Source organism: Aegilops tauschii, chromosome 3 (genome assembly GCF_002575655.3).
Source record: "Aegilops tauschii subsp. strangulata cultivar AL8/78 chromosome 3, Aet v6.0, whole genome shotgun sequence".
NCBI classification, from domain to species: Eukaryota; Viridiplantae; Streptophyta; class Magnoliopsida; order Poales; family Poaceae; genus Aegilops; species Aegilops tauschii.
In genome coordinates this window covers 540,058,932-540,131,020 of record NC_053037.3, presented here as the reverse complement: position 1 = coordinate 540,131,020, position 72,089 = coordinate 540,058,932, and the positions used below count along the sequence as shown (strand labels likewise).

Sequence of the window (72,089 nt, the reverse complement as noted above, 5' to 3'; positions counted from 1 at the left end):
TATGTGGACGACATTTTGGTTAAATCCATAAAAGAGGAAACCCTGATAGATGATTTGAGAGAAACCTTTGATAATCTCCGGGTCTACAAGATGATGCTTAACCCAGCCAAGTGTGTCTTCGGTGTTCCTGCAGGCAAACTCTTGGGTTTTTTTGTTTCTGACAGAGGCATTGAATCTAACCCGGAGAAGATCAAGGCCATCACCTCCCTGGCTAAGCCGGCGTGTATAAATGACGTTCAGCGCTTGGCGGGTCGCATCGCTGCTTTAAGCCGTTTTATAAGCCGTTTGGGTGAGAAGGCCATGCCTTTATATCAGTTGATGAAGAAAACTGATAACTTTGTCTGGAATGATGCAGCTAATACTGCCTTTGAGGATCTGAAGAAGCAGCTGGCAGAGCCTCCAGTCCTTGCTGCTCCGGTTGATAAGGAGCCCTTATTATTATATGTGGCGGCGAACACCCGAGCCGTCAGTGTGGCTATGGTGGTAGAGCGAAAGGAGGAGGGTAAGGAGCATCCGGTTCAGCGGCCTGTTTATTATGTCAGCGAAGTGCTCATTGAGTCCAAGCAGCGGTATCCGCATAGGCAGAAGCTTGTTTATGGTGTGTTCATGGCGAGCCGGAAACTTAAGCATTATTTTCAGGGTCATCCCATCACTGTGGTCAGTTCTGCCCCTCTTGGTGATATCATTCAAAACAGAGAGCCCACAGGGAGAGTAGCTAAGTGGGCTATAGAGCTTGGACCTCATTGTCTCAAGTACGTGCCACGCACTGCTATTAAATCTCAGGCCTTGGTGGATTTCATCAATGACTGGACAGAGTCACAAGTGCCCGAGCAGAAGCCGGATAACACATATTGGACTATCCACTTTGATGGGTCCAGGCAGTTGGAGGGCTCGGGGGCTGGCGTCGTGTTGGCTTCCCCTAAAGGTGACAAGTTCCATTATGTGCTACAGTTGCTGTTTCCTTGCACTAACAACGCGGCTGAGTACGAGGCCTTGCTCCATGGTCTTCGGATGGCTAAAGAGATGAGCTTAAGCCGGGTAAGGTGCTTCGGCGACTCAGACTTGGTGGCTCAACAAGTATCAGGAAAGTGGGACTCCAAGGACCCTCTCATGGCGGCTTATCGCCGCGAGGTTGATGCCATTGCTGGGCACTTTCAGGGTTACCAAGTAGAACACATCGATCGCAGGAAGAACAAGGCAGCGGATGCTTTAAGCTGGCTGGGCTCTCAGCGAAAGCCGGTGCCGCCTAACACTTTCCTGGACGTCCTGTATAGCCCTTCTGTTAAGTTGCCTACGGAGGAAGATTTGGCTGTCCCTGACCCAGAGGCACGACTGGTGGCGGCTCTCCATATCATACCAGACTGGACAATGCCGTATCTAGCTTACATGACCCGGGGTGAGTTGCCTGAGGATGAAACTTTGGCCAGGCAAATAACCCGGCGGGCTAAGTCAATGATTGTCATCAATGGTGAGTTGCACCACCGCAGTGTTACGGGAGCGTTTCAGCATTGTGTTTCCCCTGAGGAAGGGCAAGAGATCTTGCTTGAGATTCATGAAGGGGATTGTGGCCATCACGCCGGCTCAAAGTCCCTTGTGGCCAAGGCTTTTCGTCATGGTTTATATTGGTTGACGGCTCATGCTGATGCAGAGGACTTGGTCAGTAAGTGTGATGGTTGCCAAAGGTTCTCGCGATGGGCTCATGTACCGGCTCAAGAGCTGAGGATGATCCCCATTACTTGGCCCTTTGCGGTCTGGGGGCTTGATATGGTTGGGCCTTTCAAAAGATCCAAGGATAAGAAGACCCACCTTTTGGTGGCAGTTAACAAGTTTACCAAGTGGGTTGAAGCGGAGCCAGTTAGCAAGTGTGATGCAGCCACGGCGGTTCAGTTTATGAAAAAGGTGATCTTTCGCTTTGGTTTTCCGCACAGCATTATCACTGACAATGGCACCAATCTCTCCAAAGGCGCCATGGAAGAGTTTTGTCAACGAGAGCATATCCGACTTGATGTTTCTTCAGTGGCTCATCCTCAATCCAATGGTCAAGCTGAGAGGGCTAATCAGGAGATTCTGAAGGGCATCAAGCCCCGGCTTTTGGTCCCTTTGCAACGGACGCCGGGTTGTTGGGTGGAGGAGTTGCCTTCCGTGTTATGGAGCATCAACACTACTCCTAACAGGTCTACAGGCTTTACGCCTTTCTTCATGGTTTATGGGGCAGAAGCAGTCCTCCCCAGTGACATCCGTCATGACTCACCTCGAGTGGCGGCTTACGTTGAGGCGGATAATGAACAGGCGCGCCAGGATGCTCTTGACTTGTTGGATGAACAGCGTGATGTGGCAGCAGCCCGTTCAACGATTTACCAACAAGACCTGTGCCGTTATCATAGCCGCCGGGTCAAATCCCGGGTCTTCCAGGAAGGTGATCTCGTGCTCCGGCTCATCCAGGATCAAACAGATGCACACAAGCTATCCCCGCCTTGGGAAGGGCCCTTTGTGGTCAGCAAGAATTTGCACAACGGGTCATATTACCTCATTGACATTCGGGAGCACAAAGATTCACGTAAGTCGGAGGAAGAGACCCGCCGGCCGTGGAACATAGCTCAGCTTCGGCCTTACTACACTTGAGCCACCGGCTCTCATAATGTACATATTTCTCTCAGTCATGTATATATTATGATAAGCAATAAAGCAGGACCTCTATCCTTTTTCTCCACCAAATGTGCACGTGTTTGTTTTCTTTGCAAGATTAACATGGTAACTGGAAGGAGGATCCGGCTTATGATCGTATTCGAATCTAGCCGCAGGTAATAAGGTCACTTGGGGGCTTCCTGTTCAAACATGGGTCGTATTCGAACCAAAGAGAACATAGCTGTCGATACCCATTTGATTGGCAAAGTGCCGAGCTCATTGGGAGGTTTTCTCTGATCATATTTGAATCATAGTTTAACCCCTGTGAGAACCGACGTGGATCGTATTCGAATCAGCGTCGTTAAACAATTCTTAAAGTCATTTGGGGGCTTCCTGTTCAAACATGGGTCGTATTCGAACCAAAGAGAACATAGTTGTCGATACCCTCTTGATTGGCATCGCCACACCCACTGGGGGCTATATGCATTCGAATCCTAGCATAACCCCTTTGGGCCGGGTCTCTGGTCGTATCCGAACCGGAAGCCCCTAAGTTCCTCTGCTTTATCACAAGTTTTCTCTAAGTATTTCCATGTGTGTACGACCGGGTCTCACTTTGCCGGCTTACCTTTGAGTTACAGGGTGGTAAGCCGCCTGGAGACTTGTGATCCGTCTTTTTATGCAGGATAGTTAAAAGCAATTATTTGAGACTAAGGGGAAAGAATGACCCGGAGAAATATAAAGGAGATAACTTCGATAAAACTTCAAGCATTCAAGGCGTGCACGATGACACGGCAAAGATAAAGTACTGGTTCTACTCTATTACAAGACTCATTGAGTCCAAAACAATGAGGCATTGTTTGCTAAATCGCCAGCCGAGTTACGATGCTTGTTGAGTTGAAGTCTCCGGCTCGTTCCTATCTTCTCCTCCGGCTGATCCCAAGACCTGGAAAGTTGATGACTTCCAGTCGATGCCGCTGAGAGCTTCGAATTGGGCTTCCTCGTCAATTAACCCCGCCGGGTCAATCTCCGGGGCGAAGGTGTGCTGACGAGCCGGCGGAATTAAACTCAGGGCTTCATAGCGAGGGGTCGGGATCCTCTGATTCTCCGCATTGTAACCCGGCTGGTACTTAGTCAGATCTGTGTCGTTCCCGATAAGGGTGGCCACCAGGCGCACGGCCTTCACGCAAGCTGCGAAGTCCTTCTGATCAAAAGCGGAGCCGTCTTCCTTCAGGCTTGGATAGCCAAGGGAGATGTCCGCCGGGTCTAACTCCGGCAGGAACGCCTTGGCCCGGCTCAGCGCGGCGATTGCTCCGGCTCTTGCAGAAGCCTGTCGCAGCTCTTGGATCCGTTGAGGCAGTACAGCGAGCCGGCGAAGGACTTCTGCCAGGTGAGTCGGCACCTCGTTGGATAGGGCCACCACAGTTAAGGCACGCTGTGACCCGGTGTAGAGTTGCTCCACCAGGGTATACACGGCCTTCAGTTTGGTTACCACGCTCTGGTTGAGGTTGGCACTTCTGGGACCTCTTTAACAGAATCAGATAAGCCGCCGACAAGGATGAATTATGAGATATAAAAATTCTAAACTTGATGAAAGCCGGTGAGGCAACTTACCGAAGATGGCGGCCACCATCTGGGACACCTGGCGCTTTAGGCCGGAGAGCTCGGCGGTCTTCTCGGAGAGAGTCTTCTCCGCCTGTTCAGCCCGGTTCACTAGATTGGCCTTCTCTTCGGCCCAGGCTTTCCGCTCAGCATCAAATTTTGTCTTCAGCTTCTCTTGAGCGGCGCTGCTGGATACAAACTTGGCATTTGCCTTCCAGGTCTCCATCTCTTGCATCTTCAGCCGGTTCTTGAGATCAGCCATGTCGGCCTCTAGCTTCTTGCCAACAGCCTGCATACATTTCCGGGTTATGACATTAACAGTTACTATATAAGTCCCAAGCGTTTTCCAAGCAAAGACACTTGGCACTTGGGGGCTAATGCATATTGAACGTATCTATCTACAAACTGCCGGCTCAATTGAGTAAGCCGGAACCTAAGTCTACAACATATTCAATCATAAGTCGTTGACTTGGGGGCTAGCATGGTAAAGGTAACTATGCAGTAAGTAAGAGGACAGCAGAATGATACCTCAGATTTCTGCTGGATCTGGTTCACCATGGCAACCTCTGCGTCCCGGCTCTTGTGCACTTGGCTGATGTAGCCAGAGACGAGCTCTCCAATGCTTAGGTTGGTGTAGTCGGAGAGGTCCAGGTTTACCCGGTGGGGCTGCAGCAACTCCCCCTTAGCGGAGCACTTGGCCAGCACGGTAGGTCTCCCCGGCTCAACGAACTCCGTCCGGGTGATTACCACGTCCGGGTCGTCTGCTGGTGGAGCCGAGCTGGAGGCCTCCGGGTTAACAGAAGCTTCTGTAGTTGCCTTGGTAGTTGGGGCAGCAGCCTCAGGTGCCTTGTCGGTTGGAATGGTGGCTTCGGGGGCGGAGGCAGCTGGCGGTTCTTGAGCCGTCACCTCCGGTTCAGGCAAATCCGGCACTCCGGCTGACTTGGTCTTCTTCGCTCTCTTGGTGAGCTTTGCCTGGGCACTGAAAGGACAGAAACGTTAAGCACAAAAAGGGTAAGTAAAGACAAGTATAATATGAGATGGTTGTCATTACCCGGGCGCGGTCTTGAAAGCCGGAATACTCGACTGCATAGAGTCGCCCGAAGAGGGGGAGGTCTCCTGATAATTTGAGTCAGAAGAATTGAGTGGCTGACGGATAACACCCGCCAACGGATGAAAAGGGTACAAGTGGGAAATAACCTCAGTTCGGCGCTTCCTTGATGTGTCAGGTAACCCGGAGGAGTGGTCGATGTCCTTGTTGGTCCGGGTGTGACGCCGGCTCTCATGAACCTGTCGCTTCAAAATAAATTGAGGATCTTGATAAGCTAAAGGATGTGAAAAGCTTACTTTCCGGGTTACCCTTCGGACTTTCAGCCTTGGCAAGGGCTCTGAGTCGGAGGAAAGTGACATTACCTCTTCAACCACCTGGTTACTGGCTCCGGTGTCATCCTGTTGATGAACAAGGGTTGGTAAGGCGGACAGAAATAAACAATAAAACTTAACAAAGAGCTTACAGGTTCAGGGGTTACCTCTGACTCGGAGCTGTCGCTTAGTTGCATCAGCTACGAAGTAGTTGGCCTACTTCCCTTCTTACGGGGAGCGGCTTTTTTGGCGGCTTTCTTCACCTTTCTGGCCTTCTTGGCCGCCTCATGGTCATATTTGACCCGCCAGAACTTGTCGTCAGCCTGAAAAATACAATGATGATTTCTTCAAATGATTCAGATGAAAGTTATATACAGAAGAGGATAGGATGATCAGATTGGCGGCTTACCGCTGGGGCTGGGTTGGTCTTGCAGAAGGGGGCTAACCCGGTCCTTCCACAGTCTGCCAGGCTCTCGTTCAAAAGAGCCTTGGTCATCTCTTCTGCAACGTCTTCAGGAAGATCATTGCGGCTGTGTCTCTGAGGGTCGTCCTTTCGGCCCGTGTACTCACACATTAAGCCGGGGCGGCGGCTCAATGGGATCACCCGCCACGAGATCCAGACCCGGACCATTTCGATTCCATTCAGACCATTGACCAGGAGAGCCTTGATCTTGTTGATAGTGGGGAGCAGAGGCTGGCGCTCCGCCGGAGTCAGTTTGTCTGACAGTGGGTGTGTTGACTCCAGACGCGATGGGCGAAAGCCGGGCAGCGGACTTTCATCAGCCGGTGACGTATCTTGGCAATAGAACCAAGTCATGTTCCAGTCCTTTGGGTGGCTGGGCGGCTCTGCGTAAGGGAACAGGCAGTCCCTACGCCGCTGGATGGAGATGCCACCTAACTCCAGACTTGGCCCATTGGCGCACTCATTCTGACGGTTCAAGTAAAAAAGCTCTCTGAAGAGCAGCAGACTAGGTTCTTCTCCAAGGTAAACCTCGCAGAATACTTGGAAGTTGCAGATGTTGGACACTGAGTTGGGTCCTATGTCCTGAGGCCGCAGATCAAAGAAATTCAGAACGTCTCTGAAAAACTTTGAACCGGGGGGTGCGAAGCCCCGGCTCATATGATCCGCAAAAATCACTACCTCCCCGTCCTTTGGCTGTGGTCTCTCTTCTGACGGGTCAGGGGCACGGTAGGACATGACATCCTTCTTGGGCAGATATCCAGACTTAACAAAATCCGCTAGGGTCTCATTGGTGACATTGGACCTCATCCAGTTGCAAGTAATGGAGGCTTTGGGAGCTTTGGGAGGCATCGTGAAAGTCGGCAGTCTATGATAAAAGGAAAAACGTCCGGGTTAATTATGAGCCGGAAGAAATCTACGGTTCAGTATCAAGGTGGCGGCTTATGAAGGGGACTAATGGTATACCATTAAGTGCATCGGGCTATTTAAGCCGCCGAGGGATTGAGAGTAATTTGATTGTCTACAGGCTTTATCACAGCTAAGCCGGAAATTTTATGGCGCATGGTTTTCTTTAAGCCGGAAGGTTCTACGGCGCGTGGTTTCTTTAAACCGGAAATATAAACCGCCGAGATTCAATGATTGCAATTTTTACTAAGTGTGGTAAAACAGGTTTCACACATCGCAGTAAATTTTTTGGATCAAAACAGTCGGACAAAAGAAAAGTTTCTAGACCTAGAAACAGACGCTGGAGAAGTTCTTGGGCTCGAACAAGGTTCTTATGCAGTAAAAAGAGAGCTGCTTGCATGTAAAATGGGTGCTAAACGTCTACCGCAGTAAGTCTATACAGAGCTAGGATCAAAAAGGAGCTGTAAAAAAGAAAACTACTGGAGCTTGTGGGCGATGGCGACGAACACGAAGAACGCGGACGAACCCTACCGCAGATCTATTCTACAGGACAAGCAGGACTTACAGGGGCTGGAGAGTCGCGGAGGTCGTCGCGTTTCTCTGGTCAGATCAGGGTGATGCAGCGGCCTGAGCTGGTGACGACGAGAAGAACTACGGCGGCGACGGCGGCGGAGCTCGAGCAGCACGGGACAGTGAGAGGAAGGTGACGACGGAGGAAGGAGAGTGAGAAAGGCCCGTCGGGCCGGCCTATTTATAAGGGCGAGCTCATAAGTGGGCGCGAGAATCAAGGAGACCACGGCGTGGTTATCTCCCCACGAAACGCCTCGATTTTTGGGATGACAGTAAAGGTGAAGATCCGTTGCGGATCTGGCGGAGTAAAAAACGGGCTTAATGGAAGATGACGTCACGGTGGATTATCCGGAGTCCAGAGGATGACGTCACGCCGGGTTATGGCCTTCACTCAATTGTAAGCCGGAGTTTTTTCTGTCGAAGGAATGGAAGATTGACATGAGCCGGCTCAAATCAATCTGGGGCCTAATGTTGAGGATATAGACCTTAGAGTCACCTGCCAGGAGGGGCCGGGTTACTCATATGGTCACTGCCAGAAGCCCGGTGCCAAGCTCAAAGACGGTGGGCCAAAGATGGGCTTAAGACCCGGATATGGCTTAAGGCCCGTAGTTACAATCATTATTATGGTAGAACTTGTAGTGTAAGGCAAGAATAGTTGAGAGTCCGAGCCGGACACTCTTATGGGACGGCCGGGACTCTGAGAGCTGCAGGGCGTCAGCCTCCCTATATAAAGGGACGACCCGGCAGCGGTTTGAGGCAGGGAACAATCTCATCGAGAGCCGGGCATAGCAGTTTAGCTCCCTGGTGATCATAACCCTAATCAATACCACCTCAAACTGGAGGTAGGCTTTTACCTTCACCATAAGGGGTCGAACCAGTAGAAACCCTCGTGTTCCTTGTCCCGCATTAACCCCTTCAAGCTTCCTAGATGCGATGGCTCCACGACTAAGTCCTAGCTCGAGGACATCTGCCGTGACAATTCCACGACAGTGTCCTTTCCCAGTAACAGTAGGGGCAGCAAGGCACGTATTGTATTGTTGCCATCGAGGATAACAAGATGGGGTTTATATCATATTGCATGAGTTTATCGCTCTACATCATGTCATCTTACTTAAAGCGTTACTCTGTTCTTTTGAACTTAATACTCTAGATGCATGCTGGATAACGGTCGATGTGTGGAGTAATAGTAGTAGATGCAGGCAGGTGTCGGTCTACTTGTCGCGGACGTGATGCCTATATACATGATCATACCTAGATATTCTCATAACTATGCTCAATTCTGTCAATTGCTCAACAGTAATTTGTTTACCCACCGTAATACTTATGCTCTCGAGAGAAGCCACTAGTGAAACCTATGGCCCCCAGGTCTATTTTCCATCATATTAATCTTCCAACACTTAGCTATTTTTATTGCCTTTTATTTTACTTTGCATCTTTATCATAAAAATACCAAAAATATTATCTTATCATATGTATCAGATCTCACTTTCGTAAGTGACCGTGAAGGGATTGACAACCCTTTATTGCGTTGGTTGCGAGGATTTTATTTGTTTGTGTAGGTGCGAGGGACTCGTGCGTGGCCTCCTACTGGATTGATACCTTGGTTCTCAAAAACTGAGGGAAATACTTCCGCTGCCTTACTGCATCACCCTTTCCTCTTCAAGGGAAAACCAACGCAGTGCTCAAGAGGTAGCATCGATCACGGAGGGCTTCTACATCAACACCATAGCCTCTCCGATGATGTGTGAGTAGTTTACCACAGACCTTCGGGTCCATAGTTATTAGCTAGATGGCTTCTTTTCTCTCTTCGGATCTCATTAAAAATTCTCCTCGATCTTCTTGGAGATCTGTTCGATGTAATTCTTTTTGCCGTGTGTTTGTCGAGATCCGATGAATTGTGGGTTTATGATCAAGATTATGTGTGAGCAATATTTGAATCTCCTTTGAATTCTTTTATGTATGATTTGTTATCTTTGCAAGTCTCTTCGAATTCTCATTTTTGTTTGGCCTACTAGGTTGATCTTTCTTGCAATGCGAGAAGTGCTTAGCTTTGGGTTCAATCTTGCGGTGTCCTTTCCCAGTGACAGCAGGGGCAGCAAGGCACGTATTGTATTGTTGCCATCGAGGATAAAAAGATGGGGTTTATATCATATTGCTTGAGTTTATCCCTCTACATCATGTCATCTTGCCTAATGCGTTACTCCGTTCTTATGAACTTAATACTCTAGATGCATGCTGGATAGCGGTCAATGTGTGGAGTAATAGTAGTAGATGCAGAATCGTTTTGGTCTACTTGTCGCGTACGTGATGCCTATATACATGATCATGCCTAGATATTCTCATAACTATGCACTTTTCTATCAATTGCTCGACAGTAATTTGTTCACCCACTGTAATACATACGCTATCTTGAGAGAAGCCACTAGTGAAACCTATGGCCCCGGGGTCTATTTTCCATTCTATAAGTTTACAATCTATTTTACTTTCAATCTTTACTTTCAATCTATATCATAAAAAATACCAAAAATATTTATCTTATTATCTTTATCAGATCTCACTTTTCAAGTTTCCGTGAAGGGATTGACAACCCCTTTATCGCGTTGGTTGCAAGGTTCTTATTTCTTTGTGTAGGTATGAGGCGACTTGTGTGTGGTCTCCTACTGGATTGATACCTTGGTTCTCAAAAACTGGGGGAAATACTTATGCTACTTTGCTGCATCACCCTTTCCTCTTCAAGGGAAAAACCAACGCAATGCTCAAGAGGTAGCAGCCATCATCATCTTGTGCCTTTGATATCCATCTCCAAAGCACCATCATGATCTCCATCATCTCCGGCTTGACACCTTGATCTCCATCGTAGCGTCGTTCTCGTCTCGCCAACTATTGCTTCTACGACTATCGCTACTGCTTAGTGATAAAGTAAAGCAATTACATGGCGATTGCATTTCATACAATAAAGCGACAACCATAAGGCTCTTGCCAGTTGCCGATAACTTTTACAAAACATGATCATCTCATACAACAATTTATATCTCATCACGTCTTTGACCATATCACATCACAACATGCCCTGCAAAAACAAGTTAGACGTCCTCTACTTTGTTGTTGCAATTTTTACGTGGCTGCTATGGGCTTCTAGCAAGAACCGTTCATACCACAACGATTTTTTGTCGAGTGTGCTGTTTTAACCTTCAACAAGGACCAGCCGTAGTCAAACTCGATTCAACTAAAGTTGGAGAAACGGACACCCGCCAGCCACCTGTGTGTGAAGCACGTCGGTAGAACCAGTCTCACGAACGTGGTCATGTAATGTCGGTCCGGGCCGCTTCATCCAACAATACGCCGAATCAAAGTAAGACGTTGGTGGTAAGCAGTATGACTATTATTGCCCACAACTCTTTGTGTTCTACTCGTGCGTATCATCTACGCATAGGCTTGGCTCGGATGGCACTGTTGGGGAATGTAGTAATTCAAAAAATTCCTACGATCACGCAAGATCTATCTAGGAGATGCATAGCAACGATACGGGAAGAGTGTGTCCACGTACCCTCGTAGATCGAAAGCGGAATCGTTTAGTTAACGTGGTTGATGTAGTTGAACATCTTCACGATCCAACCGATCCAAGTACCAAACATATGGCACCTCCGTGTTCAGCACACGTTCAGCTCGATGACGTCCCTCGAGCTCTTGATCCAGTAGAGGGTCGAGCAAGAGTTTTGTCAGCATGACAGCGTGGCGACGGTGTTGGTGATGTGATCCGCGCAGGGCTTCGCCTAAGCACTACGACGCTATGACCAGAGGAGTAATCGGTGGAGGGGGGCACCGCACATGGCTAAGAGACAACTGTTGTGCCTTTCGAGGGCCCCCTGCCCACGTATATAAAGGAGGGGGAGGAGGAGGCCGGCCGAAGGAAGGGCGTGCCAAGAGGGGGGAGTCCTACTAGGACTCCGTTCCTAGTAGGATTCGCCCCCCCTCCTTCCTTCCAACGGAGAGGAGAAAGGGGAAAGGATTGAGAGGGAGAAGGAAAGGGGGGCCACGCCCCCACCCCTTGTCCAATTCAGATTGGGCTTGGGGGCGCGCGCCACCTCCTATGGCAGCCTCCTTCTCTCCACAATGGCCCAGTAGGCCCATTAACTTTCCCGAGGGATTCCGGTAACCTCCCGATACTCCAAAAAATCCCCGATCTTCTTTGGAACCATTCCGGTGTCCGTATATAACCTTCCAATATATCAATCTTTAGCTCTCGACCATTTCGAGACTCCTAGTCATGTCCGTGAACTCATCCGGGACTCCGAACAAACTTCGATCACCAAAACACATAACTCATAATACAAATCGTCATCGAACGTTAAGCGTGCGAACCCTACGGGTCCGAGAACTATGTAGACATGACCGAGACACATCTCCAGTCAATAACCAATAGCGGAACCTGTATGCTCATATTGGCTATTACATATTCTACGAAGATCTTTATCGGTCAAACCGCATAACAACATAGGTCATTCCCTTTGTCATCGGTATGTTACTTGCCCGAGATTCGATCGTCGGTATCATCATACCTAGTTTAATCTCGTTACCGGCAAGTCTCTTTACTCGTTCCGCAATGCATCATCCCACAACTAACTCATTAGTCACATTGCTTGCAAGGCTTATAGTAATGTGCATTACCGAGAGGGCCCAGAGATACCTCTCCGATACACGGAGTGACAAATCCTAATCTTGATCTATGCCAACCCAACAAACACCTTCGGAGACACCTGTAGAGCATCTTTATAATCACCCAGTTACGTTGTGACGTTTGATAGCACACAAGGTATTCCTCCGGTATTCTGGAGTTGCATCACATCGTGAAGAAAGCAATAACAATAAAACTAAACAATCAAAATGCTAACCTAACGGATGGGTCTTGTCCATCACATCATTCTCTAATGATGTGATCCCGTTGATCAATTGACAACACATTTCTATGGTCGGGAAACTTAACCATCTTTGATTAACGAGCTAGTCAAGTAGAGGCATACTAGGGACACTCTGTTTGTCTATGTATTCACAGATGTACTAAGTTTCCGGTTAATAAAATTCTAGCATGAATAATAAACATTTATCATGATATAAGGAAATATAAATAACAACTTTGTTATTGCCTCTAGGGCATATTTCCTTCAATACTCAGCCGGCTCGCAGAGGCCAGGAGGCTTCAGGCTACCGGGGGAGTGGAGGCTGGTGATGAAGACGAGGAGGAGAAGCCAAGTGAGGGGGACTCCTCGAGTGAGGAGCGCGAGAAACACGCCAATGATGAGATTGTTGGGCTCGAGGTGCTCGGGGCTCCGGCTGCCGGGGCCAAGGCTGCTGGGCCCCAGGAGGCCAAATAGCTTGATTAGGGAGATGTACTCGAGGTGGGTCCTCAAGTTCCAAAGTTACGGGAGTTGATCCTAGCTCGCCGGCAAGCCCTGTTCTGCCGGCAAGCAAGGCTCCGCCAGTGCTCAAGAGAGCCAGGCAATCACATCCACCTCTGGAGTACGATCTAGACGCCATGTTCAATGAACCAGAGTAAGAGATACTTTGGCTTTTTCGTTGAGTTGTTCCTTATCTTTTTCTTAATTGCCAATTTAACTTCGTGTTGTTGATCTTGGCAGGGACGAAGAGACTCTTGCACACCGGGCCAAGCATGCCAGACCAACGGGGGAGATGAGCCCCGCAGTGGATGTTGGCTTGGTGGGGGCACAACTGATCACTACAAAAAAATACACTTCCGTGATGATACATGTTTGTCACAGTAGGTCGCTTTTTTGTCATGCATGTACATCCATGACAAATTTATGACAGAATCGAGATAGTCATACCTGTGCTGTCGTAGAAGTGTTCCATGACATTACCAAAATTATCATCACGGAAGTGTCCACTTCCATGACGATAAATCGCGCGTCACAGAAGTGCTTTCGTCAAGGGTGACCGACACGTGGCATCCACCGTAACGGAACGTCGTTAAGCTATCGGGTCCGGTTTTGGATCCGATAACCCGTTAACAGCCCTGACCAATGGGGATTTTCCACGTGTAAAATCATCATTGGCTGGAGGAAACACGTGTCGGCTCACCGTTGGGACAGATGTCATCCACTCATTGGACACAAAGCGCCTATGATACGTCGACACATGGCACGGCCCAACAGAGGCCCATTCCTGTGAAAAGGTCGGCCCGTTTGACTTGGTCAAAAGGTGGCGGGCCGGCCCACGGCAAGCCTGTTAACGGCCTGTTCGCATATAGCCCATTTACAGCCCGCTAACCCAGGGCCCGTTTACGACCTAACCGAATTAGGCCCAGTAGCATCATCTGGCCGTCCAATATAATTCCAGCCCGTTATAACTTCCGGCCCATGTATGGCCCATGACGCCTTTCGGCCCATATGAGGCCCTTATTACTCTCGGCCCATTAACGGCCTGTGGTAAAACTGGCTCGTAATGAACAGTGTATCACTTTATACCCATTAACGGCCCGTGGTGAAACTGGCTTGTAATGAACAGTGTATCACTTTATACCCATTAACGGCCCATTATTCCGTTGGGCCGTTTCCAGCCCATGTTGTCTTTCGGCCTTCTCGGGGCCCATTTATTCTTGGGCTCATTTCCACATTCATTTACTTACGGCCCGTTACTGTCATTTTCTGCTTGTGGGCCAAATTCAGCCCGTGGTTACAGTCGCCCCGTTTGTGGCACGTTAATACGTTGGGCCGTTTTCATAGCGTCATCAAAATATGGCCGATTAACGACGGCCCGTTATGGTCGGCCCATGAACGGACGATTTCAACTCTAGCCCATTTACGGCCATAATGTGGGCTGTTATTGGCCCATGTTTGGCCAACCGATCATAAGCCCGTATGTAACACCCCGCATGTAACTTGCCATATTTGTAACTCCGACTCTTGCCATTTCCGGCTATGTGATATGTTTTTCCCTCCGTTGTTGGGTTTTGTCTTTCGTTTTGTATTTTGTCATGTCATGCTTTTTCTTATCATGTCATCATGTGCATTGCATTCGCATACGTGTTCGTCTCATGCATCCGAGCTTTTTCCCCGTTGTCCGTTTTCCAATCCGGCGCTCCTATCTCCTCCGGTGCACCCCTCTAGTTTTCTTTCGTGTGCGTGTGTCAAACTTTCTCGGAATGGACCGAGGCTTGTCAAGTGGTCTTAATATACCACCCGGAGACTACCGGTCAAGTTTCGTTCCATTCGGAGGTCGTTTGGTACTCCAACGGTTAACCGGGCCTCCGCAATGTCCATTTGAGTGTCCAGCAAAAACCCCCTCCAAAACCATCCCAAAGCCCACCAAACTCTCTTCCATGCTCTAGGTCGTTCGATCACGATCGTGTGGGCGAAAACCGCACCTCATTTGGAGTCTCTTAGCTCCCTCTACCTATAAATGAGTGGGCATCCCGAAAAACGAAATCTCAGACGAAACCCTAACCCTCTCCCTCCGCGCCGCGCCGGACGCGTCCGCTCCGGCCGGACAACGTCCGCCGCGCGCCCGGCCAACCGGAGCGCGCCACGTCACCAGCGCCGCCGCCGAGGCCCGCCGGCCCGTCTCCTCCCGCGCCCGCCTCCGCGCCTGCCCGCCGCCGCCGCCGCCCGCCCCGCCGCCGGCCGGCCCAGCCGCCTCCGCCGCCGCCTGACGCGGGCCCGCCGCCGCCCGCCGCCGCCCGCCGCCGGCCTCCCCTCCGGCCACCGGCGCCGCCCGCCGCCGCCCTCCGGCGCCGCCCGCCGCCGCCCTTTGGGCCCCTCCTCCACCGGCGCCGCCCGCCACCGCCGGCTCCTCTTCTTCCCGCCGGCGGCCCGAGCTCCTCGAGACCCGATCGGATCTGGTATGGGCGCTCTCCCGTTGACTTTTCTCGCCTCAAAAATTCTCCAAAGTCCTCAATAATTCTCAGTATCTTGCTCTGTTCGAGATGCGATAACTTCGTGCATGTAGCTCCGATTCGCGCGTATAATATGTCAAATTGTTCGTATCGTAAAGCTCTACATTTTGTTCAATTGCACCATTTTCATTAGATGTCATCTTGATGCCCAAATCTTCGTTGGAAGAGGGCTAGTTGCTGTTAATCTCTGGTTCTTATCAGAACTTGGAGATTTGTCATTTTTGTATCATTTATTCTGTGCATCTTATGAGCATGAGCTCTACATGTGTTTTGAAGTATGCCATGCCATCTTTCCAGTGGTGTAGTCCATGTATTTTTGTGATATATGTGGTGACTAGCACAAGCATGCAAAGTAGGCCCCGTAATATTTCTGATTTCAGGGACTTAGTGATTTCTCTAAGTCCTTGTCTGCTGTAATTTTGTTGCCATGTAAACTTGATGCTACAGAGAGATCCATGCATATTTTGGAGATGTTCAGTAAGGATGTTTTGTAGATATAGTTGTAATTGATCCATTCCTGCAATTATTTGCAATTTTAGAGTACCATAGCATGACTCATTCTTGCTCTACTTTTGCTATAAAATATTTCTGGCAGATTCTTAACATGACATGTATTTTTGCCAAGCTTATTGTAGTTGATCCATACATGCTATGTAATTGTTTTTGCCATGGATAGCTTCATAAACATGCCATCTTGCTGTAGGTATGCTTGGGTTGTCATGCATTGCTCTGTAGTGAGTGCATCAAGCTCACAAAGAGGCCTACATATTAATATTTCTGCCATGCTCTGCTTTCTGCTAAGTCTGAAACCTGATAACGAAACTTGCTATGTTTACATGCTTGCCATCATATCTTCTGGTCATTTTTGGCTTATGGTCAGTAAGGGACTTTTGTCATGTGCATATAGTAGAACACTACCATTCCTTGTTTTGCTATGTTAAGTTCCTGTAGCATATTGATTTCGTGCTCCGAACATTGCTACCTGATGCTGATTTCTGCCATGTCCAGTTTTTCACCAAGTCTGTGAACCTGTAATCTTTTGCACTTTTGCCATGCTTGTTTGAGCTTGATATGTTGTGAACTAGCCGTAGCTCAGTGTTCATCTTTTGTCAAGAATCTCCTGTAGATTACTGCCATGTGCTTTGTTGCTATGTTGGGGTGCTGTAGCATTGTTACTTGTTGTATTTTAAGTGCTATCTTGCTGTTTATCGCAGATTAGTGTCATTCTTGTTTTGCTTGCCATTTGCAAACCGTGCATCCGATTCCGGTGATCATTATATCGATTTCGACCGAAATCATCTCATCTTTCCAGTGGCATGCTTGGTTTGCCAAGTTACTGCCATGTTCATCATTTTCCTTCCGGAGCACGCATACGCATCGCATATCATATCTTGCATATCATACATGTCTTGCATCATGTTGCTTATGCATTTCTCGTTGTTGATTGTGGTTCCGTTTGTTTGCATTCTTGTCTTGGGTAGAGCCGGGAGACGAGTTCGTGAACGAGGAACCTGTCGAGTACGCTTACGAGGATCAAGCTTTCGACAACTCTGAAAATCTTGCAGGCAAGATGACCACCCCTCGAAATCACTTCTATCTTTGCTATGCTAGTTGTTCGCTCTATTGCCATGCTCGCTACCTATCACTTGCTATATCATGTCTCCTATTTCAGCCATGTCAGCCCCTAACCATCCTTTCCTAGCAAACCGTTGTTTGGCTATGTTACCGCTTTTGCTCAGCCCCTCTTACAGCGTTGCTAGTTGCAGGTGAAGTTGAAGTTGTTCCATATCGAAACATGGACATGTTGGGATATCACAATATCTCTTATTTAATTAATGCATCTATATATATGTTGGTTAAGGGTGGAAGGCTCGGCCTTATGTCTGGTGTTTTGTTCCATTCTTGCCGCCCTAGTTACTGTTATACCGGGATTATGTTCCTTGAGTTTGCGTCCCTTACGCGGTCGGGTGATTTATGGGACCCCCTTGACAGCTCGCCTTGAATAAAACTCCTCCAGCAAGGCCCAACCTTGGTTTTACCATTTGCGACCTATACCTTTTTCCCCCGGGTTTTCTAGAGCCCGAGGGTCATCTTTATTTTAAACCCCCGGGCCAGTGCTCCTCTGAGTATTGGTCCAAACTGTCAGTCGCCGGTGGCCACCAGGGGCAACTCTGGTCTGGCCTATCGGAAGCTTGGACAATCCGGTGTGCCCTGAGAACGAGATATGTGCAGCTCCTATCGGGATTTGTCGGCACATTCGGGAGGCTTTGCTGGTCTTGTTTTACCATTGTCGAGATGTCTTGTTAACCGGGATTCCGAGACTGATCGGGTCTTTCCGGGAGAAGGTTATCCTTCGTTGACCGTGAGAGCTTATGATGGGCTAAGTTGGAACACCCCTGCAGGGTATTATCTTTCGAAAGCCGTGCCCGCGGTTATGAGGCAGATGGGAATTTGTTGATGTCCGGTTGTAGATAACTTGTCACTTGACCCAATTAAAATACACCAAGTGCGTGTGTAGCCGTGATGGTCCCTTCTCGGCGGAGTCCGGGAAGTGAACACGGTCTGTGTTATGTATGACGTAAGTAGGCGTTCAGGACCTCTTCTTGGTCATTGCTAGATGACGTCCGTTCCTTTGCTTCTCTTCCCGCTCTCATTTACGCAAGTTAGCCACCATATATGCTTTTGTCGCTGCAGCTCCACCTCTTTGCACCTCCTTGTCCTATAAGCTTAAATAGTCTTGATCTCGCGGGTGTGAGATTGCTGAGTCCCCGTGACTCACAGATACTTCCAACACCAGTTGCAGGTGCCGACGATGCCGGTGCAGACGATGGCGTCGATCTCAAGTGGGAGTTCGACGAGGAACGTGGTCGTTATTATGTGTCTTTTCCTGATGATCAGTAGTGGAGCCCAGTTGGGACGATCGGGGATCTAGCATTTGGGGTTGTCTTATTTTCATCTGGATTTTGACCGTACTCGGTCTATATGATTGTATTTTGGATGATGTATGAATGATATTTATGTATTGTGTGAAGTGGCGATTGTAAGCCAACTCTTTATCCCATTCTTGTTCATTACATGGGATTGTGTGAAGATGACCCTTCTTGCGACAAAACCACTATGCGGTTATGCCTCTAAGTCGTGCCCCGACACGTGGGAGATATAGCCGCATCGTGGGCGTTACACCGTAGAAGTCCCATTGATGATACGGCCCATAGAAGGCCCATTGTGTCTACGGCCCCTATAAGGCCCATTGTTTCTATGCCACGTTGAAGGCCCATTGTTTGTACGGCCCTTAGAAGGCCCCTTGTTTCTACGGCCCATAGGAGGCCCATGTTAACTACAGCCGGTGGGCATCAAAGTTCGCCACCAGTGCAAATATAAGGAACACCCTACACTATACAAAAATGGCTTGCTGTTTTCTTTAGCCGGTGGCTGCACCCTAAGAACAAATTTTGTATCGCACCAAAACAAATTACAACTATAAAACAAAAGGAAGGTTGGCATAAAAGTTAACCGTTTAGCAGATAAATGCACCACCAGAAGTTCACATCTCTCAGTTCATTTGACCTAACTGTTACATTTTCATGCTGTATTGTCCGATGGAGCACCATAACCTTCGCCTTCAGTTCTCCTAGACTCCTGAACAACATAGCAAATGTCTGATAGTCTGGTTTCAAAACCATGCATATCTTGACAACATCGAACAATGTATCTCCTTGTTTCACAAAGGGTCTCTCTTAGGGAATGGACTTGTGTCTGGAGCGCAGATACAACATTGTTTTGAGCTTGCATATCTTGATCATGAGGCAGTTTGGACAAGATTGCCTTAACAACCAACCCAGTATTATGCAGGAACGTGCTTTTGGCACTGTTAGTGGACAGGTACTGACCCACTGCAGCAAGAGCTGACATTGCGGTTATAGTTGCCTCGCCACCTTCAGAAGGTGGCGGTTCCACCATGTTTTCCATAGCTCGCTGAAAAGTTGTGGTTTTACATTAGTAGTACCAGAATAGAAGATATTAAGGAGGCAGCAAAACCAAACAAAATAGCTTTGGTCTATATACAGAAATTATTCTGGTGAACCCATGTAAAATAATAGTTGTATTTTATTGCAAAGTACATAATAAAACCAGGTTCCAAACATATGACCATGTACCATCGCTAATGTATTGTCTATTTCTTCACATTGTATTGAGGGCTAAGGATAAAGAGACGAAGTTTATAATACAGTAAGCATAGTATGACATCATTCATATCACAAAACAACTGAGAACAGACAAACAGGCAATTTTAACATTGTGTGGGCAAGTCCAGCACGGAACTAGATTACAGGTCAAGATCAAAGGAACATCACTCCTCTCTTTTAAACCTTGTAAGGTGCAATGATACGCTAAGACAATTGTGAATAAAATTGAAAAGAGTAATAGACATTGGCTGCAAACCATGCAGTTCAAGGCACAAGTCAGAGTAAGTAGTAGTTAAAAGGCATGAGGATTTAGGACTTACAACAGGGGCTTTGACTGGTGTAGTCATGCCCTTCTTCTTACTGGTGTGACAGTCCTTGTAGATTTCCACATCATTTGGTTCAGGTACTTTTTGGTCCTTGCGGGCTTTCCTCTGCATTTGGAACAAGTCAATATAGATCTGATAATAAGGTACAACGAAAAGAGTGAAAAAGCAGCTAATTACAAGAGCCTCGCAGTGTGCAATATAGCTACGATATCCTGTCGTGTGTTGGAATTTCACTTTCGTACAGTTGGCCTTGTTCTTTGAACAGTTCACCTACAAGAAGATAGATTTGTGTGGCACATGCATAAATAGGACTTCAACATGTGATCTGATGACATATATATAATATACCTGATACTTCGGATCGGACCAGTGTTTAACGAGGCCTCTCCAGTCTTCATCACATATATTTTCCACTGGAGATGTTTGGGCAAGTTCACTGTTAGCCTTGCCTTCAAAGTGAGTTTTCCTCAAGTTATACCGATACTGTCGTAGAGCAGACTTGAAAACATGGGTGCAAGCTTGTCTGGTTGCATCATCTTGGCTATCCAACTTGAACCTCATTTGTTGAAAATTATGGGAGTCTCATTATCAGCAACCTAGAAAGTACTAGTATTGGACAGAGCAAGACGATATTACTAGTTTCCATACATAACCATACTTACAGATAAATGGTCGAGGAAGGTGTTGAACTGGGTTTCGTCTTTGTCATTCCTGTACTGAATCCATGTTGGGAGGATACGTACATGACACCTAACAGCAACCGCTGCCTCTGATACTAACTTGGCTGACTCTGTAGCATCACGTGGCCTTTTTAAACCTGCCTCAAAACGGATCTCCATTCTTCCTCCTCTAGATTTAGTTAACCTATCGAGCATTATCCCTGATGTTTGTTTCCTCTTGCGCCTTGGTGCTAGTCCAACAATAAACATAGGAAGTGTTAGTGTACATCAAACTGTGAGACTACATATAAAGAAGCATGCAACTATAACTTGACTCCATCAACTACCTTCTTGCTGTTGAAGCTCACAAAGTTCATCTGATCTTGCCAACTCATCTTGTGTCAAGAGTGCTTCGGATGTAGTGTCAGGTGGCAAGGGAGCTTGGGAACGTGCTGCTAACTGAGTTGACGAACGAGTAAATCATGCGGCTGGTGGTACTGTGGAAGGTGTTGCAACAACTAGGGTTGTCTCTGCTTGTTTGGTGGCAGCTATTTGTTTCTGTTTGGCTTGTTCTGCAGATCATGTAGCATGGGATACCCTGTCGGTACAATTTTCCGCTGGACTTTGACCTTCTATTGCACCATCAGTACCAGCAGAATCTGTAGGATTGTTCCGCTTCCCTTTCCCTGTCGTTCTGTCTTGCTTCCTCTTTCTCTGTGCCATGTTAAGTCAAGCCGACAAGAAAAATGAATAACAATTTAGTTCTTTAGAACAAATGTACTTTGATGTAAGAACATGGTGTGATAGACAGATATTGTATGTTCTAGAAACAGGAACACGTGTCTTAGTCACAAGTATAATGTGTAAAGTAAGCAGATGCAATTCAACAAAATTAGAAGCAACACAAGCTATACATCATACATAACATGCAACCACATATAACAGTGCCAAGTTAGAGGGAGCACCTGTGATGGTGCACTAGGGGAGACGTTCTCATCACCAACACAGCTAGGTTGAGTGTCTATGCATGTGTTGTCTTGGAAATCGTCTTGGGGGTGGAGGAGTAGAATCTGTAGAGGTCCTCCATTTGGATGGAGCACCTTCATCCGTTGCCTTGCTAACTTCCTTCCGCTTTATTGATTTTGAATTGCCAAGTAAAACCGACAGGAAAAAGCAATAAAATTCACTCTTCAGAACTCATTTGTGCATGATACTGACAATCACTACTTTCATGTAAGGCAAACACATGATTCCAGGATGGAATAATACGAAAAACAGGACGGCATGGCATATTCACAACTGTTTGTGTAAACTAAGCAAAATCTATTTCACCAAATAATAAGCAATGCAAGCTAGACACCACGTGATAGATGCAACCAATATGACTCTGCCAAATTAAAAGTGTCCCATCATAAATGGCATTTCAACAAATTAGAAGCAGTGCATGCTATAAATCATATCAAAGATGCAACTAATATCACACTGCATATACTGAAGGTGTCTCATCATATTGATTTATGCGGGATACAAAAAAAATAGTATTATGTGAGGACATGCTTAATAGACAGATGTACTATGTACTAAATACAGGAAGGCATGTCACATTAACAGGTATAATGTATAAGCTAAGCAGAATAGCACTTGCAGTTTAACCAGATTGGAAGAATTACAATCAAGAAACCATATTCAACATGCAACCACATATCACGCTGCCAAGTTAGAGCAAGCACCTGCGATGCTAGTGTAGGGGAAATGCGGTAATCAACTACAGAGCTACGTTCACTATCTTCATCTAGCCTTGTTGTTTCTTGAGAATCATGTCGGGAGGCTGACGCTGCATTCTTTCAATGAGGAGTATTCCACTTGCCTGACTGCCTCATCATAAGTGATTGATGAGGGATACACAAGAACATTAGTTTGATGTAAGAACATGGTTAATACACGGATGTGCTAGTATGTACCAAAAACAGAAAGGCATGTCATATTCAAAGGTATAATGTGTAAGCTAAGCAGATGCAATTTAACCAAATTGGAAGCAATACAAGCTAGACATCCGGCTGGAGTGGTGAGCATGATCATCTAGGACCTGAGAGCCTGGTGGGAGGCGGGCTGCTTCGCCACCATCGTGGCTTTTTAGTTGGCTTCCAGGTGATGCCTCTCTTTGCTGGGCTTGTCACTGGCTCGGCCAGTGCCCTGACTAGCTATTTGTCTTCTGGTGCTCACGGGTGGTGGTTCATGTAAAAAATATCTTTCCTTATCTTAATAAAGACCGACTTTGGCCTTTCGAATACAAGCTAGACACCATATGGAACATGCAACCACATATGACACCATGAAGTTAAAGCAAGCACCTGGGATGGTGGTTCATGGAGAGTGAGATCATCAACTCCAGAGCTACGTTCCCTGTCTCCATCAGCTGACACTACACCCTTTATAGTCTTGAAACGTGTCTGGCTTAGCCGCGTACCACGCTGGAGCGACTTCTCTCTTATCTTTTCTGCTTCTGTCAATGCAAGGTCTGAAATACCCTTGCATAAAAACACAATAGTGAGAGTATGGGTGAAGTGTGTGTAGAACTAGTGCACTGTAAAAGTAGCAAATAGCAGGTGGCTGAAAAATAAATGACAGGAGACATATGATAGCTCTACAACATTGCATGGCAAACAAAATTAGATTCTACTCCGTATGATTTTCTAATATATGAGCACAGGAAATGCAGGTACTCCTCCAGCACACCACCACATGTGGTCATGTCAAGATAACAGTCGACTGAAAATAAATAGGTCAGTCGATTTTTTTAATGAACCGTCCGATCTATAAGGAACGGGCAGATGGCCTTCGTCTACCTCCCGCTAGTCACCATTGACGACCTTTCTCGAACCGCCAGCGACCACCGGCCCAGACCCCTGCCTCCGCCGCCCCACCCTCCCCTCGACCTCACACCACCGCCGTGCTTGGCAGCGCCCCCAGGCCATCCCTTTAATCCCGGCCGACCTCCAGATCGGGCGCCAGTAGCTCTAGGCCCCACACGCCCCTAAGATAAACACCGAGGCGCTGCTTTCTCAGTGTAATAGGCGGACTAGCGCCTGTTACGCCAGGGAATGCTTCCGTTAATTGGGAATCAACTGACCAGGAATTGAAATTCAGGGGGCGACGGACCTCTAGCTAAGGTGAAATAGTATATGAGGAGAAACCTTGTGCATCGCGAGTTTCTAGGAACATCTAGTATCAAGAAGAAGCGGTCAACTAGTGTCTTCTGTGGGATGAATACTGTGCAAGCTGACATGTAAGATTTGCATGAATAAAGGAAGAGGAGTGCCCTTATCGGTTGCCAGTGTGGTCTCCTCCATATGTCGCGGCGATCTTCTTTTTTCTCCCGAGGGAACCGATGTTTTGGAGAACCGTCGATCCTTGGACAAACCCATGGCCAAATTGTTGACTGTGTTGCCGTGGCCGTATATCGACGGAGGGGAAGCAGATCCGAGGCGGCGAAGGACGGCGTAGCAGGAACAGCTCCGGTGCGGTGGAGGGTGGCGGAGTTGGAGCGGCAGCGGTGAGGCGTAGGACGGCGTGGTTGAACTGGCTCAGGTACGGACGGCTCGGCCTCGGCTTCAACTACTAGCCGTGGAGGGCGTTGCAGTTGAGGTTGCGGTGCATGACGACTTCGGGGTATCGGCTCCGGCGTGATGGAGGAGGGCGGCGGTTGATGGGTGGGATGGGGTGGCGGACGGAGGGCGCCGGGGTTTCGCGGCTGGTGGAGAGGTAGTTTTTGCACCCATGGAGTACGAATGGGGAATTGGACGGGTGGGCGGGGGGAGGGGGAGAACCATGTTTCGATCTGGGACGTGCTTGTTTTTGGCTTTTTTGAACAGAAGATGGGACGCGCTTGTTTGAAATTTGGGGAAAGTACAAACTTTGTCCCCCTCTTAAATTTCGGACCTACTGCGGGTCGGGGGTAGGATGGTAATCCCAGGTGTCCCAAATAGTGGGCGGGAGCGATTTTGGCCGCGTGCATGTGTGCTTAGGCGACCATTGTGTATGAATGTTTTTCGGAGGTGGTTGTGTGGCGTTTAGATGAAGCTACAAACATACCCCGGTTTAGACCTTTGGACGTCGGGCCGGTAGGTTTCACGGTTCGGAGTTATTAGAAAAGTAATTTCCTTGTACTGCCAAACATTGGTCTCACGCGGTTTCGGGCGAGTAGAGGCTCTTTTGGCGCTTCATTCGAAATTTTGAAACACAAGCATTCACATTTAGAGTACTCTTGAACTTTGAGGATTGACCTAAATAGACAACGTTAAATTTCACCTTGTATGTTTGAAAACCTCATTAAATTATCCGCTTCTTTTTGAAATTTTGACACTTGAAAATCCTATAACTACGATTATTTTGGAATGGAGGAGCTAAATTAGAATCTATTTTGTACACGACTACATATGCTATTATGTACAAAACCAGAGCAAAGATTGGTGCCCCCATAATTTAGGTATGATTTACAAACGCCACGATATCAAATTCAAATAATTGAATGGACTTCATGTTGAAATCGATTTTTTAAAACCACCTTAAGTTGAATTCAAATGTATGCTAGTTCATAGGTAGCTATTTATAATGTTCATTGTGTAACTTTCGTATGTATAATGTGCTTTACACACACAACATGAACTATACTCACGTTTATATTCGATTGCTAAAGCGATGAATTGTCTGGAGTTCAAAATACTAACTATGTGGATCAATTGTGTCGAATAATAACATAGACATGCTCAAATTCGATAGAATCTAGATGTCTGATGGATCAATGACCGTTCCTTACGCGAATTGCAAATATCATGATCCCATCCTAATATTTGGATACAATTTATATCTTTAATCAATGTGTACAGCAGTCTTGTACGTGTAGTTTCAGTCTCCATCGGTGGTCTCTCACACATGCTCACACACTCTCTCCCGAGGTGTGTTTCTCGCACACATGCTCTCAATATAACCCTCCCTCCCTCTCGTAACCATTTACGACTGTTTTCACTAACCTTTATCACAAGCACTCTTCCTATCGCAAGCATACACACGCACAATCCCGATCGACCCTTTCTATATACATAGACCTGCCTACGTGTCTCATGTACCCACATTATCTTTAGGCATGTCTCTCACGCATTGTCTCACACCTCTCTTCCTAATCGACGTGTATGATTCTAGCAGAGCATTCTGTAGGATGCCCCTTAAAGTTAGGTTTGATGAATAGTAATATCAGAGATAAAGGGGTTACCTTAGTCCGAGAACCTAGGGTTACAAATCCTAGCCGGCTATGTTAGTGGACATAGAGTCCTGTCATAGTTATGCTATCTTTGTCTTGTACGACTAGTCATCCATGGGTCTCCCAAAATGCGTCACGGGCCGACCAATGTGGCGCAGGACGGAACCGAACGAAGGGCCTCACCTCGACCCACCGGACCTCACGCGGTGACACACCCTCTGCCCCCATGTCTCGTTATCTTCTCACACCCACACATACCAACACAAACACCACACACACACAAAATATATTCTCCTGGTGCCTCTATCCACTCCCCCCTTGCATATACACACTCAAGGGAATCTCTCGCCGTGACGTCATATTCGTCTCTCTCTAGACCACTCTCATTTCTCGTGCTATCTCTCCCACGCCCCCCTGTCGGCCCCTCTATCCATGCCTCTCTCGAATACGTAATACACACACATACCTCTCTAGGCCCTACCAAATGCATCAACTACACATTCACACATGTTACATCACGTACCCCATTGATCTAAAAAGCCCTCTCTTCGCGTTTATTTCGCATACAACATTCCTTTTGAATAAAGTGTGGCCAAAAAAATATTTTAGAATTTCTACATATATACAACATTACAAAGTTATATGGAGGAATATGAACGCTTGCATTGCATGGTGCCCACAATGATATTTATTCCGCACTGTGAATTTGTATATTTTTACACTATATATAAAGTTAGTCATAATAAAGAGAAACGAAGAGCATCTCTCTCTCCATCGCATACCCCCCCCCCTCTACGCTCCTTTCAGGTATGCACACAAACTATCTCCAGGTCCTCTAAAAGTAAGCCCCCCGCACATTCACGCATGTTTCATCTTTCTCTCGCGATATATACAGTGACAATCATTGTATTTGAAGCGAAAGCACGGTACGTACATTGGACTTCAGAATCCACTCATTATGGTCACCATTTACGTTTTGTGGTTATTATACAGTCTCGGGCTCACATTACAACTCTGTATTTGCTCAAGACACGACTAGTTGACCAGTTAAACGCTCCACATGGCACCTCTAGTGTTGCATCACATTATCTCACTACCATCAGGCCCACCTGTCGGCTTGTATCTACTCTACATCTACACTCTTATAAAATACTAGCAAGATGCCCATGCGTTGCACGGAACATCAAGATGCATTTGTATGAGTAGTTTATCTTGTGGGAGAAAAGAATGAACAAGGGAAGGCCTTATTTGCAAGTATGGAGAGGGGTGTGGGTATCTTTTTGCAAAATTGCCATAGTTTCCTTCCTATCCGTCAGATATAGATCGGACGGCCTATATTGCAAGATGGCAGGAACACGTTCATCACCGACTATGCTTTTTATAAGAGTAGGGATAAAATACACTCTTATAAAAAACAGAGTTGGTGATGATGGTGTGCCTGCCATCCTGCAATATAGGCCGTCCGATTTATATCTGACGGATAGGAAAGAAACTATGACAATTTTGCCTAAGATGTACCAACACACCTCTCCACATTTGCAAATAAGGCCTTCCCTCGTTCATTCTTTTCTCTCACAAGATAAACTAGTCATACAAATGCATCTTGATGTTACATGCAACGCACGGGCATCTTGCTAGTAAGAATGAAAACAAACGACAAAAAAATATTCGACGTGTGGTTCGAAGTCATGACCGCGGGCACAGCGGACAAGGTGGCCTTGTGTTGGTATGCTGAGCCGTCTGTTTTAACACACAGGAGCTGGTGTGGTGATTATACACACACGCATGCATGCACACGAACTGCATACATGCAACACTCACACGAACACATGCACCCACGCACGCACGCAACACTCACACGAACACATGCACCCACGCACGCACGCAACACTCACACGTACACACGCAGCCACGCACGCACGCAACACTCACACGCACACACGCACGCATCCCTGCATGCACAAACGAGTACACCACACGACCAACACACACTCTCACGCTCAAGTGCTCAACCTACACGTGCATGCGCACACATAAGGCCCTGACAGACACATACACAACCAGGTTATTCTCGCGCACGGGGTGGAGTCTTGTCGCGCCTACGTAAATTTGTGTTTATCTATCCTTTTCCCTATGCGAACTGACAGGTGGGACCCACAAGGAACATGGTCAATTTAACTAGTCAACATGGTGCCACGCAGACTATTTGGCCGGTCAACAGAGTGCAATCCGATGCTGAACCGTGAGCAAGTGACCGTATAATCACCGGAAAACGTATATAGTGACCGTAATCAGCTTATTCTGAAGTTCGGTGAACGTATTACGCTTTTCTCTCTGTAGGCCCTCCAAAACTACATCTCTACACGTTCTCGCATGTTACATCTAACAACTATGCAATCCAGCACTACTACTACACTCTAACACAATAAATCATATGTGTTTTTAGTTTTACTAGATATCATATTGTTACTTAATTATTCAGTTTGCATACATTAAAATTGCCTTTGAAATGTATGGCCAGTATCATATACCGCGCGGGAAAAATCCCGCCCTTTCCTGTTTAATCGGGTTTGTATCGATGGATCGTGCGAAACAGCAAAACTATAGTACTATATACAGTACAAGTGACAGTTCATTGGGCGGTCGTGTCATGTACTCCTCCGTCGTAAGAGTGGAGTGCTCGCTTTCATAAATCCTCTAGTCCCTTTCACCGACATGTGGGGCATCAAGCTACCGGGTCCACGTGCCATACCGGAATACAGTGCAGAGCAGCCGGGGTGAAGCACCCAGTCATGGCGTCGGCGTAGTAATGAGCAATGAGGCGTCAAATCATAAAGCTGCACCTTTCCTGCTGTTAAGTTGGAGGGACGAAGTAATAATGCTCAAAAAAAGAAGTTGGAGGGACGAAGCAACCATCATTTCACTTGTTGCTGAATCCGCTTCTCCCTCATCTTCTTCAAGTTAACCGCGTGTTGCTTCTGCCGTTGTTCTGCCTCATGTGGAAAGCGGATCGGCTTGGTAAAGCACTGACACGTGGGACCGCATGTTAGCAAACCGCCAGGACAACGTCCTCTAAAAATAAGAAACCTCCCCTGCCATCCGCGCGGCAAAGTCACCTCCTTTTTACTAACCTTGATTCTATAATTTTTTAGATCAATATAATTGAGATTTGTATAGATAGCACACAGGAGCAAAACCAAGTGGTACAGTTAAGGGCATCCACAATGTGTAGCCAAATGTGAAAATAGCTTTTGGCATCGTGGGAACCATTGTGGACGGTGTTGCCAAAGCCAAAAGGATGGAACCGAAGCTCCCTGATTGATTGATTGAAGGAATAGAAAAATGCAATGTCTCTCCTCTTTCTCCCGTGTTTGGACGCATGTACGGTATAGAGGACAGAGTCTACTCCCATATCCCTTCTGTCACAAATCACAAAGCAGTGAGGCATCAAATCACAAAGCATGGACGAAGCAACCATCATTTCACTCTTCGCTGACTCTGCTTCTCCATCGTCTTCTTCGAGAAACCATCTCACCGCACTAAGCTGGACGGACGGCGCTATTGTGTATGAGTAGTACTAGTACATTTACGCGTCCTTTGGTTCAACGGACTTCCTGGATGCAAATAAGGCGGTTGTCTCGGCTTGCAGGCGGCACTTGCGAACGACTTACCGTGGTCTCCCTCAATGGTGTTCTCCGTCGAATGCACTTCGCCAAACCACAACGTTCGAGATATCGTCGACGTCACCACAATGGGGAAGGAAGTCAAATATAGTTACTACCTCCATTTTTTTGTACACAAGGCCAGTATATCAAAGTTACAATTTGCAAAAGGCCACTAACACTAATCGAGGCAAAATTGATGGGGTTTGCCTCGTACTAGCAACCAAGGACATTAATATCCCCTACATGGATGCGGAAGTGAGAAGGTTGGTTTGCATGGCGCTGCATTAATCAAGCGATGAGGACTGAGATGGTTTGCTCTTTGGGCTTTGGAGAAAAAAATACGCATTAATTGACACGTGAAACGAGGATTTGTATCGATAATCCCGCGAAGGAAAAACCCCGCCTTTCCTTTTTAACACTAGTACTCCTTGCATTGCCATACTTCGCCACACATTTTTGCCAAGCTCACCTAAAGTTTTCAAAATGAAAAGGAGGTACACTTGCGCACGGATGTCGCGGTCGCACCGCACCCTCACACGGTCGCTCTTGCACGCCGCGGTCGCACCGCACCCTCACATGCACAGTCGCTCCTGCACGCCGCAAACCCAACCGAGGGAATGCACCCTCACTAACACGTGCTGTCGCATGTGAACAAACCAAACTCAGCCATCCTACCACTAACACATAATTTTCGTTAATAGAGTATGTTTATCCAACCGCATGTTGGGGAGTATCTGTACGGCCTGTGCGGTGGTCTGTTGGGGAAGAAGAAGAGGTGAGGAAGAAGGGTTAGGAGACGTAGGATATTCATCCAACCGCCTGAAATGGTAGACTGACCCAAGTCAGGCGACATGCATAACAATATATGTTTTTACACAGCAAAAGATCCATAAAAACAACAACATAAAGAAAAACTATCACCGCTCGCGGAACGAGATGGCCTCGTCGTCTTTGGCTGCCGGCGCGAACAAGCCGTAGCTGCCGATGTGTGTCTCCGCACTGTGGTTGTCCTCGGCCTCCAGCTACTCGTTCACGTGGAGCGTGCGGGCACTCTGCATGGACGAGAGAACCGCCCGGTTCAAGTCGAGGACGTCCGGTTCCGCCTGCAGGAGGGCCTCGATGGCAGCGGCATCCGCGCGCTCTGCGTCGAGTCGAGCCTCCGCCGCCAGGTTCATGTCCAGGACGTCCAGTTCCGCCTGTAGGAGGGCCTCGATGAGAGCGGCGTCCAGGTGCTCGCGTCGAGTTGAGCCTCTGCCGCCCGGTTCAAGCCAAGGACGTCCGGTTCCGCCTGCAGGAGGGCCTCGATGGCAGCATCATCCGCGCGCTCCGCCTCAAGTTGAGCCTCCGCCGCCCGGTTCACATCCACGACATTCGGTTCCGCCTGCAGGAGAGCCTCGATGGCAGCGGCATGCGCGCGCTCCGCGTCGAGTTGAGCCTCTGCCTCCTGGTCCTCCTTTAGAATCGCCAGGTTGAACTGCTGGTCCGCCTGCACCATGGGGGACTCGGACGCCGGCACGAAGTCGACGTCCATCGTCTCATACCCATCGGGGGCCTTCTGCACCGCGACCTCCGCCATGAACATTGGATCGGCTTCCTCCTCCTCGTAGCTTGGCTCCAGAGAACTCGGGGATTGGCCCGCCGCAAAGCGAGCTTGGGAACGGATGTCTCTGGCGCCGACCGCCGCCGCGATTTCTGCACGGCGCTCCGGCGTCAGCATCTTGTAGTACGTGATCTTGCGGCGCACCATGGCTTTTCGGCGAACTAGGGGATGCTTGATGCGGGCTAGGGGATCGAAAGGTGGGGGGAAGGGGCTGGAGATTAGGTGTGGTTTTAGGGCAATGGCTAGCGTAGGCCGAGCAGCGAAGGTTCTGGTGTGAATAGTGGTTCCGGTGACGACCGGTCAATCGGTTTTGACTGTACATCGCTCTTGTCGCCTTCGCGTTGCAGCCCAGCACGCTGGACCCTCCACGTCGCTCACCGAATGGAACGCACTTTGTCTTGCATTTTCACTCACTTGTGGGACCGCAGTTGAGAGCAAACCGACGTCCCTCCCCCTCCCCCGCCCGCGTCATTTTATGCGGAGTAAATAAAAACAGAGGGAGTATACTACGGATGAGGATCCCCTGACGTGGCCGAACCCATTGAGTAACTGACATGCGGGGCCTAGCAAGCATGGGGTCCGCCAGTGAGTGACTGAAAGGGAGGGTAAGGCGGGGATACGTATGTGAAAGGAGCTTCCAATGATATAATTTTCACATTATACATCTCATGTACTATTAATCTTGTCAATAGTCAAATGCGGTTTTGAAAAATGTATTAGAGCATGGTTAATAATATAGCCAGTCGATGGGTATAAGGAACTGCCATGTCATCTATAGCCATCATCTATTATATACACTCATACAGTAGTGTGGGTTATAAGGTTGGCTATTTCCTGCAAAAAAAATTATCAGGTTGGCTATTGTATTAGTACTTTTTTCCATCTCCTCTCCATATCTTTCTTCATATTTATTGTACGTATTTAACTAGGAATGCGTATATAGCTAGGCTCTTACATGAGAGCTCACTCCCCTTACTTTTTCACATCTCTCTCCTCCACATAGGCCCTATATAAATGGAAGGAGGGAGTACAACTATGAGCACTACATACTGTAGTACAGATGTTGTCAGTACTCCACTAGTACTATTGGACAGGGAGCTTAAAAAAAGTTACTATTGGACTGGCTATACATGGTGAAATCCTAGTAGGAAGAGCATGTGCGAGAACAAGCACATTCACGTGGTTGAAAACAAATTGGAAACCATCTCGAGTACAAATCTAGGAGTACGTACGAATCTAACAATATTGATTGGGCGTTGTTGAATGTTGATACTTTTTTTTATCAAAGTAGAGATACTTTGACTACACATAAAACTTATATGTAAACTAGAAAGGATAGGAGGGAGTATGTTGTACGTTCACAAACGAAACGTACATTGAATACCCTTTATATATGATTTGCGGATGCTATGATCACCGGTTCAAAATTTTGAATCCGCCTTAGGTATCACACATGCCCCCACTCGTTCTCTGGATTTCATCTCGGGGTCCGGAGATCGATTGAAAGAGGACTAGGGCGGGTACAATATGTTCATTTCGGTTATGAACGTACAATATACTCCCTCTGATCCACATAGACCACCCCCCCCCCCGCGGGTCACTTTTATCATAGAAACAGACCAAACATTTATCTCCTTGCACGACACGCAATTGATCTCTGAACATCAATCGATCTCGTCAACATGTGTCGGGGCATGCTTGAACCGAATGGGATGCCAAAACTAAGACGTGAAGGGACACGTAGTGGAGGCAAAGTGAAACTTCAAACGAACCGTTTGTTTGTATGCATGTCGGACAAATTACAAATAAACATTGGAAATACAAGCATGGTCTAGGCCCACATGCGAATGATACTCGGCAGAATGTTCAAATGAGGCATGCGGGAGGATGGACTCGACCAGAGGGCGACATGATCGATGGAGAAGAGGGTTGGAGATGAATGAGAAATAAGCAAACGCCACATGATTATACTTGACCGGCTCAAATAAACAATAAGTTGTCTCGCTTGGCCTACATAGTGAAAGGCCTAATGCGCAACGCGGAGCACTGACGCTCGAATATGGCCGGGAAAACAGGGAAACCGACATGTGGGGCACACCTGTTGGGACGACGTAGCGCAAACTAGTCCAATGGACGAGCTGGCCCACGACCTCCTCGCCACCGGCAACCATTCATGTGGGTCATGGGGGCCAACAACGTGGCGCAGCTCTAGCACCGCCTCTGGACACGGCGACCGCGGTGAGCGGCACGCTCATCGTCGCTAGACACGGTCGGTTTCAGTGTGCCGAGGGTGGCGTTAGTGCTATGGCACGACCAACAGCTAATATGTTTGGTTTGTGCCCAAGGTTTCCCCATCAAAGCATTGGGTAGCCAAAATTTTGGTTGAGGTTTTGGTTGCCCATGATTTGGCCGACATCGGCAAGAAAAATGAGCTAGAGTTGGCTAGAGTTCATTGGCATGCCAAAAAAATGGCAACCATCCATTTTTGGGTCATAACCAAAACCTCAAAAAAAATGGCAACCATCCAAACAAAGACCAATCTTTGGGTCATGACCAAAATTTTGGTAAGGTGCACTTTGGCCACAATCCAAACACACCCCAACACCCGGCTCGTCAAGGATGCACAGGGCGTCGGGACGCGTCCGCGGAGTGGTGTAGCGCGGCCAACTGCATCCTCACCTGAGACCATGCCGGGTCGTCTTGCTTTTTCAATGATATGCGTCGATCGCATGTGAGCAAAGGGCACCTCCAACGTTGCCACGACCGCAGCTGACTACCCTGGCACATCAAAAACCCTCGTCCCTCACGCCATCGCGCGGTGCGTTCCCAGCCGGCGCCAGCTGCCCGCATTCATGTGCCCGAGGAACCAACTCCGGCGACTTAATGACGCACCAGGACACTTGGCCTCACCGGAATGCGCTACTTAAAGCGGCAACGCCCAGCTAACCTCCACACTATAGCGCACCGTCCTCCTACCTGGCACCACATCCGCCATGACCGCAAGCACGAATGCTCTGCGGGAGAGCTTGTCTTCGGGGATGGAGCTCGAGGTCGCCGCCCTCGCTCAAGTCGTCGCACAAGCGGTGGCCACGCTGGTGGCCGACGACGGGAGCACCATCAGCCACGCGTCCTACTTGCCGCCGTCCAACGTCCGGCACCGCCAAGGTCGGGGACTCCTCTGAGGATGAGTAGGGCATGGGAGGCGGCAGGGCATGGTGTGCCAACTGGCCGGTCCATCTCCCGTGTTCTACTTTTCCTTGCCGGAGACCGCACCTTCACTTCACGGGTCTTGAACCCCACCCCCGTACATGGAAATTGCAGATGGAGGACGTCGGTCGCAGCCGTAGAATAGGTTTAGGGTCGGGTTTCTTTTATTTTTCTGTCCTATAAAAGTTCGAAATGTAATGAAAATCTGCCGTGTTTGCATTAATCTCGGCCGGTGTATATGAACTTTCACAATAATATAGTATATTGTAGCAGTACTAGCAAGATGACTGTGCGTTGCACGGAAGATCAAGATCTTGTGGGAGAAAAGGATGAACGAGGGAAGGCCTTATCTGCAAATGCACATTCACGCATTTCACATTTTTCTACATCTACGGGAACCTACGAAAGGGTTAACATAAATTGCCTCTCCCTCTCTCCTCCCCTGATTTTCATGGTGGTGGGCCCCTCCCTCCCCCCAATCTACAATCAACAGCTCACACGTTTCACATTATGTTAATTACGTAACTGGGACTACGTAGGTGTAGCATTACTCGTCCTAAAAAACCCAACTAAGCCAACCTCCGAGCATATCGCGCGGGAAAAGACCCGGCCGCGCCGTTTTAGTCGGGATTACCGGATTACTAGTAGTAGTATCGATGGATAGCGTGAAGCAACATGTTTTTTGTGAGGGGGCGAAGCACCTAGTTTAAAAGGAAAAAAGGCGATACACTCACAGCACCCCTGTCGCGGTCGCATTGCACCCCACACACGTTCGGTCCTAAACACGGCTCACGCAAACGGAACGCGCTTCGGCTTGCCTCTTCACTGACACGTGGGACTGCACTTGGAGAAACCGACCATGCGCCAAACTCCCCCCGCCCACCGCGCAAAAATCCTCCCCCCCCCCCCACCCAAAAATTCACCCCAAATCCTAGATTCAACCGCCCTTCGGCAAACTAGCCAATAATATTCCCCAAACCCTCCTCCCCCCGTCCCCCTCCACTCCATTTGCTCTGCCAAAGCCGCCCTCCCCGCCACGCCGATACGTCGGCGCCGCGGTGCGTCGAGGGGACGCACGGTGATCCTCTCGCTCCCACAGTACGCTCTCGTAGACTGCCGTCCTCTAGCCGCGCCGCCACCGCTGGCGACGTTCTTGTGGAGGCGCACGGGGGTCAGCGCCGCCACCGCTGGCGACGTTCGTGTGGAGACGCACGGCGGTCAGCTTCTCCCACGGTACACTCATTCTAGACTGAGGCCCCATGCATGTCGGTGTAGCGCTGAATGTTAGCTGATAGACGCTGTTAATCGCACTGTTTGCCGAAGTAGTTTACAGTCAATATGCTCTGCTTAAGAAGCTTCATTGCCCTGTTCTGCACTCAATCTACTTAGCTGAGATGGCATGCCCAGGCCGATTAGTTGCTAAAATATCCTGCCATATATTTATTGTGACGTAGATTTCCATGGTCTAGTAGCCAATCTGTTAGGTGAAATAGCTCTACACCGTTTTATACTCGGTCTTTGTTGCTGCGATGGCCTTCGATAGTTTGATGGCTGTGTGCTCGGCCTCATTGACTGCTGAAACAGCCTGCCATAATTTAGCACTCAAATATGTTCGTTGAATTAGCTTTACATATATTTCATTACTTAGAACTGCTCGTCCAAATATCTTGCCATAGCTTTAGACATCGACCTATGTATTTTCTTCTGGACTTCATAAAAAAGCATATATGTTTTTCCTGTAATATCTAGTAGAAGAACTAATTTGTATGTCTAACAGATGGACAGGACTTGGATAACTTCCGCTCGAAGATTCTCCGCTGCATATGTCGAGGGGTTGAAAACTTCATGAACTTTATCAGAGCTGAGTACGGTGGTCCGAAATCAGATGTGCTCTGCCCATGTAGCAGTTGTATGAATTCAGTTAGAAGACCCCAGTCAACTGTGCAAAATCATCTACACTTGTATGGGATGTCGGTCACATATACTAGGTGGGTTCATCATGGTGAAGCTGTGAACGTCAATGTTATTCACTACGTGGAAGCAGCAGATCACCATCTTGATCTACCTGATGCTCAGGTGGAAGAGGAGGAGGAGGAGGTCGTGGCGGAGCCAGTGAGTTTGACCAACATTGAAACAATGCTACGAAATGTTCATGCATTCCGTGAACTTTCACCTGCAGAAGAAAAACGGTGGGCCCGCATGTTGGAACAATGCAACGTGGCTGTCACCCCAGGAAATAAGCTGTCAGTATTCTCAGCTATGGTCACCTTTCTTCAGGTGAAGACATCTGAGCGGATGACCAACAAATCATTCGATGCGATGTTGGCTGCTTTCCGCAAAGCTTTCCCAGATGCGTCTGAGCTGCCACACACCTACAGTAAAATGAAGAATTTCCTTCGTGCAGTTGGAATTGGATATGATATGATCCATGTTTGTAAGAATAATTGTGTTCTGTTCTGGAAGAATTATGCCAACTTAAGTGAATGCCCGAAATGCAAATCATCAAGATGGAAAGATGGCGATGCTGTGAAGTGGATTCCTCATAATGTTCTGAGACATTTTCCAATAACACCAAGATTGCAGAGGTTGTTTCATGATGCTGAAACAAGAGAGGATGTACTGTAGCATTCTAGGAACCAGGATTTCAGAGATCAGAATGTAATGAGCCATCCATCACATGGTAGTGAGTGGAAAAGCTTCAATCAGAAGCACGAAACGTTTGCTGCTGACCCGAGAAACATTAGACTAGGCTTAGATTCAGATGGATTTAACCCATTTGGCCACCAGAGCGCCACATATAGCATGTGGCCAGTGCTTGTTATCCCTTACAACATGCCTCCAAATGTCTGCACCAAAGAATCAAACTACATGATGGCCTTGCTCATCCCAGGTCCAAAAAGTCCTGGAAAGGATTTTGATTTGTTCATGGAGCCTCTTGTGGAGGAACTTCAACAGCTATGGAGGGGTGTTCTCACTCAAGACCTATATAGCAACCCACCAACTGATTTCTTTCTGCGTGCTGTTATAATTTGGTGCATCCATGATTATCCGGCTTTGGGCACTATGTCAGGGCCAACGACACATGGTTACAATGCATGTGTTCGCTGTGACAGGAATCCGCTGTCATATGCAATACTTAGCAAGATCTATTACATTGGACACCGTTGTTTCCTTGCCAAGGACAAGACGCATCCTAGAAAATACCGAAGACATGTGTTCAATGCAAACCATGAAAACCGTGATGCGCCAAAGAGGCTCACCGCCGATGAGTTGCAAGTGGAATTAGAGAAGGCCAGGCATATTACACCAGGAAACAATCCTGATAATGGTAGCGGGAAAAGGAAGCGTGGCAGGGCAGAAGAGAGATTATTGTTTACCCGCAGGTCCACTTTGTGGGACTTGGAGTATTGGAAACATTTGGATCTGCGGCATAATCTTGATGTGATGCACATCGAGAAAAATATATGTGACAGCATTATCGGCACACTTCTTAATATTGAAGGCAAGACGAAAGATACCTTAAAATCTAGGATTGATTTGACACACCTGGGTATCAGAACGGACTTGCAGGTGCAAGATGAAGGTAAACCATGGGATATGGCACCAGCTGTGTACGTCTTGGACATGGTAAAAATAAAAGAATTCTGCAAGGTCCTGTCACGTCTGAGATTCCCAAATGGATTTTCTTCCAACCCTGAAAGGAGAGTCAGTGCAGATGGAGACAAGGTACAAGGGTTGAAAACTCATGACTGCCACGTCCTACTTCAAAGGGTTTTACCTGTTATCCTTAGAGGATTGGGCCGCCCTGACTTATATAGAGCAGTTGCAGAGTTGGGACAATTCTTCAGGGAACTCTGCAGTAGAAATATCAGGATAGATGCTTTGGAGCGTCTTAGAGACAAGATACCAACTATCCTATGCGACCTTCAGAAGATATATCCTCCAGCCTTCTTTGATGTGATGGTGCATCTGGCTGTTCATCTACCTGATGAGGTACTACTTAGAGGTCCAGTACAGTATGGCTGGATGTACCCTATTGAAAGGCGGCTAGGCACTTTCAAGGGCTATGTTAGGAACAGAGCTAGACCCGAGGGTTCCACTGCAGAGGCCTAGATTGCTACAGAATCGTTGACATTCTGCTCAAAATAGATTGAAACAGCTGATCAGCTTAGCAAAGACGTGGATGAAGACAATCCCGGGCTCAATGTTTTCGATTATTCTGTTCGGGTTACAGGGAAGAGTCGACAAGAGGACAAACCTAAAGATTTGGACAAAATGGTTTGGTATGTGTTGAATAACTATCCTGAGATACTACCTTATATCAGGTAATACTGCAACTTATACATCGTAATCTACTAAACTTGCAGCACATTCTTATATATTTAGATATTTGACGCAATCACTATGTTGTCCAGCATCTACAAAAAGGAGTTACTGCCGCAAAATCCAAGAAACACTGACAAACTGGTTATGGCAGGATTTGCAAAATGGTTCAAGAGCCATGTAAGCTTTTGAATTGCACTGTCAGTTTTTTTAATATATTGAGTACATAAGATGATCAGCTTGTCTATTTTCTAACCATAGGTTAAGAAGATGCGGGAGGATGGGCAGGCAGTTTATGATGCCCTTTACTCACTAGAAATGGGTCCTGATACTCGGCTAGGACATTATGAATCTTGCGTTGTTGGAGATGTGCGCTACAACACCCTTGCACGAGACGAAGGCAGGAAGACACAAAACAGTGCCATCATGAGCATGGATACGTATGACAAAGAGACAACTGAAATGTATGCTAACATAACAGACATTGTTCAGTTGCAGTATATCTCCAGTTTCGAGGATCATTGGTGTGTGGTTCTGTTGTGCTGTCGTTGGTATAACCTGTTTTCCAGGATCGCAAAACCCAGAGCTGATGATTATTTCAAATCCATCAGTGTCAAGGCGGCGTACCAGAGCAACGAGCCTTTTATTGTGTCAAATCAAGCAACACGGATCTTTTTCTTGGAAGACACATTTGCACGTAGCGATGACTGGAGAGTAGTGCAAAGGTTTGAGCAGAGGAATTCGTTTAATGAAGTTGCACCGCAAGATGATGCTTACACTGCTCCTGATGTACAAGATAACACAGATGTTCCTAATATCTTTGAGAACCATCACGTCAATGACGCCGGAGAAAAGATTGTCTGTCGTGCTGTGGACATACAAGAGTTGATCAAGAAGAAGCCAACGTTCGAGGACGTTGAGGACGAAGAAGAAGATGACACCATGGGGAATTACGATTCAGACTGATACACATGGCGAAGATGTTGACGCTGCTGCTGCGGATGATGATTACATTGCTTTTGTCGTATTTGCCCGTCAGAAGACGTTTTTTTATCTACTATGTGAAATTGTGTTTGCTATGACAACTGAAACCTGATGAACATGTTGTTTAGTATTTTTCCTGTGAGAACATCACTTGTTATGTATGCTGATTTGTGTTTGGTGATTGTATGACGACTAAAACATGATGACATTGTTGTTTAGTTGTACTCATATTTGGCTGTGAAACTTGAATTTGATGACATAGTTTACTGTTGGACTGCAATTTGCTCGACGTCTTCGAATGAGAACAAAGCTGACCCGACAGGTCCTGTGCTAATTTATTTATTTATTACCAAAAGGGCCTCTGCTATTTATTTATTTATGAGAAAAAGGGGATACCTCCTGATTTCCGTTAATAGAAATCATTAGATGTTCACAACACTACGCCCAGCCTGCTACACAGGTTTCATTCATTACTAGTTTCAGCAAAGTGCTCATGTCATAGCCACTGAATACATCATGAGTGCTACATACACTGCAAATAAAGAGACAATCATCCTACAGAGCACATCGATTTTGCCCATTATCTTCACAAGCTCTTTCATCTCCTCATTGCTATCAAGGCCGTTCAGCAGCTGTTGTTTGGCCATCATCAGAGGAACTGCATCTTTAACCTTCTACTCTGCATCTTCCTCTTCTGTCGTTCCTTCAGTTACTTGTCCAACACCCCAACCTGCTAGTATTGGGATTCCTCGGCTAACCAAATAATCAGTGTAGTTGCACTCCCCCACATCAGCAACTTCCCAGAAATACAAATCATACGAATCTTCCCTTTTCTGCATGAATCAAATTGGAAGATCATCAACCAAACTATTAAAAAATCAGCAACTGAAAGCAGCAGAACAACACTTAAACATATTATTACCCCATGATTCGGGCATTTGTAGAAGACTCGGCCAGGGTTGAGGATTGTGGTTGTGACGCGACGGATGACTCTGCGTGATTTGCAGCAGTGGCACCACACCAACGGCAGCGGGTTGCGATGAACAACCGGCTGCAGTGCGCGTGCTAGCGGGGGTGTGATGAGACCCACAGGCGATGGTACGGGTGGAGACTTGGCCATATTTGGTTGTTGCCTGCTGAAGAGCAGGTGGACGAGCAGCAAGCGGACATGGTTGCTGTGGCCAGAGCATCTGATGCTAGGCAGAGTAAGTAGAGTAGAAGAGAAGCGAACGTTGGATATGTCAGTTTCATTACTTGCAGAGTAGCATAGCACCATATATAGTCATAGTCTAGGTTTGGATTCGAACCAGCTACAGGAGCACGTCTCTCTTTTTTCTAAAACTCAGCAACGTCTCTTTACTGGTACACTAGCTTGTTCTGTACGCCTTCTCAAGTCTTTGATTCCTCCACCTGACATCTGGGACCCACCGGAAGGGTCTCTGTATTTCGTGAAAAAAACGTGCCCCCGCTGACAGGTCAAACCCACCAGCTATCTTCGCACGCAAGGAAGTGCCTCCTTATTACGCACAAAAAATGAATACTCCCCCTGCCAGCTAGAACCCAGCATCGTGGGAGGCTGCCTTGTGGGCCTACCAAGTTGACGGGGACGGAGGGCTTTGTCAACTTAGTAAATATGAACAATTCTAGCTCTAGTTACCATACTATGTTCATCCAACGGCAGTAGTGCTTCTTCAACCTCCGGTCTTCTTGCTCCAGCCGCCCAAACCAGCGCCGGTCGTGCCGCGTGCTCCTGCCTCCCGTGGCCGGCTGTGATGCCATGGAGGCCTCACCGCCCCCTACTACTCCCACCGCTCGCCAGGCCATTCCTCTACTCAGCCACACCCCCTGTTATTCTGCGGCGACGGCAGCCTCACACCGCAGCCGAACCAGTTAACCCTTGTACTCCTCTCCGCGTGGGCATCCACTACTGCGTCTTCCCCGGCTCCGCGTCGTCCCCTTCCTAGGCCTCGCCGTCGTCCACCGCCTTGGTGCTCTCGGCGCGGCGTGGTCAATGTGGTCAACGACCGACTCCTATCGGAAGAGTACTGTACGTGGAGAGGCTGACAGCTGGGTCCACGACCGCAGCTGGGTCCACAGCCACAGCCCAGTTTTTTGTGATTTGCCAAGTAAGTCGCTTTGTCAGGCCTGTTGGGCTGCAAATCTTTCAAGATGAGGAGAGCTTCATTTGGCTGGCCAAGAAAATGACCTATCAGTAATGAGAAATGGGTTGTACATTTTTAAAACACATCAAACCGGCAATTAGTTTCAAATTTATTTTTTTCATTTTGAGATTTTAAATTGCATTAATTTTTATGTGTGGACAATTTGTTGGATTTAATATTGTATACATTTATTTTTAAAATCAGTTTGAATGTGACTCGAAATTTCGGGATTAAAAACAGTTCGGACTGCATCGAAATATGCAAAATTTCGTATAATTTTTTAATCGTGGCCACAATATGGGCTGTAATGCTAACAAAAAGAATATGGGCTCCAAAAAAACCTTAAGAATTACCAAATGGGCTGTAAATTATTAGAAATAATGGCAGATGGGTTGTATGTTGTTTTCCACAGATTTGAGGCTTTCCTAAAAAAAGGTTGACGCACAAGCAGTGACTATTGGATGTCCATCCAACGGCCGTCGTTCTTCTTCAATCTCTGCTCTTCCTGCTCCAGCTGCTCAAACAAGCGTCGGCGGGACTGCCTGCTCCCTCCTCTCCGCGGCCGGCTGTGCTGCCGCGCAAGCCCCACCATACTCCCATCGCTGGCCTAGCCATCCCTCTACTTACCCACATCTGCTGTTATTCTTCGGTGACGGCAGACGAACCAGTAAACCCTCGTATAGTCGTACTCCCCTCCGCGTGGGAAACAACTGCCGAGTCTTCCCTGCCTCCATGTCGTTCCCTTCCTAGGCCTCGCCGTCGTCCACCGCCCTGGTGCTCTCGGCGCGGCGTGGTCAACATGGTCAAGGAACGACTTCCATCGAAAGAGTACTGTACGTGGAGAGGCTGACAGCTGGGTCCACGGTAGCCGCAAGGAACTGCCTCCTTATTACGCGGAAAATAATTATTCCTCCACCTGACAGCAGGGACCCACGGGACGGGCCACCGTATTTGGCGAAAAAACGTTTCCCCCTGACTGCTGGGACCCACCGGACAGGCCAACGTATTTTGCGAAAAAAACGTTCCCCCGCTGTCAGCTCGGCCCACCAGAGGTGCCTCCTTATTAGGCACAAAAAAATGAATACTCCCCCTGCTAGTTGGGACCCACCTTGGTGGGAGGCTGACTTGTGGGCCTACTAAGTTGACGGGGACGGAGTGCTTTGTCAACTTAGTCAATATGAACGATTCTAGCTCCAGTGACCGTACGATGTCCATCCAACGGCTGTAGTGCTTCTTCAACCTCTGGTCTTCTTGCTCCAGCCGCCCAAAGTAGCGCCGGTCGTGCCGCACGCTCCTGCCTCCCGTGGCCGGCTATGCTGCCGCGGAGGCCTCACCACCCCCTACTATTCCCACCGCTGGCCAGGCCCTGCGGCGACGGCAGCCTCACACCGCAGCCGAACCAGAGAACCCTCGTACTCCTCTCCGCGCGGGCTTCCACTGTTGCGTCTTCCCCGGCTCCGTGTCGTCCCCTTCCTAGGCCTCGCCGTCGTCCACCGTCCTGGTGCTCTCGGCGCGGCGTGGGCGTGGTCAACGTTATCAAGGAACAGCTTCCATCGGACGTGGACTGTACGTGGAGAGGCTGACAGCTGGGTCCACGACCGCAGCAAGGAAGTGCCTCCTTATTACGCGCAAAATAATTATTCCACCACCTGACAGCAGGGACCCATGGGACGGGCCACCGTATGTCGCGGAAAAAACGTTCCCCCTGACTGCTGGGACCCACCAGCTACATCTTCGCATGCAAGGAAGTGCGTCCGGGCAAAAAAAATGAGTCGCCCCCTGACTGCTGGGACCCACCAGCTACATCTTCACATGCAAGGAAGTGCCTGACAGTCGGGACCCACCTGGTCGAAGCGTATGTAGCGTTGTCATTCTGGTCGCGAACGTGTACGTACATACTGGTCGACGTAGAGGCGCGCACGTGCGTAGTAGAGGCGCGCACGTAGCATGTACACGTACATACAACGGCCAGTGTGCAAGAAAGAAAATACGGCCACGTACGTACATACGAGCAGGGTCTCGAACGCCTACTCGCGCATATGTACAGCCAGGGCTCGTGTACATGGCTGGGTCGGAACGGAGAAACTGCATCGTCGTCGTGTTCATGGGGAGCCAACCGGCTGGGTCAGAACGGAATGCGTCGTCGTGTTCATTGGGAGGGCTTGGATGGAACCGCCAATGGAAACGAGGCCTGGCGTACCGCAGAACGGAGGAAACGGCCTTATATTCGACCGGCCACGTTCGAAATGGGATCCTGTTGATCGGGAGGGGTGTGGCGTACCGCAAAACGGAGGAAACGGACTTGTGTTGGAGCGCTACATTCGAAACGGGGGTCCTGTTCATCGGGAGGGGTGTGGCGTACCGCAAAACGGGACTCCACGAGATACTGTTCATCTCCACCGTCGACCCCCTCCAGCCTCCACGGGCTACTGTTCATCCACCGTCGACCTCCTCCAGCCTCCACCTACGACGTTCATCCATGGGCTCCTGTTCATCCAGCCTCCACCGCGCGCTACTCCACCGGCTACTGTTCAACCAGCCCTCTCCACGGGCTCCAATTCAACCACCCCTCCACAGGCTACTATTCATCCAGCCCTCCACCGTCTACTGTTCATCCTACCCTCCACGGGGTGGTCCTGTTCATCCTGCCCTCCACGGGGTCCGGTTCATCCAGCCACAACCGGCTCGAACGATCGGGGTCTTGTTCATCCAGAGGCAACGCCACGGGGTCCTATTCATCCACCCCCACCGGGAACTGTTCATCCAAACCCCCAGCAACGCTCACTGTTCATCCAGAGGTAGCATCGATCGGCTTCAGTTAGCAGCAGTAGCGAAGGAATCGCTTGATCGGGTTCAGTTAACAGCCATCGATCGATCGCTCGGGTTCAGTAACACGTAGCCTGCAGTGCAATTGCTCGGGTTCAGTTAGAGCCCAACGCCTCGCTCGGGTTCCGTTAGAGCCCAACGCCTCACACCCACGTGCGTGCGTGTACGAGAGAAACGCGCATCGCTCGGCCCCGACCACCCACTGTAACCGGGAACACCCCGATATTTTCCTCGCCCTCGCTCCTACCATGGTTTTTTCCGTCATGGACGGCCCAAAGAATGTCATGCAACTGCGTCTCCGCCCGCCCAGGACGAAAAGCCCATTTTCTGTCATGCTTTTTTGTCATAGAAGTAGGACCCCGCCACATCTATGATGATACCATGTTTTGTCACAATTATCGTCATAGAAGTGTCATAAGTATGACAGAAAAGATTTTCGTTCGGCCCAAAATGTCACGGATGTTTTTTTTTATAGTGGATGCCTCCACATTTAGCCCCCAGCACAGTCCTCCGTGCGAGAGCACGTGACAGAGCTCGTTTGTTGGGCTCATCGAGACTTCCCCTCCATCGCCCGACAAGGAGATGGGAGAGGGCCACCAGGAAGAAATCTGCCAAGGGGGGGTGACTCCCATGGCGCCCCTGTCGACCAACGTCCCTGGAGGGGATTCGACGAGAAGGGCCTCCACCGAAGGGCCCGCTTGCGTTGTGGCCACTCCTGCTGACAGCCACAAATCATGTGCCGGCAACGAATGTTGCCGAGGGAGGGGAGGTCCCTTCCCAACAGTCGCCAGCGGGTAAGCCACTTCCATTTGAACCCCCTTTTCCTTTAGTGTTTGCTTTCCTGAACCTTTGATTCTTATTCTTCCCCTGCTCTTGATCCCGTTTACAGCCCACTTGCTTGAGGAGGAAGATCTTTTGGTGGAGGTGGCCAGCATAGGGAAAGAAAATGATGAAGAGGCTGCCAAGATTACTGCTAAGGAGGGGCAGACAAGCTTCCGGGGATATCCAAGGTGTCCCCGAAGAAATCAAGAAACTCCTCAGAAGCGTTTCTGACTCCACTATGTTGGTTGCGGACAAGCCGCTTATCCAATCTGATGCATCAAACTTGATGGTGTACCCACTCACAACTGCACCACAACCTTCTTCGAGCAACATGGAATTAACCATTACTCATCTGGGACCGGGAGCCCCTAGCTCATCCATCTTGGCTGGGGTGAACTTTGACGAGGAGATTGATCCCACACTAGTTCCCCTGACGCAGAGGGCCAAGGAAGTTGATGGTTCTGTCGACTGCACCAAGGACCTTGTCTTCCTGGGGACGATGGCTGTTGGGCTCAAAGACGTGCAGGAAAGGTATGGCCAGAGGTGGCAGGAGATCCAAGAAGAGCACAGTTCCGTCAACCTTGTGGACCGGCAGCTGAGGGACAAGGGCAATGAACTGCACAAGTGGTACCAGGGGCAGATCCAGTCTCTCATGTGGCAATTAGAAAAGCTGGCTGCCAATGAGAAGAAGGCAACTGCTCGAGATAACCAGCTGACGGAGCACGAGGTGCTTCTCAATGCCAAAGAGAAGGACATTCTTGCTCGGGAAGAGGCCCTTGCGGCCATCCTTCATGGCAAGGACAACGAGCTAGAAGCCCTCGTTCAAGAGTGTACCAAGGATCTGGAGGATGGCCACGAGAAGGCCATTGATTTGCAAATCCAAGATTCAGTCGCCAAACTCAAGGAAGTTGATGATAACCTTGCTGCTACATCCAATGCCAAGGCAAACCTCGAGGCCCAAGTGGAAAAGCTGGAAGAAGACCTTGCTGGGAGCAAAAAGGAGACCAAGGCTCTCAAAGAAGAAGTGTAGAGGGCAGCCACTACTCTGGAGGGGCTACAATCGCAACTTACATCCAAGAGCCAAGATCTGGATGTTGCCACCGATACTATCAAGGCCTTGAAAACCAGGCTCACCACCTTGGAGACAGAACTTGGGTTAGCCAAGGATCAGGAGAAACTCTTGGCAGAGGAGGTTGTCATGGCAGAAACTCTCCGGAAGGACGCTGAGCTCAAGCTTGAAAACTAGGTTGAGCTGTATGGAATCTGGACAAAGAAACTACTAAACATAGCTGAATGCCTCACCTCCCAGATTACCACCATGAACATGAAGAGCTGGACTTTTTTCGTCAATGAGCCAAGCGTCAAGCTGTCATACTTCTTCATGTGTCTTATTGACGGGTTGAAGACGTCTGAAGATGACAGGGTCTGCCTGCTTCGCCAACAAGTCCCGAAAATTTGCCCGAGATGCTCTTTTCATGGTTCTGCTCAAGCTTGCCCAACACCATCCTGATATTGATCTCTCCGACGCCTTCAAGAAGCAGCCGGTGGGCACCGACACTTTTGCCGCTGAGAAGATTTCCGGCCCTCTCGCAACATTTGCTTCGAACATGCCTTTACTCCCCCTCTTGATGCTCTTGCCTGTTTTCATTCCTCTCCCCGGTAAACTTGTATGCGGGGAACTCTTCCATCCTGTGTGAAAAGAAGGAACGGGGAGGAAGCGGGGAACCTTGGCGGTTCATTAAGCATCTAATATGATCCTTGCAAGGGTTAGGATGTACACATATGCACATATATAGCTTAAATATTTTGTAAATAACGAAGCTTCGAGTCCTCCTCCGGGCACCTCAACAATCAGTATGGCAATTACGCCGAACTGGAGTCTTGCTGGGGGCCAGCCTGCTGGGGCCCCCGGCCCATGGATTGGCACGGCTTCCAAGCGAGGATCGAGTACCTACCCTTGGCGGGGCAGATACAATGATGATGCTGAGCGCAGGCTTGTCGACATTAGGGGTGCCGCCGCATGCGTCAATGTGATGGTGCGCTTCCCGGGGCAGCTTCACCTAGGAAGGTACAGGGAGGGTGCCGTCAGCTACGTACCGTCTTTTTGAGTCATTGAGCTCCGCAAGGACTCAAGCGACAGGTCATGCTTGCGGTGCGGCGGGGAGGCGGAAGCTTGGCGCTCCTGCCACCCGTGCCGGTACGGCCACGCTCGCTAGAAGGTTGGCGAAGTTGGGCGGCTCTAGCAGTTCCAACACCTGATTCAACCGCGGTGGACACAACGGCAGCGCTACCTGCGCTAGTCGTGCCACCAATGGTGCCCGCCCTGCCCGCGGCGGTGGCGTTGCCTGCGTCCGCTTGCGAAGGAGCCTTCGAAGTGGAGGGATGCGCCGCCGCACCGCTCTTATTCTTAGGAGCCATTGATGAAGTTGAAGACGATGAAGATCAACGCACTGGTTATTACTTCAGATTCGCACAAGTGAATACCCCTACCTGGCACACCAGAGATGTCGTGGTGGATGATCACGATCACCTATGGGGACACGGGCCCCTTTGTGGTTCGGCGGGGAATGATCACATTGCACAAAGAGTAGAAGCAGCAAGGCAACACGGCGAGGAGCCACTTTTTTTACCAAGGTTCAGGCCACTATGCAGCGTAAAACCTTACTCCTGCTTTGGTATATTGATCGGAGGGAGAACGAAGACGCGGATCGCTCAACCCAGGCAAGGGTGCATCGGGGAGTGCAGCTATGTGCATACAGGTGAGAGAGGATCAAAAGTTCGAATCCTTTGCTAGGTTGCCTCGGGCCTCCTTTTATAGCTAAAGGGGCGACCACAGTGGCAAAACAGTCATTATGCGATGATTAGATAGCTAACAGTGCTATCATACCGAACTCTGGCAGTTTAGGGAAAAATCCATAAATGCTAACTTAGGTGTCGCGTGGAGAGGCTGTCCCAGCAGGGTTCTTCCACCACTTACTTAACCGCCTCTTATTTGCTTGATACGCCTCTGGGATAGATGTCATGAAAGGTAACCTTCTCTTCAGGAGGCTACCGCGTGCTCAGCAGGATCCACCTAGTTGCTTGAGGGCTCGACACCGCATCGATTAGTGACTGGCGTCTTTATGAGGTGGAGCGGTGGAAACTAGTGATGGTTTGGTGGCAGAGGGCCTGGCGGGCCTATGCCTTGAGTCTCGCTTGGGCCTTGGCGGCCCCGAAGACCTTGCTGGCGCGGCTCGGTCTCGATCCCAGGCATAGCTTTGACCCTGCCAGCCCCACCAGGCCGGCAAGGGAGGCTTTCCTAGAGATCCTTGGACTGGTTGTTTGCTTGGTCTTCTTAATGTGCTATTGTATCTCATGAAGAGCGGCTTCTCTGGCTTGAATTTTGTTGAGTGTCATCCCACTTTGGTTCTCGCCACGCCCGGCAGGACCTGGCCGCCTCGGCAGCTGCTCTTGTCTGTGCACAAGTCAGGGGAAACAAACAACCCAGTTAGTGTACACCGACAATGCGCCTCCTGCAAAAGGAACCATCAATCTTAATAAACAGATATGCATTGTGAGAATAAGGTAATATCATATTCCACATACCATATGTTGCTGCAAAGTGGTTAGGTTGTGTCTCCCCTGGACATGTGTCGGGCCTGGCATTTTCGCACAATCCTTTCCCTTCTCCACGTGTTGCCCCTGCCATGTTGGGTCACACCACATGTTAACCAGGGCCTCCAAAAAATATTCTTCATCCATGGTTCCTTCACCTACTCAGACATAATCGAATTATTAGCAAGCAACATTGTTACTTATCACAGACAAGTACTCTTCTCTCTCCTAGTTGGTCTGGCAAGCAGATTTCCTCGTTATCTTAAGCCCCTTGTCATCGAGCGCCCGACACTGCATCATGGCCTTGTACCGCAGTGTGTGCTTGACGTCGGAGAGTATCTTCAGCCTGCTTTCACGAGGGATTTTGTCACCTTCGCTTTTTACCATCCATGAAAGAAAATTGCTCCTACAAAAATACATATGGTAGTTAATTACCAAAATTCAGATATTGAACAATGAAGTGGCAAAAGATACTGACATGAAACCTTTAATGACCCTGGCGGCCATGGTGACATCATGCTCATCCTTGGTGTATTGGTAGTGATCCGAGGTGAAACCTGGTGATGGCGGGTCGTCATCACCCGGCCTGGCCAACTCGGGGAAGCACTTCCTCATGAGGGAGTCGATGACATGGTTCGACAATCGCGTCCCCTTAGGCGTGGCAGGGACAAATGCCCATTGACTGTATGATGATAAAGACAAGCATATGTGTCGTGGTGGAACACGATCACCTATGGGGCCATCGGCCCCTTGAGGTTCGGCAAGGGGGAAGATCATGTTGCGCAAAGAGCAGAGGCCATGAAACAGCACGACGACAGTGACGCTAGTGGTTTTTACCCAGGTTCGGGCCGCTGAGAAGCATAAAACCCTACTCCTGCTTTGGTGGATTGGATGGAGGAACACGACGAGCATGCAGCGCTCAAGCCCAGCAAGGTCGCCTCGGGGAGAGCAACTACGCGCGTACAAGTGTGCGGGGGTACGAATCCTTTGTAGGTTGCCTTGGACCTCCTTTTATAGTTCAAGGGGTAATCACAATGGCAAAACAGTCTTTATCTACTGATTAGATAGCTAACAGTGCTATCATACCTAACTCTGGCAGTTAGGACTGATGAAGCTATGTACCTAGGGTAGGGTCACAGGCCTGACCTAGACACCCTTCCCAAGGACATCACCCTAAAGTCAGAAGCGTTCGCAGGGTACCACCATCCACTCGACAGGGAACATTCCACTCGGAAGAATCGTTGTCACTCGACCGTAGCAGAAATCACTCGACATATAGAAGATCTAAAGTCACTCTGTACAGCAACGGTCGGGCGTTTACTCATAGATTTAATGATCATTTCTAGCACTTTATTACAGACGTTACCTGTAACGCTCTCTCTCTTTATGTACATTGAACCCTGTGTAACGGAGGGGAGCTGGGGTCCTGGCGCACTCTATATAAGCCACCCCCTCCTCTGGGACAAGGGTTCGCACCCCTTGTAACACACACGCGCGCATAATCCAGTCGACTGCCTCCGGGCTCCGAGACGTAGGGCTATTACTTCTTCTGAGAAGGGCCTGAACTCGTATAACTCGTGTGTACAACTTCGCCATAGCTAGGATCTTGCCTCTACATACCTACCCCCCATACTACTGTCAGTCTTAGATCCACGACAGTTGGCGCCCACCGTGGGGCAGGTGTCTTAGCGACTCGTTGGTAAAGTTGCGATTTTTTCGATTCCCATCATCATGGTTTCCGGCGGTGGATTGGCTGAGGGCCGAGAGATCCGTCTCGGCGTGCTCGTCTTCGTCGCCGACGACTCCGCCTGGCTCCAAGAGGCTCCACTCGACGTCAAGGCGCTCCCCATCCGCGGGGCGACGCACTTTCGCGCGTGCGTCCACGGCGTCCTTCTTCGGCAGCCGTCGACTCAGTATCGGTCGGCTCCTGTGGCGTCCTCGCTCCCCGCTGTTCGCCGGCGCAAGCGTTCCGGTCGGTCGCGGCTCCAGCGGTGGGTGAGGCACGCAGTGGCCCGCCTGTCGGCCACCCCACAAGTCGCGGCAATTGAGCTCAACGAGAGTCTCTACGGCCTGTTCGACTGGCTCGGTCGAGACCGCATCCGAGTGCAACAACAGTGACCTCGCGGCGGAAGTCTTGATGGTCAGTGGACCACGCAGTCCTCCTGGCTTCCCCCGCGACGACGGTGGCGATGGCGGTGGCGATCCGTCGCGTGCTCACGAAGAGTACCGCCCCGAGCCTCTTTCTTCGCAGCAAAGGGAAGAGCTCCGCCGCCACAATATGGATGCACTTCACACTCCTAACGCTGGAGAAACTCCCGAGGCCCGGGCCTTGGAGGAGGCGCGCCTGGCCAACTTGGCTGAGCGCACTCGACTGGAGAACCTCCAGCACGCACTCGACGAGCGTGCTCGGCAGCGGATTCCTGAATCCAGTCGACGACAGCTTTTTCCGCCTCCAACTCAGGTATAACGAACTCCGATTCAGAATCTCACAGCTGCAGCCCGAATAGCAGAGTCGATTCAGCCTTCCCAGTCAGAAGCTGGCAGAGGTTTGATGCAGATCCGGGCTTTACTTCAGGCAGCGGGAGAGCAGAACACAGCAGTATCTCAGTCGCGGAATAGGATTCATAGCAGATCTGTGATGGCAGACATAGTTCAGTCGGCTCACAGCCCAAGATCGCCTCCAAGGCATGAGGGACGTGGAGACCGACGAGATCAGTACAGAAACCGTGAGCAGTATGATCACCGACTCGACCACGATGACCGTTGTCGAGTGCCCACGCCTCCCCCGAGGAGTGGGTCATATGTGCCTCGGCAGCACGATGACATACACCCTCATAGTGGCCGATAAAGAATTCCAGTCGACTCTAGAGAGCCGGGCTTTGATGCGAGGTCTATTCTCATTCAAGGTCTGGTTGACAGGAACAGAGCACACGGAAAAGGCCATGACAGAGATTATCCGACTGGCAGCAGAGTACATGTTTCAGGTCCAGAGTGCTTTAGTAGAGCCATCAGGGCAGCAGTGATTCCTCCCAACTTCAGCTTGGCGACTGGAGTCAGCAAGTTCACTGGTGAGTCCAAGCCTGACACTTGGCTTGAGGACTACCGAGTGGCTGTTCAGATCGGTGGCGGCAATGATGAAGTGGCCATGAAGCACCTTCCTCTCATGTTGGAAGGCTCGGCCAAAGCATGGTCGAATCAGTTAGCACCTGGCAACATATATAGTTGGGAGGAACTTGCCCGAGTGTTTGTTAGAACCTTTGAAGGTACATGCAAACGGCTAGCAGGGTTAACAGAGTTGCAATCCTGTGTGCAGAAACCGATTGAAACCTTGAGGGATTATATCCAGAGATGGATCACGTTGCACCACACAGTGGAGAATGTGTCAGATCACCAAGCAGTTTGTGCCTTCAAGGAGGGTGTCAAGTATCGAGAATTGAACCTGAAGTTCAGTTGGACTGGGGATATGTCTCTGAGTCGGATGATGGAGATTGCCACCAAGGATGCTAATGGTGAAGAGGAAGACCGACTCCGGAGTGGCAAGCACAAAGCTTGAAAATCAGCACTTCTCCAAATCCAGAAGACAAACGGAATTCTAGGATTATCCTTTTGGGCAAAGACTTTTATGCAGACTTCTTATGGATTATCTATACCATATTGTATTCTCGTAAGATGATACACGCTAGCTAAAGATCCACCGGCGGTCGCCCAAGAAACCGAAGGAGGGAATTCCAATCGGAAGCAAAAACGCAAGGCCGAACCAGCAGCTCCTGGTGAAGCTTTGGTTGTGGCTCAAGGGAAGTTCAAGGGGAAGCCCAAAGGGCCGTGGAACCCCAAGAAAGTGAAAGATCAAGATGGAAATGATGTGTTGGATTTACCATGCCACATTCACACCAAAAAAGATGAAGAGGATAATCTCATTTACCCTAAACACACCACTCGACAGTGTCGGCTCCTGATCCAGCAGTTCCGAGAGAAACAACCCAAGGAGAGGAAAAAAGGAGTCGGACAAGGGTGAGGATAGGGAAGAAGCCGATGATGGTTTTCCCGATGTCAATTCCACTTTGATGATTTGTTGATGTTGAAAGCAAAAGTCGACTGAAAGTTATCAACAAAGAGGTGAACATGGTTGCTCTGGCAACACCAAGTTATTTGAAGTGGTCCCAAACTGCCATCACATTCGACCAGTCCGACCATCCAGCGCATATAGCCACCCCTGGGAGGCAAGTGCTGGTGGTCGACCCAGTTGTTGAAGGAACTCGACTGACTAAAGTGCTGATGGATGGTGGTAGTGGCCTAAATATCTTGTATGCTGAGACCTTGAAGGGCATGGGCATTCTGATGTCCAAGCTTAGTGAAAGTAATATGAGTTTCCATGGCGTCATACCTGGCAAGAAGGTCGAATCACTCGGCCAGATTGCCCTTGATGTGGTCTTCGGTGATTCCAAGAATTACCGCAAAGAAAAGTTGACATTTGAAGTGGTGGATTTCCAGAGTGCTTATCATGCTATTCTGGGTAGGCCTGCTTATGCACGTTTGATGGCTCGACCATGTTACGTGTACCTCAAGTTGAAAATGCCTGGACCAAGAGGAGTGATCACTATCACTGGGAATCGGCAGAAGGCAGAAGAGTGCTTCCAGAAGGGCTAAAAATCGCCGATGCATAAATGGCAGCAGTCGAAATGCAAGAATACCGGAAGAACGCAGATCCGAGTGATTTGTTGCACTCCAAGAAACCTGCCAATGATTCTGCATTTTAGTCGTCTGGTGAAACTAAGCCGAGTCACATTCACCCGACCGATCCTAGTGCTGCTCCTACTCATATGTCAACTTCACTCGACATCAAATAGGAAGAAGCGCTCATCCAGTTCCTCCGTGAGGACTGGGACATCTTCGCATGGAAACCTTCTAACATGCCAGGTGTACCCAGGGGACTGGCTGAGCATCGTTTGCAAGTCGACCCGAAAGTAAAACCAGTCAAGGAACATCTTCGACGGTCCGCCGTACAGAAGAGAAAAGCAATTGGTGAGGAAGTGGTTCGGCTCCTTGCAGTCGAGTTCATTCGAGAGATTTACTACTCCGAGTGGCTCGCCAATGTTGTCATGGTCCCCAAGAAAGATGATTCACTTTGCATGTGCATTGACTTCAAGCATATCAATCGGGCCTGCCCGAAAGATCATTTTCCTCTCCCCCGCATCGACCAAATCGTCGACTCGACTACGGGGTGTGAGCGATTGTCTTTTCTGGACGCCTATTCCGGGTATCATCAGATCCGACTGTATGGACCCGATGAGATAAAAACGGCTTTCATCACTCCATTCGGATGCTTCTGTTATGTCACCATGCCATTCGGCCTGAAGAACGCCGGAGCCACATTCATGAGGATGATTCAGAAGTGTTTGCTCACTCAAATAAGTCGGAATGTGGAAGCATACATGGATAACATTGTGGTCAAGTCACGTAAGGGTTCCGACCTGCTGGCTGACCTTGCTGAAACTTTTGCCAACCTCAGAAGGTATGATATCAAGCTTAATCCATCAAAGTGCACATTTGGAGTTCGTGGCGGAAAATTACTCGGTTTCCTCATTTCCAAACGAGGGATCGACGCTAACCCAGAGAAAGTTGGTGCTATACTCCAGATGAAACGCCCTGTGCGTGTGCACGATGTCCAGAAGCTTACTGGTTGTTTGGCCGCCTTGAGTCGATTCATTTCTCACCTCGGGTGAAAAGGCATTGCCTCTTTACCGACTGATGAAGAAGTATGATAAGTTCGAGTGGACTCCTAAAGCTGATGCAGCGTTTGCAGAGCTCAAAGCCCTGCTTTCCACCCAGCCGGTGCTCGCTGCCCCAATCAGCAAAGAGCCTTTACTGCTTTACATTGCAGCCACTAGACAAGTTGTTAGTACAGTACTCACGGTCGAGCGGGAAGAAGAAGGAAAAGCCTATAAAGTTCAGCGCCCAGTATATTATGTTTCTGAAGTTCTGACTCCATCGAAACAAAGATATCCACATTATCAGAAGCTTGTTTATGGGATTTACATGACCACGAAGAAGGTTGCACACTATTTCTCTGATCACTCCATTACAGTCGTCAGCGACGCACCATTATCAGAGATTCTGAACAACAGAGATGCAACTGGTTGAGTGGCAAAGTGGGTGATTGAACTCCTTCCCTTGGATATCAAGTTTGAGGCAAAGAAAGCTATCAAGTCCCAAGCAATAGCAGATTTCCTCGCCGAGTGGATTGAACAGCAACTGCCAACCCAGATTCACTCGGAGCACCGAACCATGTTCTTTGATGGCTCCAAGATGCTGAATGGTTCCAGTGCTGGGGTGGTATTGGTATCCCCCCGAGGTGACAAACTCAGCTATGTTCTCCAGATTCACTTTGACTCCTCCAACAATGAAGCTGAATATGAAGCACTTCTGTATGGGTTGCGTATGGCCATTTCACTCGGCGTCCGTCGCCTCATGGTCTATGGCGACTCGGATTAGTGGTCAATCAAGTGATGAAGGAGTGGGACGTCAGAAGCCCGGCTATGACTGGTTATTTTAAGGTAGTAAGAAAGTTAGAGAACAAGTTTGAGGGGTTAGAGCTCCATCACATACCTCGACTGAAAAATCAAGCTGCCGATGATCTGGCAAAGATAGGTTCCAAGAGGGAAGCCATTCCCAGCAATGTGTTCTTAGAACATATACATTCGCCTTCAGTTCAAGAAGATCCTTTCACTAAAGAGCCCCCACAACCAAAGAGTGCCACTGATCCGACTGAAGTCGAAGTCCTAGCCGTGGTCGACTTGATCATGGAGGTGTTGGTCATCACTCCCAACTGGACAGTGCCGTACATTTCATACATTCTCAGGAAGGAACTCCCAGAGGATGAGGAAGAGGCTCGACAGATCGTCCGTCGATCCAAAGCCTTTATTGTGATAAGAGGACAGTTGTTCAGAGAAAGTGTGACTGGAGTCTGCCAGAAATGCATGACACCAGAAGAAGGTCGAGTGATACTCAATGACATCCACTCGGGGACCTGTGGTCACCATGCGTCCTCTCGGACCATTGTGGCCAAAGCATACCGAGCGGGATTTTATTGGCCACGAGCAAATGAGATGGAAAAAGAAATAGTCGACAAATGTGAAGGTTGCCAGTTTTACTCCAACATGTCTCACAAGCCTACATCAGCCCTGAAGACCATTCCACTCGTCTGGCCCTTTGCTGTTGGGGTTTGGATATGGTTGGACCTTTGAGGACTGGTAGGAGCGGCTTCACTCACGTGCTCGTGGCAGTCGACAAGTTCACCAAATGGATTGAAGCCAAGCCTATCAAAAATCTTGAAGCCAGTACTGATGTCAGCTTCATCAGAGAGTTAACATTCAGATATGGTGTTCCACATAGCATCATCACTGACAATGGGTCGAACTTCGATTCTGATGAGTTCAGAGCCTTCTGTGCTTCCCAAGGTACTCGAGTCGACTACGCTTCAGTCGCCCACCCCCAGTCGAATGGACAAGCTGAAAGAGCAAACGGATTGATTCTCAAAGGGCTAAAACCCCGACTGATGCGTGATCTCAAACACGCAGCAGGAGCCTGGGTCGATGAACTTCCGTCAGTGCTGTGGGGACTGAGGACAACTCCCAATCGGACGACTGTCCGAACTCCATTCTTCTTGGTTTATGGAGATGAAGCTGTACTTCCGAGTGATTTGCTCCACAATGCACCCTGAGTCGAGCGTTTCTTAGAAGATGAAGCAGAACAGGCATGGCAAGATGCAGTCGATCTCCTGGAAGACGAAAGAGAGATGGCCCTGATCCGGTCGCCATCTATCAGCAAGACTTGCGTCGATTCCACGCCAGAAACGTGAGGGGTCGGGCATTTCAAGAGGGAGACTTGGTTCTCCGAGTGGATCAGCAGAAACAACACAAGCTTGCTCCTGCCTAGGAAGGTCCCTTCATTGTCACCAAAGTGCTCCACAACGGAGCGTACCACCTCTACAATGTCGAGCACAAGAAAGACGAGCCGCACGCTTGGAATGCGGAGCTGCTCCGCCCCTTTTATACTTAATCACTCACTCGGTTGAGATGTAATAAGAAATACCTTTGTAGTTTGTTTATTAAAGACAAGAGCTTTACAGTCTTCTAAAATGATTGTCGTTGCTTATATTTGTGTCTGAAATCCCCCAGTGGGTGACTTACCCACGAATCCGTTTCGCCTAAGTTTATAAAATCCTACCGAGTGGTGAGCAAGCCTCTCACTCGGGGGCTTAGCCGCGAATCCGTTTCGCCTAAGTTTATAAAATCCCCCAGTGGGTGACTTAGCCACGAATCCGTTTCGCCTAAGTTTATAAAATCCTACCGAGTAGTGAGCAAGCCTCTCACTCGGGGGCTTAGCCGCGAATCCGTTTCGCCTAAGTTCATAAAATCCTACCGAGTGATGAGCAAGCCTCTCACTCGGGGGCTTAGCCGTGAATCCGTTTCGCCTAAGTTTATAAAATCCTACCGAGTGGTGAGCAAGCCTCTCACTCGGTGGCTTAGCCGCGAATCCGTTTCGCCTAAGTTTATAAAATCCTACGGAGTGGTGAGCAAGCCTCTCACTCGAGGGCTTAGCTGCAGTCCAGTACTCACCTAAGTTTGAAAAATACCACCGAGTGGAGAGCAACCCTCCCACTCGGGGGCTTAGCTGCAGTCCAGTACTCGCCTAAATTTGAAAAATCCCACCGAGTGAAGAGCAACCCTCCCACTCGGAGGCTTAGTTGCAGCCCAGTACTCGCCTAAGTTTCAAAAATCCTACCGAGTGGTGAGCAAGCCTCTCACTCGGGGGCTTAGCCGCGAATCCGTTTCGCCTAAGTTTATAAAATCCTACCGAGTGGTGAGCAACCCTCCCACTCGGAGGCTTAGCTGCAGTCCAGTACTCGCCTAAGTTTGAAAAATCCTACCGAGTGGTGAGCAACCCTCCCACTCGGAGGATTAGCTGCAGTCTAGTACTCTCCTAAGTTTGAAAAATCCTACCGAGTGGTGAGCAACCCTCCCACTCGGAGGCTTAGCTGCATTCCAGTACTCGCCTAAGTTTGAAAAATCCTATCGAGTGGTGAGCAACCCTCCCACTCGGGGGCTTAGTTGCAGTCTAGTACTCGCCTAAGTTTAAGAAATCCTACCGAGTGATGAGCAACCCTCTCACTCGGGGGCTTAGTTGTCCAGTACTCGCCTAAATTTTAAAAATCCTACCGAGTGGTGAGCAATCCTCCCACTCGGGGGCTTAGCTGCAGTCCAGTACTCGCCTAAGTTTTAAAAATCCTACCGAGTGGTGAGTAATCCTCCCACTCGGGGGCTTAGCTGCAGTCCAGTACTCGCCTAAGTTTTAAAAATCCTACCGAGTGGTGAGCAATCCTCCCACTCGGGGGCTTAGCTGAAGTCCAGTACTCGCCTGAGTTTTAAAAATCCTACCGAGTGGTGAGCAATCCTCGCACTCGGGGGCTTAGCTGTGATTCAGTACTCGCCTAAGTTTGAAACACATCCCTATCCGCAAGGACGACGAGGTGCAGGTCAACTACAACCTTCTCCTCGGAGCTACGCCACAAGTATAACGTGCGCTCCATCCCTATCCGCAAGGACGACGAGGTGCAGGTCGACTGCAACCTTCTCCTCGGAGCCACGCCACAAGTACAACGTATGCTCCATCCCTATCTGCAAGGACGACGAGGTGCAGGGCAACTGCAACCTTCTCCTCACAGCTGCATTTCAAGTACAAAGGTTATTCCGAGTGAAGGACAAGTTCCACTCGACAGCAAACACAAGCATATTCGGAGATAAACCAAGTTTAGATAAATCCTAAGGTTCCGGACCACGGATCAAAGTACTCGGGCATCAAGCCCGAAGGAGTTTAACGGTTACAAAATCACTCGGCATTCCGAGGCAAATGTAAGGTGAGGCATAAAAGTTTGTTCACTCCGTAGGAGGAGGGCTTGCAGGGTCGACGAAATCGTCCAGGTCGATTCCGTCGACAATCCGAGTGGCAGCAGCAATGAAGGTCTCCATGAAAGATTGGAAGTCGTGCCTCTTGGTATTGGCAACCTTGATCGCCGCCAGCTTCTCTTCTCGTGCTTCCTTGCAGTGGACACGAACTAGGGACCGAGCCACATCAGCGCCACACCGGGCAGAAGACTTCTTCCATTCTTGCACTCGACCGGGAACCTCATTAAGCCGAGTCATCAGAGACTCGAGGTCATTCTGGAGCGTCGCCCTTGGCCAGAGAGCTGTGTCGATCCGCGACATTGCGACTTTCAGTCGAGCAAGATAGTCGACAACACTAGAACCGCAAGATTCCAGTCGGAGTACGTTCATGGCAGCTTCGTCCTTCACTAGAGAGTGGATGGGGTCCAAGATTGTCTGAACTCGCCCAGTCTCTTCCTCGAAGTTCTGGCAAAATTCTATACGCACAATTCAAAGATGAGTCAGTGATGGAATGTCGAGTCGACAGTAACAAGTCAGTCGGATCAAAGAGAATACCTTCAAGCATGACGAACAGCTTCTTAGCAAGACCTCCCAGATAGTTCTCCAGATCGTCCCTCTTGCGAGCAATGCCTTCCATCTTCTCATTCAGATTGTTCTTATCCTTCTTCAGGCGAGTTGCTTCTTTATTGGCTTCATCAAGGGCAGTTTTCAGCTTGGCGTTTTCTTCCTCCAGTTTGCCGACTGAAGCCAGCTTCTGTTCAGCGAGTGCAGTTTTCTCATCAGCTGTTTTCTGTGCGGCTGCAAGATCTTGGTCCTTTTTCGCCAGAGCTTGGTTTAATTTCTCTGAAAGAAACAACGCTCGGTTCAGGAAAAGCAAAATAAAATCCGATTCAGAGACAAATCAGTCGACATGCTTTTTCTTACCAGCGGCTTCCTCCTTGGCTTTCTGCAGATTTGTCTTGGCTAGCTCCAGATCGAGGTTGAGTTGAATCTGCTGCTTCTCCAGGTTAGCAAAACGAGCTCCAAATTCACAAGATTTCTGTAGTCAAAGGATAGTCAATCGACAAATGGAAAGACTGGTTACTTCGGGGCAATGATCTGATAAATTCAGCAAGTTCTAAGACTACTGCCGAATCAAACATCCAACAGTAGTCTCGGGGACTACACCCAGTGGGTGCACTTAGCGTGCCCCCACTGGTCCAGTTTCCACTCGACGTGGTCTGTCCAGGCCGAGTGTAAAAAAAAAGAGGCAAGTTGTTCTCAGACCGTCGCCAACTGCCCGCAGTCGACCACGGTCTCGGGGACTACACCCAATGGGTGCACTAAGCGTGCCCCCACTGGTTCAGATTCCACTCGACATGGTCCGCCCAGGCCGAGTGAAAAAATTCTAATTCTAATTCTGATTCTAATACTACAGTCGACTGCCTGCAGTCAACTATAGTCTCGGGGACTACACCCAGTGGGTGCACTCAGCGTGCCCCCACTAGTTACAAGATCCAATCGACACAACCTAGTCAACTCAAGATGCAAATTTGCTCAGTGACAAGTCAAAACACCCAGTGGGTGTACAAATGCGAAACGCAGGCAGATGAAAAGATTCTTCAAAGGAAGTTTTCAGGTACCATATCCTAACAGAACAAGTGACAAGTTAAAGACTCAGTCGGTGATCGACCAACCTGGACGTTGCTCTGAAGGGCTGAACTGGCGCCGTAAGCCGCCTGGCTAGCCTCTCGGACCATCTTCATCTGCTCCATCATGATGCCCGCCTGGCGTATGGCTTCCTTGGCAGCACCCACTTGGTCCTCTGGGACGTGATGTGCGGTGAAGATTGAAGATGGATCGGCTGGAGTTTGGGTAGTCGAGGCCGAAGGCTGGGCACTCGTCAGTGGTACGGCGAAAGTTACAGAAGCCCGATTGGCATTGCCACCTTCCTGGATCGCTGTTTCGGTCGCCGACGCAGACTGAGGTGTCTTTCCAGCTGACGCCTTCCTGTTTCTTCTCCCTTGGGACCTTAGTGGCACGTCTTCGTCATCATCTGGAAGATCAATGACATGAGGAGGAGCTGCAAAAAGAATCAATTGTTAGAAATTCAATCGACCAATAAAACGACTGAGTAAATAAGGACAGGATTATGAGAATCGTACCTGGATTTGAGGTGACGGCATCTTCCATTTCTCCGTCTTCGTTCTTGTAAGCGGAAGTCTCGGAGGTAGCGGCACTGCAGATTTCAAGATTCTGTCGGTCATAACAGTGAGTCGACCAAGACCCCGCTCGTACTAAACAAGGAATTTAAGTCCAACTATTACCCAGAAACAGTAGGGACGATGGTCACTTTGATCTTGGGCAAGGCTTTCCGTGGTTTTGATGGCGCAGCTTTCGGCTGCTTCGGTGCCTTTTCAGTCGGCGCTGGAGAAGATGTCCGAGGGCGCTTTGATGACTGCCCAGTTTGCGCGGTCGCCTTGCCGCGGGCGCTTGCCGGATCGTGGATGAGCTTGGATCGCCTTTCCCTATAGGGAGGCAAGTCGACCTCTTCTTCATCACTCGGGTCGTCGCTATCCTCGTCCTCTTCACCATCAGAATGCCACTCGCCGCTCTCGCCTCCCCCTCTGGGTCCTGCTCCTGCTCCCCGTTGGGCATCGAATACATCTCAGTAAGGGCCTAGAAGACAACAAGCAAGACAGAAGTCAGTCAGTTGATTACAAGCAGTTACATGATGAATCAAGATAACACTCGGCAATTCAGAGTTGGACCTAGTCTGTCTCGTACGAGTTGTCGAGTGGAGGGACTCGCCTGGCCCCTCTGGGGTTATCTTTGTTTCTAGTGATACCCCTCAACCACTTCTCCACTGTATCCTCATCAACGTCTTCTGGATGGATCCGAGTGGAATCGTCAATACCCGAATATATCCACATCGGATGGTCACGGGCTTGAAGTGGCTGAATTCGGCGCCTGAGGAAGACTTCCAACAGATCCATGCCGGTCATGCCATCATGGATGAGCTGGACCACTCGCTCAACCAGCACCTTCACCTCCGCTTTCTCCCCCGGGGTCACTTTCAAGGTGAAGGGCTTCTCTACTCCAGCCATGGAAAAGGGGGGAAGTCCAGTCGACTAGCATGGAGTCGGCTGGTCTTTGCAGTAAAACCAAGTCGACTGCCACCCTCGGACTGACTCGGGAAGGATTATGGCTAGAAAAGAGCTCTTACCCCTCATCTGAATTCCAAGGCCCCCACACATCTGGATCACTTTTGTCCTCTCATCACTCGGATTTTGCTTTTTTGACCGACTGAGAGCGACACGTGAAAACGTGCTTGAAGAGGCCCCAGTGCGGTCGACAGCCCAAGAAATTCTTGCACATAGACACGAAAGCGGCAAGATAGACGATGGTGTTGGGGGAAAAGTGGTGAAGTTGTGCTCCAAATAAGTTCAAGAAAGCTCGGAAAAAAGGATGAGGCGGCAAAGAAAACCCGCGGTCGACGTGAGTGGCGAGGAGGACACGCTCACCCTCCTGCGGTCGGGGCTCGGTCTCGTTCTCCGGGAGCCGCGCGGATCCATGGGGGATCAATCCCTCCTCGGCCAGATCGTCGATGTCGTCCTGACGAATCGTTGACCGGATCCAGTCGCCCTGGATCCAGCCGCGCGGTAGGCCAAACCTTGACGAAGATCCGCCCCGGCTGGACTTATTCCCCTTCGCCTTCGCCGTCGCCTTCTTCGCCCGCTCCAAGGCCACCATCTTCTCCTTCCCCATCGCAGCGGGCGGAGCTCGAACAGAGCGGCGGCGCTGGGGCGGGAGCAGATGCAGTGGAGAAAACAGAGAAGGAAGAGGAAGAATGGGAACGCACTGTTCAAAAACCCCCGTCCGACGCCTTATATGAGGTCTCTTCCGAGTAACTGACATGTGGACCCGGGCGATCTTATCAAATCCCGCAACAGTCGTGCGCGCTATACGTGGCGAAAAAGGTGGCACGAAAATCGAGGCGGCCCTGCCTAATCCAGCCCGATTACTGCGGCTGCCTCCGCCCCGCGCGCTTCCCAAAATTCGAATCCCGCGAGATCCGCGAGCGACAGAACAACCAGTCAGACGGAAGATTTCCTCCATAACAACGCTCGAGGCTTTTCGGTAAAGTTCACTCGACAAAAACCAAGAATGGATCAAGGGGATTGAAAAATAAGTTGATGTTACCGTTTTGATTCATCGATCCGCACAAGACACTTCCGAAGCGCGAAAGTTGAATCGGAAGTATTTTCAACTCCTTCTCCACTCAAACCCTGAACCATTCGGGGGCTAATGATGAAGCTATGTACCTAGGGTAGGGTCACAGGCCTGACCTAGACACCCTTCCCAAGGACATCACCCTAAAGTCAGAAGCGTTCACAGGGTACCACCATCCACTCGACAGGAACATTCCACTCGGAAGAATCGCTGTCACTCGACCGTAGCAGAAACCACTCGACATATAGAAGATCTAAAGTCACTCTGTACAGCAACGGTCATGCGTTTACTCATAGATTTAATGATTATTTATATCACTTTATTACAGACGTTACCTGTAACTCTCTCTCTCTCTTTATGTACATTGAACCCTGTGTAACGGAGGGGAGCTGGGTCCTGGCGCACTCTATATAAGCCACCCCCTCCTCTTGGACAAGGGTTCGCACTCCCTGTAACACACACACACACGCATAATCTAGTTGACCGCCTCCGGGCTCCGAGACGTAGGGCTGTTACTTCTTCTGAGAAGAGCCTAAACTCGTATAACTCGTGTGTACAACTTCGCCATAGCTAGGATCTTGCCTCTACATACCTACCCCCATACTACTGTCAGTCTTAGATCCACGACAAGGACAAAGTGCATTAAATGCACTGCTAGGTGTCACACTGAGGAGGCAGCCCGACAAGCCTGTTGCGCCACTTAACCATCTCTTGTTTATTATCTTGACACACCTATGGACGGGTGTCACTTGGGTAAAACTTGCCTTCCAACGGGCCGCCACGTGCTTAGCAGAGGCCACTTAATCATTAGGGAGATTGACACCGCATCGATAAGTGACTTGCGTCGTTGTGTGATGGAGCGGTGGTGCCTTGTCGGAACAGTTTCTGAATTTTTAAATATGACCATTTTTTAGATTTGTGAACAAATTTCCGAAATGGTAACATTTGTTGAATTTTTTAACAATTTTCGAAAATTGGAACATTTTCCAAAGTTGCCGAACATTTTTTGAATTTGTGAGCAATATTTAAAAATGCGAACATTTTTTGAATTTGTTAAAAAAAATAGATTCATAAATATATTTTTAATCTGCGAAAAAAATTTAAATATGGGAAGACTTGTATTGAATTTTATCGATAAAATTTAAAATGTTATTTTTTTTTAATTCTAAGCTTTTAAGAAATTTTTAACATTCTTTCAAAATAAGCTACCAAAATTTGAAAATCTTAACTTTTTAAAATATTCGAATTTTATTCAAATGAAACAAACAAAATTTGAATTTCTAAACTTTTAGAATTTGTGAATAAAACTTTTTGAATTCAAAATAATTTTAAAAAAGCACAGTGAAAGAAAATATAAAAGGGCAAGAAATGAAAAAAAATGGAAAATAAAATAAAAAAGAAGAGAAAGAAAAAAAGAAAAATGAAGAATAAAAGGAAGAAAACGGTTTCAAGAACCTAATAGAAGGTTCCCAAAACCGGCTAGGAACATCAGAATCGATATCGCTAAAACGCTAAACGGGCCGGCCCATGCCGAATGGTCGGTCGATCTCTTTCGCGACAAAGCGGCAACTTGTCGCAAAGTGCGGCAAATAGGAATTTTGATTGGACGCTACAGAAATTAAATAGAGTTTGCGTCCTAAAGGCCATAGCTTGCAACTGGGCAATGTGAACAAATTTTGGAAATGGTAACATTTTCTGAAGTTGTCGAACATTTTTTAATTGGTGAGCAATATTTAAAAATGCGAACCCTTTTTTTAATTTGTTAAAAAAATTGATTCATGAACAGTCTTTTAATATGCGAAAAAAATTAAATATGGGAATACTTTTATTGAATTTTGTTGATAATATTTAAAATGTTATTTTTTTAATTCTAAGCTTTTAAGAACTTTTTAACAATTTTCAAAATAAGCTAACAAAATTTGAAAATCTGAACTTTTTAAAATTTTCGAATTTCATTCAAATGAAATGAACAAAATTTGAATTTCTAAACTTTTTAGAATTTCTAAATAAAACATTTTTTAATTAAAAATAATTTTAAAAATAGCAAAGTGAAAGTAAATTAAAAAAAGGCAAGAAATGAAAAAATGGAAAATAAAATAAAAAATAAGAAAGAAGAGAAAGAAAAAAAAAGAAAAACGAAAAAGAAAAAGAAAAAGAACGGTTTCAAGAACCTAATAGAAGGTTCCCAAAACTGGCTAGGAACATCAAAATCGATGTCGCTGAAACGCAAACAGGTAGGCCCACGCCCAAATGGTCGGCCAATCTGTGTTGTGAAATAGCGGCAACTTGTCGCAAAGTGCGGCAAATAGGAATTTTGATTTGACGCTACGGGCATTAAATAGAATTTGCGTTCTAATAGGCCGTAGCTTGCAACTGGCCAACTTCCTCTCGCCTTCCAGCCCGTTGGGCTTTTGCTGTCAACCCAGTGAACGATGCCCAAGGAAATTCTTTACCCCCGAAGTTTACGCATGGTTTTTTGCACATTGCTTCGCGGACAAGCATGGAGAGAGAGAGAGAGATTGAATTCATGCTCCACCTAGTTGCTTTTAAAGTTCGAACTGATATATTTCAACACTCCTCCGCACGTCTAGACTTATTTAGTCCTTAACAATGTGATCGATGTAGATCGCATATTTTTTTTCTTAAATACCGCGTTGGCAAGGTCTTAAAGTTGAGACCTCTTGGCTCGCATACCATACTGAATTCATGCTCCACCCAGTTGCTTCAAAAGTCCGAATGGATGAAAAGAGACGCATAATATATTTCACACACACAGAGAAAGAGGTGTGACTTTGTGTTGTTGTAATGTACTAATGTACGACTGTCGTGGAGATTTATATTTAGAGGTAATATTGCTGACGGTCATACAACTTACGTTGGATGTTCAGTTTGATACTAAAACTCGTAAAATATGGATTTGTGGACATCTAACTTGTTATTTGGTGTAAATACGGTGCTTTTTACTGTATCCGAGCGTATATCCTGGCTGCGTGACAGCGGCCCACATGTTAGTGGCAGGGAGTATTTTTTTCCAAATGACTCTAGATTTTTTTAACTACATAAAGAAGCCTAAGTAATACCAACTTGTTAGTCAAAGGGTATAAGGGAAAAAGTATAAATATGTTTTGAACCACCGACCGTCTTATAGCGAGCACACCAGCTGAACCAACACGCCGAAGGAGAGTTGTTGCCTCAAAACGATAACCACTTTTTATTTTTATTTTTTTGAGGGATCGATAACTACTTTTTATAAAAAATTTAGGTGAACTAACAATGTTTGGCAAAATCCCTAGCCACATGCGACGACCAGAGGGAAACGTTGAAGCCACCTTTGCAATGGCGTGTGCTTCCAAATTTGCTTCCCTACACTCATAGCGAAAACTAATTTTTACAAAATCATTCATGGACTCCTTTATCTCGCCTATAAACAAAGCGTATGAAGATAACATTCTCCCATTAATGTCCGCCACTACTTGCATGCAGTCCGAGGCTATGATTGCATGTGTGACGTTGAGGTCCCTCGCCAAAGCAAGAGCCTCATTGCATGCGTGCGCTTCAAGCCTTGCAGCATCCACCGAGCCCTCGAAAGTTACTGCTGAAGATCCCAAATAATTGTCGTCCTTGTCCCTGCATATCGCTGCGGCCGCTGAGGGAGTCCTGGATTAGGGGGTCCTCGGACTGCCGGACTCTATACTTTGGCCGGACTGTTGTACTATGAAGATACAAGATTGAAGACTTCGTCCCGTATCCGGATGGGACTCTCCTTTGCGTGGAAGGCAAGCTTGGCAATTCGGATATGTAGATCTCCTCCTTTGTAACCGACTCTATGTAACCCTAGCCCCCTCCGGTGTCTATATAAACCTGAGGGTTTAGTCCGTAGGACGAGAACAACAATCATAATCATAGGCTAGCTTCTACGGTTTAGCCTCTAAGATCTCGTGGTAGATCAACTCTTGTAATACTCATATCATCAAGATCAATCAAGCAGGAAGTAGGGTATTACCTCCATCGAGAGGGCCCGAACCTGGGTAAACATTGTGTCCCCCGCGTCCTATTACCATCCGCCTTAGACGCACAGTTCGGGACCCCCTACCCGAGATGCGCCGGTTTTGACACCGACATTGGTGCTTTGTCTTCGGCCTCGGATAGCGCCTTCTTCAGGGCCACCACTTCGGTCATGGCCCCTAGCAAATTCATGACAATCCTATGATTTAACAATCATCTTATTTCTTTTTCTCAATATACAGACGGGGTATTACTTACCTTTGTTCTCTTAGAGCTGCCTCTTGGTAAGGCCGAGCTCTTCCTTGGACCGCTGAAGGTCCCTCTTCAGTGCGGTAACCTCCACAGTATGAGCGGCAGCGGCCAGCAGTGAAGCCTGCTTATTCACATAGACATGTTCTGATTAGACTCCTGTGATTATTATTTTGATCCTCTGTTTGGCCTTTCTTTGCGAACACCAAACAGAGCATCAGGGGCTACTGTCTATGCTGTAACATTTTCTCACAATTTGATTACTTACCTCAAAGCCTGTTAGGAGGCTGGCACAGGCTTCAGTCAATCCGCTTTTGGCGGACTGAACCTTCTTGACCACCGCACTCATGATAGTGCGGTGCTCTTCGTCAATGGAACCGCCGCGAAGCGCTTCCAGCAAGTTGTCCGATGCTTCTGGATGGACAGAGGCCGTCGGCACGGACGGCTTGCCCCTCTTAGCGAGGGGTCGCCTGACAGAATCCGGAACCACTGGAGATTCTGGTGTAGTATTCGGCCGGGGGCTAGACTTGCTGCACCCACTGCCCATGGGAGTCTTATCCCTCCTGCGCCTAGCGTCCGGAATGTCGCCTTGGGGCGCCTCCGGAACTGTCTCCCCTTGGTTCAGTGCCCTTTGGGACAACACCTCGGCGTCGTCCGTAGGGCGGGGAGAGGAGGCGGTCGGGAGTGAATCACTCTTCATCTCCGACGAGCCCAAAGACTCCTCCGAAGAGGATACGTCGATATGGGCTCTGGATGGACTGCATGATCATGTTCGGCATGATGAGAAGCGATAAAATAAAACATACCAAGAACTATTATGGTATCCAAATACTTACGACTTCGCCAGGGGCTTGTCCCTGGGCAGCCACTCATCATCGCTAAAAGTGCCCGCCGTGGAGCGGTCTGGAAGGAGAGTCCTTCCGTTCTTGGACCCTCCGGCTTCCCCTGACGGCGCGACCTTCCTTTTCTTGTCTCCCCCAACTTGGGGGGGAGAACTTTCCTCTTCCTCCTCCTCATTTTCGTGGGAGGAGTGCGCCTCGGTGTTTTCGGACGATGAGTCCGATATGACCTTGCACCGGAGACCTTTCCTGGTCCCTGTGGCCTTCTTCTTGGCCTTCTTCTCCGGCGCCTCATAAGGCGCCGGAACCAGCATCTCCGTTAGGAGAGCATCTGCTGGATCTTCGGGCAGGGTGGCTGGACAGTCGATCTGCTCCACTGTCGCTTCCCAGTCCTGTTAAAATGGCATGGAGGCTCAGACCCCGCACACTATTATGCTGGGCAAAGAAACATTTTTTGAGATATAAAAGGCTTACCGGATTGGTGGGGCGCTTTGCGCTGAGTCCGCAATCCTCGGTAAGAGGAGGAGGTACCTCGGCGCCCTTGAACAGCACCTTCCAAATGTCTTTGTGCGTCGTGTCGAAGAGCTCTCGCAGCGTCTGGTGCTTAGCCGAGTCGAGCTCCCATAAATTGAATGCTCGTCTTTGACACGGGAGGATCCGGTGGAAGAGCATGACTTGGACCACGTTGACAAGCTTGATTTTCTTGCTTATCATGTTTTTAACACAGGTCTGGAGTCCGGTCAGCTCCACCGATGAACCCCAAGATAGGCCCTTCTCTTTCCAGGAGGTGAGCCGCATGGGGATACCGGATCGAAATTCGGGGGCCGCCACCCAGTTGGTGTCGCGCGGCTCGGTGATGTAGAACCACCCCGATTGCCACCCCTTCACGGTCTCCACGTAGGAGCCTTCGAGCCAGGTGACGTTGGGCATTTTGCCCACCATGGCGCCTCCGCACTCCGCCTGCTGACCGACTACCACTTTTGGCTTCACGTTGAAGGTCTTCAGCCATAGGCCGAAGTGGGGCTTGATGCGAAGGAAGGCCTCGCACACGACGATAAATGCCGAGATGTTGAGGATGAAGTTGGGGGCCAGGTCATGGAAGTCCAGCCCATAGTAAAACATGAGCCCGCGGACAAACGGGTGGAGGGGAAATCCCAGTCCACGGACGAAGTGGGTAAGAAATACCACCCTCTCATGGGGTTCTCGAGTAGGGACGATCTGCCCCGCATCTGGTAGCCGGTGCGCGATAACTGCGGCCAGGTATCCGGCTCCCCAGAGCTTCGTAATGTCCTCCTCCGTAACGGAGGAGACCATCCACTTGCCTCCCGCTCCGGACATGCTTGGAGTGGTTTTAAGGAGAAAATGCGAACTTGGGCGCTGGAGCTCGAGTGCGCAAGAATGGATGAGCAAGGAAGAAGAAGGCGTGGGTAAAGAGGAAGAGTCCTTGCCCCTTTATAAGGGCGGAAGAAACTATGCGCCTCCCCACCTGCCTGGTAAACTCGCTTATTCCCCAAGCGCCGTAATTGATGGCGCGGTTGGGTTACCCACACCCGTATTGATGAGAATCCCGTGATAAGGGGACATGATCTCTGCTTCGACAAGACGTGCCAAGAAAACCGCCTCGCAATATGTGCAGTAGCTGGTTGAGAAAAACAGTTCGAATAATCACCGGGCCATGGCGTGATGTCACGCTACGAAATGTGTCAGCAGATTAGATTTGTGGGATATTATACTCTCTACGGTGGTATGTGGAATTTGTTTTGCAGAGCCGGACACGATCCTTGTGTTCGAAATCTTCTATGGAGTATTCGGAGGAAGAACCCGCCTTGCAATGGCGAAGACAATCTGTGCGCCGGACTCGTCATCATTGAAGCGTGGTTCAGGGGCTACTGAGGGAGTCCTGGATTAAGGGGTCCTCGGACTACCGAACTCTATACTTTGGCCGGACTGTTGGACTATGAAGATACAAGATTGAAGACTTTGTCCCGTGTCCGGATGGGACTCTCCTTTGCGTGGAAGGCAAGCTTGGCAATTCGGATATGTAGATCTCCTCCTTTGTAACCGACTCTGTGTAATCCTAGCCCCCTCCGGTGTCTATATAAACCGGAGGGTTTAGTCCGTAGGACGAGAACAACAATCATAATCATAGGCTAGCTTCTAGGGTTTAGCCTCTAGGATCTCGTGGTAGATCAACTCTTGTAATACTCATATCATCAACATCAATCAAGCAGGAAGTAGGGTATTACCTCCATCGAGAGGGCCCGAACCTGGGTAAACATTGTGTCCCCCGCCTCCTGTTACCATCCGCCTTAGACGCACAGTTCGGGACCCCCTACCCGAGATCCGCCGGTTTTGACACCAACAGCCGCCCCCGCCTTGCCGTTGCGAGAGATAGCCCCATCAACATTTATCTTTATTGCATCTTCACCGGGCGCAATCCACGTGTGTACACGATGCTAGGGTAGTATTGAATTGATGACTGGTTTCCAAACGGTAGCTATGTCGAGGTCCTCCAACTAATGGTTTATGAAGAACATAATAGACAGAGGACTTTGGAATTCATCGTCATGTATGGCCCTTCTCCTTGCCCACCAAATTGCCCACATTGAGATGAGAACCCTCGCTAGATCCTACTAGTTTAACATTTCAAAGAGCCAGAACAGCCACAGCCTCGCATCTTCAGTTCTGTTGGAGAGTAAAACTTCGACGATCTCCTCATCAGCCAAGGCCCAAACACATCGCGCCATTTGACACATGAAAAGGGAGTGCCGCCAAGAGTCATTTTCCGCATCACATATAGAGCATGCCAGATTCGTTGCCATCTTCCGTTCATGCCTCATTGCGCATGTTGGTAGTGACATATGGGACAGTCTCCAAACGAAAACTCATACTTTTGATGGAACTTTAACCTTCCATAACAGGGACCATGATTTCTTTTCCTGTGCTAAATTAGAGTGCCCCCATGTGCTCCAGCCAATCTTCCCTCTGATGCTTGATACCGCTTATCATCCTGTAAGCCGACCGAACAGAGAAAGTACCCTTTCTCTCGTAATGCCATGCCTAGAAGTCCAACTGCACCCTTGTGCTCAACGGTATGTTTAGAATTACATCTACATCCGGCGCAATAAAATGCTCATTAATCACCTGCCTATTCCACGAGCGCGTGACAGGATCAATCAGCTTCGAGACTAGTTGAGGCGAGTTAGCTGTGATAGGGCATATGGGTCTTAGTTTTTAATCCCGTGGTAGCCAGTTGTCATGTCAGATATGAGTTTCACCACCTGTCCCGATTCTTATGATGATTCCTAGCTCAAGAACATCTCTCCCCTCTATCAGAGACCGCCAAACTTGGGATGGGTGAGCCCCTAAAGTTTCCTTCAAAATATCAGTTTGGGGGTAGTATCTTGCTTTTAAAACTCTAGCGCTAAGAGTATCCGGATCCTGGAGTAAACGCCAAACTTGCCTTGCTAGCAATGCTAGATTGAAGAGTTAAATATCACGAAACCCCATGCCTCCCATATGCTTAGGCTTGCACATAGTTCGCCGCGATACCCATGCTGACTACCTTTGGCCCTGCTTGCTACCCCACCAAAATATCTGGAGTAGACCATTAATATGTTCACACAGGCCACGAGGCAATTTGAAACATGCCATGGAATAAGTTGGGATAGACTGAGCAACAGACTTGATCAAAACCTCTTTACCTCTTGCTGACAAACATTTCTCCATCCAACCCTGGATATGCTTCCAAATTCTATCTTTCAAATACCGAAAGCAACCCTCCTTTGCTTTACCAACAT

General features: G+C 48.7%; 1 protein-coding gene across 1 annotated transcript; it reads left to right on the top strand.

Moving 5' to 3' along the window:
* Nucleotides 1-45,098: 45,098 nt before the first annotated feature.
* Nucleotides 45,099-47,262, top strand: LOC120976947 (uncharacterized). Its single transcript, XM_040404644.3, has 2 exons — nt 45,099-45,418; nt 45,514-47,262. Exon 2 carries the CDS (start codon nt 45,571-45,573, stop codon nt 46,474-46,476), a length of 906 nt encoding a protein of 301 aa, XP_040260578.1. The 5' UTR covers nt 45,099-45,418; nt 45,514-45,570; the 3' UTR covers nt 46,477-47,262.
* The last annotated feature ends 24,827 nt before the right edge of the window (nt 47,263-72,089 follow it).

Excerpts from the sequence above, each read along its gene's own strand:
- LOC120976947 (XM_040404644.3), top strand. The coding sequence starts at position 45,571 with ATGATGAAGAGGCTGCCAAGATTACTGCTAAGGAGGGGCAGACAAGCT.